The 72,089-nt window shown below is 43.4% G+C and overlaps 1 long non-coding RNA gene across 1 annotated transcript; it reads right to left on the bottom strand.

The window, feature by feature from the left end:
• Positions 1-15,627: 15,627 nt before the first annotated feature.
• Positions 15,628-52,825, bottom strand: LOC128349217 (uncharacterized). Its single transcript, XR_008318627.1, has 3 exons — positions 52,607-52,825; positions 16,569-16,716; positions 15,628-15,730 (listed from the first exon to the last, which is right to left on the bottom strand). It is a non-coding gene; the product is annotated as an uncharacterized LOC128349217 (long non-coding RNA).
• Positions 52,826-72,089: the final 19,264 nt, after the last annotated feature.

The following is a 72,089-nucleotide window of genomic DNA, read 5'->3' as shown; positions in this document are numbered from 1 at the left end:
GGCTGCTCGGAGCATTATTCCTCCCATTTGACTAGTCAGGTCCCTATGGAAATATGGGAATGACACTTTAAAGCTCTCTATTCGACCCAGCAGGTGGAACTAGCCCCAGTAGATTTTTAAAATGACACGCTCCCTGATTGGCCAACTGTTTCAGTTGCTGAAGTTAAGAAGCTTATTGACTCCTTAAAAGTTGGCAAGGCCTCAGGCTGTGATTGTATCTGCTCTAAAATGATTAAGTTTAATGCAAATTGGTGGGCACCTATATTGGCAGCACTCTTTACATGCATAGATCGAACTGGGGGAGTGGGCGACAAAATGGCAAATGCGGTTCAATGTTAGCAAGTGTAAAGTGATGCACATTGAGACGAAAAACCCCAACTTCAAGTATATGCTGATGGGATCTGAGCTGTCGGTGACGGACCAGGAAAGGGATCTTGGGGTTGTGGTTGACAGCTCTTTGAAAGTGTCTATTCAATGTGCGGCAGCTGTGAAAAAGGCAAATTCCATGCTAGGGATCATTAGGAAGGGGATTGAAAATAAAATGGCTAACATTATAATGCCCTTATACAAAACTATGGTGCGACCACACTTGGAGTACTGTGTACAATTCTGGTCACCACATCTTAAAAAGGACATTGTTGAACTGGAGAGGGTTCAGAAGAGGGCATCCAAGATGATCAGGGGCCTAGAGCACCTTTCTTACGAGGCAAGACTACAACACCTGGGGCTTTTAGGTTAGATAAAAGACGACTGCGGGGAGACATGATAGAGGTCTCTAAAATCATGCATGGCGTGGAGAAAGTGGAGAGAGAGAGATTCTTTTCCCTCTCACACAACACTAGAACCAGGGGTCACTCCATGAAATTAATTGCCAGGAGGTCTAGGACCAACAAACGGAAGTACTTTTTCACACAACGTGTGATCCACTTGTGGAACTCTCTGCCACAGGATGTGGTGACGGCCAACAACCTGGATGGCTTTAAGAGGGGTTTGGATGACTTCATGGTCTATCAATGGCTACTAGTCAGAGGGCTGTGGGCCACCTCCAGCCTCAAGGGTGTGCCTCTGAGTACCAGTTGCAGGGGAGCAATGGCAGGAGAGAGGGCACGCCCTCAACTCCTGCCTGTGGCTTCCAGTGGCATCTGGTGGGCCACTGTGCGAAACAGGATGCTGGACTAGATGGGCCTTGAGCCTGATCCAGCAGGGCTGTTCTTATGTTCTTATGGGCTTATACCTGAAGACTGAGGCATAGCCATATATTTAAAAGCAGATAGACGTGATCCTGCCAACTATTACCCGATTAGCCTGCTGAGTGTTGTGAGTAAGCTTTATGTGAGGCATTTAGATTGGAAGTTGCAAGACTGGATGGAGACTGAAGGTATTCTGGGTGATGAACAGGCTGGTTTTAGAACAGGGCGGTCAACCATGGACCATTCCCTGGTATTACACCATCTGACTGAGAAATATAGCAACAAACCTAAGTCTTCCTTGTATGTGGCCTTTGTAGATTTCAAAGCAGCCTTTGATTTAATCTTGAAGCTAATTCTCTCGGGAAAACTCAGATACACTAATATCGATAGGCACTTACTATTTTTTATTCAGAAGCACTACGATAACACCAGTGTGAGAGTGAGATGTAATCCTCAAGGCTCACTTTCACATTTAATAACCACTAGTAAAGGAGTTAAACAAGGGATCATTTGGGCACCCTCCCTGTTTAATCTTTACATAAATACCCTAGCTAATAACCTCTCCGATCCAGCTCTACATTCCCCAACTATTGCAGGCACAGCTATCCCAATCCTGCTGTATGCAGATGACGCTGATATCATCTCATGAACTCCTGTGGGCCTTAGGAGAGCACTTAGCCTCTTGGCCACTTACTGCAAGGACAACCACTTGGTAATTAACTTCCAGAAATCCAAAGTGATGGTCTTTGCCAAGAGGCCTAAAAGATTTAACTGGCATATAGAAGGCCATCATATAGAACAGGTCAATAGTTTTAAATATCTGGGTGTGGTTTTTTATGCCACTGGGTCATGGAAGGCCCATGTGGACTAGGTTGCCCAAAGAAGTGTTTCAGTTAAGATTTTTTCACTCCAAAGATGTAGTGCTAAAGTTATTTATGATAATCCCTGCAGCACTAAAGTTATTTGCTGCTAAATTATTGGCCCAACTTTTGTATGGCCCCACCCTAACTATAGGCCACTGGAGATAATCCAATCTCAGAAATCTCAAAGCGCAGTATTCAGGGCCCCTTGATGTATCTCCAATGAAGCGTTGAGGTTGGAAACGGGTTTCCAGAGGGTGGAAACAAAAGCATGGATTTTAATCCTCAGTTATTGGCTTAGGATACATTTCTCCCTTCTGGGATTGATCCTTCTTATGTTGGCCAATAGGTTTCAATCCACCTGGACACGAGCACTGATTGGTAAATTGTCATCACTCGGCGTCTCTACTGAACATTTGTCACTATTAGATTACTGTCAGGCCAAGGAGATCCTCAAACAGAGAGTCTTGGACATTGAACATCAGAACAATTAAAGAACTATCCCGGAGACCATAAAGAGGGCACTTTGGTGACTTCAGCCAGGAACCTGCTAGCTATCTATTGTGCTTCTCCTTACCAAGCCATCACAGGGTTTTCCTTAGAGCAAGATATAATGCCTTACTGTCAGCGGTCTTATTGGGAAGATTTTTGAAAACCCCTCTGGCCAGTCGGTTATGCTCCTGTGGCTCAAGTGAGGTTGAATCTGTCCACCATGTGCTGTTGTTTTGTCCTTTTTATAATGATAGCCAGTGCAGTCTTATTTCTCCCTTGCTATCACGCTTTCCTGGCTGGACTGTTGAATTTTATGCCATACTCCTCCTGGCAGATAAGAAACCGTCTACCACCGGCAATGTTGTCAGATTTTGTGCAGCTGCTGTTAGGATCCGTCAACAGCTAACCTCTAGTCCTTCTTCTTAGATGTTGTTACATAAGGCTTCTGTGTTGGTGTATTATTCTGTATGGTTTACTTCTTATCTGAATGCAGTATCATCTGTTTGTATATATAACTGATCAGTGATCGTAATAAAGTATTACATTCATCCCTAACCACAGTGGCCAATAGTCAGGGATGATGGGAGTTGTAGTCCAAGAACAGTTAGAGGGCTGAATTTGTACAGCCCTGATCTAGAGACATATGGCTGGTTGTTTTTGGAAAAAGAATGCTTGAGTCGCTAGCCCTTGGTGCTATCCAGCAGAATTTTTCTTATGTTCAGGACATATTTCAATACCTCACTTTTAGATATTACACATTCCCCATAAGAACAAACATGTTGAAATCCAAGGATAATTGGCAGATAAGTAGCTAGCAAGCAGAAACCAGCAATGCAACTTTGTTAGAAATCTAAAAGTTATATAAGGCGATCTCTAGTCATTTTTAATCAGACATCCATTCTGTGAAATCCTGTGACAATGTAACACTATATATTTTTCATTCAATTTGAGGTTTTTAAATGACTGAGAAAGGTGGTAGGGGTGTGCAAACAGGTTCGATGTTCGATAACGTTGAATTTGTTCGGTTTGATGGTTCGTGGTCAAACCGAAACATCCCCTGGACCGACCCCGGACCGAACACCCCCTGACTGTTCGGGGGTTTGCGAACGTTTTCGTTAAAATAATAATAAATAGATAGATAGATATTTACCTTACTCCCTTCGGGGGAGTTGCTGGAGGCAGCGAGGTATGTGTGTCCATGGAGGCTCCCCCTCCCCGCACCAGCTTTCTTTGTGCCCCCCTGTGGCCGGTTTTAGGCCTTCCCTGCTTGGCGCGGTGGCCATTTTGGAGGCCGTGCACCTGCGCAATTGACCTCTGTGTGGTCCGGGAACTGAACTGAACTGGGGGGGGCGGTTTGAGGGGGTGCCAGACCCAACTGGCCTGGCCGGTTCAATGCACACCCCTAAAGGTGGCACTCATATCCTAAGTTCTCCTGTCTTCCATCTTCTGATTACTCTCTCTCTCTCTCTCTTTCTCTCTCTCTCTGTATAGGTATAGATATAGATATAGATATAGAATTAATTCTCCAAGATGGGCCATGCGTGGGGACGTGGTAGAAAGGAGGTGATTGGCTGACAGAGTTTGCAAGCAGAAGCACCTGACTGGGCAGTGGGGATTCCATATGCAGATAGGCAGAAGGAACCTGTAAGAACAGAAGTACCATGGTGATTGGGCAGTGGGGATTCCATATGCAGATAAGGAGGAGGAGCCTGTGATGGTTAAGGTCAGTTGGAATGCAGCTGTTACTGGTCGGAAGATGTTCTTGATTGTAGAAGAGAGGAATCTCTCTATATAAAAAGATAGCAGGCAGGGGTCTGCAAAAGACGGGGGTCATGAGGGCCGAAAGAGCCCCTTCTGGAGAAGGAGGATGCCATTGTGTGAATTAAATAACTCAGGGAGGGAGGGAGAGAGAGAAAAAACATGAAGGGAGGGGGAAGAAAGAGTGGGGAAGGGCGAGTGGAGGAGAGAGAAAGAGAGAAAAAAGGAGGGATAAGAGAGACAGAAGGAAGGGCAAGGGACGGGCCTGAGCCTGTCAGCAGCCTGAGAGGAATGAGCGGCCATGGCAGCACTAGCAGCAAGGAAGGGCCCAGTCAACCACTGCTGCTGTTTGGGGCTACCAAGGCTATTGTCAGAGGGAGGCAGGCAGGCAGGCAAGGGATGGGCCTGGGCCTGTCAGCAGCCTGAGGGGAATGAGCAGCCAGGGTGGTGGCAGCAGCGAGGAATGGCCTGGTCAACCACTGCTGCTGCTCCTGCGGGGAGGAGCAGCAGTGGGGCTCGGGTGAGGGTGGGGAGGTCTCTGGCGATAGGGGGGCTGCAGCTTGGCCAACAGGCGGCAGCAATGCTACAGCCATGACCAAGAAGGGTGAGGGAAAGGGAAGCAACAGGATGGAGGAGGAGGAGCAGGAGTGCAAATCAGGTGAGGGTGGGGAGATCTCTGAGTTGAGGGGAGCAATCAAGTACTAACGTGCAGATGCTTGAGAGTGTGCAAGAGTTCCAGCATTGAAGCTGAGAGAAATAATGGCGGCGGCCAGGATGCAGAGGTGGAGGGCCGGCAGGCCAAGTACAGCCAAGTACAAGTTCTGGCCGGCAGGCCAGAAGAGGTGGGTGGATAGTGGGCAAAGCCCCACTGGCCAGGAAGAGGAGGCAGTGGCGGGGAGAAATAATGGCGGCAGCGGCGAGGAGGTGGGCAGATGGTGGGCAAAGCCCTACCAGCCGAGAGTAGGAGGTGGTGGGATCGCCTGGCCCTGGCCCGCCCAATGGGGAGAGCTACAGGGGTAGCGAGCTGCAAGGGGAGCAAGCAAGCGAGCGGGCTGCGGGGGCAGAGAGCGAGCAAGCGGGCTGCGGGGGGAAAGAGCGAGCAAGCGAGTGAGTGGGCTGCAGGGGGAGAGAGTGAGTGGGCGGGCTGCGGGGTGAGAGAGCGAGCGGGTGGGCTGTGGGGTGTGAGAGGAAGCGAGCGGGTGGGCTGTGGGGTGTGAGAGGAAGCAAGCAGGCGGGCTGCGGGGTGAGAGAGCGAGCGGGCGGGCGGGCTGCGGGGTGAGAGAGGAAGCGGGCGGGCGGGCTGCGGGGTGAGAGTGCGGGTGGGTGGGCTGTGGGGTGAGAGTGCGGGTGAGCGGGCGGGCTGCGGGGTGAGAGTGCGGGTGAGCGGACGGGCTGCGGGGTGAGAGTGCGGGCGAGCGGGCGGGCTGCGGGGTAGGCGAGCGGGCGGCTGCGGGGTGGGTGAGCAGGCAGGCGGGCTGCAGGGTGAGAGGGCGAGCGGGCAGGATGCGGGGTGAGTGAGCCAGCAGGCGGGCAGTCTGCGGGGTGAGCGGGTGAGCGGGCAGGCGGGCGGGCTGAGGGGTGAGCGAGCGAGCGGGTGGGCGGGCTGAGGAGTGAGAGGGCGGGCGGGCTGAGGGGTGAGAGGGCGGGCGGGCGGGCTGCGGGTGAGAGGGCGGGTGGTTGGGCAGCAGGGTGAGAGAACGGGAGGGCGGGCGGGCTGCGGGGTGAGAGAGCGGGAGGGCGGGAGGGCTGCGGGGTGAGAGAGCGGGAGGGCGGGCGGGCTGCGGGGTGAGAAAGCGGGAGGGCGGGCGGGCTGCGGGGTGAGAAAGCGGTCGGGCGGTCGGGCTGCGGGGTGATAGCGGGCGGATGGGCGGGCGGGCTGCGGGGTGAGAGAGCGGCTGGGCGTGTGGGCTGAGGTGTGAGAGAGTGGGCGGGCGGGCTGCGGGATGAGAGAACGAGCAAGCGGGCGGGCTGCGGGGGGAGAGCAGGCTGCGGAGGGAGAGCGAGCGAGCTGCGGGGGGAGCGAGCGAGCTGTGTGGGGATGCCACAGGCTCAGTGCACAACTGCACAGATGCTCTGTGCGGGGTCAGCTAGTATATATATATATATATATAATTACTGTATTTTTTAAAAATACAAGTAATCAAAAATACATATAGTATTTTTTTTAAAAAAACACAGTAATCATACACACACACACACAATATTTTTTTAAAGTACTATATGTTAATGATCCCTGTTGAATATAGGAAAAGTTGACTGAAATACTGCTAAACAAACTATACAAAGCTTTGAAGTGACGCGGTAGGTGGCTGAAGTGAGAATTAAAGCTGACATGTTCCTAAGGTTCACACATTTTAAAAATATTATACTTCAAGGCAGCCAGTGATGGTAAGAAGCCTCTAGTCCTGTGATATAATTAATTGGTTTAATTTCAGACATTTCAAAAGCAAACAAGTCCTTCATTCTGTGTTAATGAGGAGCTTTCACAGGAGCTAAGTATTTTGTTTTCATATAGCTATGGAAAATATCATTAAAGATCCGGGATACCAATTACTTTTACATCTGTTTAGAAATAGAGGGTCACATTTTGACCTTCCCTCACACCCTTTCAACCCCTTTGACACCAGCTCTCTTAATTATTTTAAACAGCTCTTGCAATTTCAAGCTCATTTAAGCTTTAACATTCTTCCTATATATGAAAGCTCAATCTACTTCCATCACCACAATGCAGAGAAAAATGCTTGTTTAAATGCAAACAGAATTCAAAGAAAATTTATCCTCCTTTGCATAGGCAGAAATTAATGCAGTATAATGCCTCAATCCAAGGACTGACGTGGAGAGATCATTTGAATTACTGGGCACCTAGGGAAGCTTAACAGGTTTCTTTATGTGCTAATAATCACCAGGAGGCAGCTTTTCTATGCAGTTCTTGAGGTAGTCAGGCATTTCCAGTTAAAAAGGATCTCAGATGGCAAAGCTGGGAAAGGGCCCAGAAGGCCATGCTGGACAAGAGGCTGCCCGTCTAAGCAGGCATGTGCATGGATGAATCATGCAAATATAAGACAACTTCATAAGGCTGGTCTCATGTGCAGCCCAACTCAGGCTAGGGACACCCAGCCTGGGTTAGGCTGCATGTGAGAACTGCTAGAATTGGGCCTGATCCTGGCAGGCCAGCACCACCTAGCCCGGCTTTTTAGCCTGGCTGCTAGCCCAGGTTAAGGGAATGAGTGCTCTCTTAACCCAGGTTTGCTCATGTGCCAGCCAGGCTGCTCTCAGGGAATTCCCCCAATGTATCACACATGTCGCATGGTGCACTGAGGGATCTCCGGAGACCAGGACTCTGTTTACCTGCTATACTAGCACTGGACATGTGTGCGCACAGCTTTCTTGGGAAAGGTAGGTTGAATTCTGCTTCCCCCCCCACTTGCCTGCCCGACTGTGTGCATGGTCGTGTGATCAGCCTCCATGTGTTGCTGCTTACAGTGGTTGGTACACTATAGTCTCTCTGGTTCTCCATAAACAGTGCACAATTAAAAAAAAATTTGTGGGAGCCACTGAATACTTCAAATATTTCCAGATACTAGAGTTTATTTTTCAGTCCCATCTAATATTTCCCTTTCTGGATTGTAGTGGGCAAGATTTATTGGTTGGCCGCAAACTTCCAAAGTGTAACTTTCTCTGCCCATTCACATGAAATGACTGGAAGTGGTACTGGTGATGGATGAGGTCAGATCGTTGTCTGGGTCATGTCGTTGCCTCTGTTTTGAGAATGCTGTGTCAAATCTAATCCCACTCCAAATAAAATATACCAAGTGTGCCTCGTTTACTGCTTTATCATTCTCTGTCACCACCACAGCCGCTAAGATATCCTAATTGCTTGTGCATGTATAGGTTTTTGTTTTAGTTATTTTTTTTTCAAGGACAAAGTCAAGCCCTTGTCTGGTTCATTTAATTATTTCTGTGCCAAGGCAGCTGATGGGAGGAGAACAAAGACTGTGGTGACCATTAATCATAGCAGAAAAGACATTAGACTGCCTCCTATTTTACTATCCTATAATCTGATGGGTGGACTCCCATACTGTCATACTGAAGGAAAGGAAGCATGAGACAGGAAAGATGTATCATTCCATCAAACTAACGTTAACCTTACGGCTGCCTTTGCTTTCAAGCCTATGCCACTTTCCTTTCTGCTGTTACCTAAAACAGAAATGAGTCTCCATTGGTCTAGAAATGCAAGATTCAGGTTTGCTACCTCTAAGTAGCAATATCCTCACCCTGTGGGATATAGAATAGCATTGATTAAATGTGATGGTGCTGGAGTCCTGCAGCACAAGGGCAAGTCCATGGTGTACTACTGATATCATCCCTTTGTGTGACTCTGGGCTGCTCTCCAAACACAGACCTCAGGGCCTAGCTTATGGCAGGTAGCCCATTAGAACTGCTGTTAGGGAACCAAGTCTGCTGTCTGCCTCACAATTGTATCATAAAAACAGCAAAGTGAAGCAATAATAATCAAAAGGGAAATAATGCTTTTGGAAATCAGCTTCAGAGGGTGGTAATATGAGGCCTACAAAATAATCTTTTACTAGGGACATGCTGCCCATGTCTGATCAAAATGTAGACAGCGGCAACCAAGGGAGAGTATCATAGTCATAGGTTGCTTCCATTACTCTCAAATAGACTGGATAAACCATGTTCAAGTCACAATGTTTGTAGATTCCCTAAATGGTTGCACCTTAGAGCAGTTGGTCATGAAGCCAAACAGAGAACAGGTAACTCTAAATGGTGTGATGGGAGGGGCAGTGGCCGGACTACCCAGCACCAACATACCAAGGTTCTCCATTGCATGAAGACAAGCACAGTTCTCAGCAGTTTCTCCTTCCTTCTGGAGCTGCCTGTCCTCTTGATACTATGTCCCTGAGGGTGTCCATTACACTATCAAACATACATGCAAGTTGAAATTACCAAGGAAGTTCAACACAAATGCATTTTACTTCAAAAAAGGAAACTTCTTAGAAATGAGGGCATTGAAATGGAAAGCGGAATTCAAGAAGGCCCCATCTGATCTCTCCAGAATGCATGGAGGTTATTTAAAATCACAAGAGAAGTTCAACTAGAATGTATACCATAAAGGAAGGTAGCACCAAATCCATGAGGATGGCTATTGAGTGGCATGAAGGAAACGATGAAAGGCAAGAAGTCTTCCTTGAGAAAATGGAAGTCCTGCCCAAATGACGAGAACAACAAAAAAGTCAAATACTTTGGCAAAACAAATAAAAGATGACAATAAGATGCGGGACGGGGGAGGGTTAGATTCACTTCAAGATGCACAATAAACCTTCCTTAGATACACCAGAAGCAGGAAACGTGCCAGGAAGGTGGATGGACTATTACATGAAAAGGAAGTTAATGGGATATTTAACAAGGATATGGAGTTTGAAGAGAAGTCTGAAGAGAAGCTGAATGAATTATTTGTGTGTGTGTACATACAGAATATACTATATGATGCGATGCCTGAACTGACTATACTATGTAGTGATGCCTGAACTGACTTTCTTGTAGAGAGTATGAAGAACTGTGTCAAGTAGAGGTGAGGTCTTGGGTGTAATAAAAATCACCCAGTAGCGGCCAGAAAGTGCCACTCGGGGGATGGGGTGAGGGCGGGGAAATACCACTTTAAACAGTGACAAATTTACAAACTGTGCTTGTACCTGAAATACTGAACAGGGTGGAGACACCCAAGCCGGCATCTCGTGGGTAGGCTGCCCTGATCCCACTGCTTAGTTGGCCCCCGCACATGCACAGAGACCATTTGAGGGGTTAGTATGGCAGGTTTGTGCTGTACCAACCCCTCAAATGGTCTTTGTACATGGCATGTGCTGTCCACAGTTCCATAGGAACACAGAACTGCTTTGTACAGAATCAGACCCTTGGTCCATTGAGCTCAGTATAGCTGGCACCAACTTTCCAGGATTCCAGACAGTGGTCTTTCTCAGTCCTATTTGGAGATGCCAGGGAATGAAGCAGAGACATGCAAAGCACATACTCTACCACTGAGTGATGGCTCATTCCATGTATGATAAAGAGGCCACTAAAATCTAAGATTCACAAACATTTGAATTGGTGGGTAGTTCTGTCCAGAGCTAAAGCCTCCTAACTGGAATTTTCTCTTCTGCTGAAAGTTGCATTCTGAACTCAGGTTCCCCCTGGTTACCCGTTTGGCAAATAAAGAATAAAATGCTGTTGTTTTAATACCAGAGTTACCGCTTCTTTTTCATACCTGCCTGCTTGAGTGATTGTGAGGACAATCCATATATCTATTTTCAAGCTGACACCACATTTGGATAATCCTTTAGGAGAATTTTTATGAGACACACATCAGGTATCAAATAACACAGAAGATGTAGAGGTTCAACAGGGAAGGGAAGAGGTAATACTGCTACAAAGTTGATCAATGACCCCACTGTGCTCATGAACACCTGTAAGAGTAGTGTGCTCATATGACTATTTGCTAGCTTGTGTATGGGAGTGGGGAGGAGGGAGAGAGGGAAAGAGCACATATGTCCTTGTGTTTACCTCCCCAGCTTTTTCAAGTTAAGATGTTTATGTCGAGCAAGAGCTGGCCAGAAAGTTACAGCAGAAGCAGCAAGGAAAGCACCACCACCACCACCACCACCACACACACACACACACACGTCAAAAGCTACAGCATCTACAAAACACAACAGATGTCCCATCCCTTGCAGAGCAGCTAGGGAGAAATTTGGACTTTGTGGTGGGGAGCTATTACTATTACTACAATAGGACTCCAGCATGGGAAGACAGCTGTCAAATACCATCTCAGGAGAGTGGTTAACCTGCATTAGGGGTTCAACCACACCTCACTGGCTCACATGATTTCTGAAGTTATTCTGAATCCTGGAAGAGAAAGCTTGCAATAATGTGTAATTAAAGGGAAAGAAGGGAAAAGCCAGTTCCAGTACTCTATCCACTTTACCAACTCAGAATGGATCTCATTTTAGAAGTATACAGCTGGACTCAAATATCCGAAGACTCTGAAACCACAGGAAGATAGGCCTACTTTCAGCTACAGATTCATACAGTGTATTGATGTGCATCTATCATAAAGATTTCATTCTGTTATTGTTTTATGGCTGTTTCATACCAACCCTAGCATTCTGTGGCAAGGAAAGATGCAGTATATGCTTTAAAAATAAATAATAACTTATTCCTTACAGGAATAAGGTATACTAGCTGGGCCGGGCGCAGAGCATCTGAGCCTCTGACGCCCACTCTGGGCGTCTGGGCCATCCCCTCCTGCCACCGCCTCCTCATTCCTGCAGCTGCTGTCGCCTTCTCATCCCGGCAGCCGGGCCCGCTGCTGCCTCCTCTTCCTGGCGGCCCAGCCTCCTCCTCACCCCGGCAGCGTGGCCAGGCCCGCCACCACCTCCTGCTCACCCCAGCAGCCGGGCCAGGCCCACGGCCGCCGCCTCCATTATTTTTTCCACGTCTCATCACTAGTCTTGCAAGAACTGCCATGCATGGGATTAGTGACAGGTATGCCTAGAAGAAATAAATATATAGATGTTTATTATTATTATTTTTCATCATATTTATATACCGCCTGAGATAAATTATTATTATTTTACATTTTATACCCCACTCTCCCTCCAAGGAGCCCAGAGCAGTGTACTACATACTTAAGTTTCTCCTCACAACAACCCTGTGAAGTAGGTTAGGCTGAGAGAGAAGTGACTGGCCCAGAGTCACTCAGTTAGTCTCATGGCTGAATGGGGATTTGAACTCGGGTCTCCCCGGTCCTAGTCCAGCACTCTAACCACTACACCACGCTGGCTCTCAAATAAGAGTGTGTGTGTGTGTGTGTGTGTGTGTGTGTGTGTGTGTGTGTGTCTCAATCAGGTGGTATATAAATATGATGAATGAATGAATGAATAAATAAATAAATTAGATCATGGCAAATTAAGAAAAAAGATCCCATCTAAATAATAATATAGGATCATTTTCCTTAAGTTACTATGATATAATATTCCCGGCCCTTGTCCTACAGATTTTTACCAAAGTAGGACTGAGGGAATGGAGGTAAAAAACAAAAACAAAAAATCTCACTTCCCTCAGGCGAACCAGAAGAATACCATGGTCAATGGTATTGAAAGCCATCGAGAGATCCAAAAGAATGATCAAAGTCACATTTCCTCTGTGTGTACCTGATTGGAGATTATCCATCAGGCCGATCAAGGAAATATTGAAAATCTTGAAAAGCCAGTTTGAAATGGGTCTAGATAATCATTTTCCTTCAAGACTGTCTGGAACTGAGAGGCCACCATTCTCTCAATCACCTTGCCCAACCATGGGAGATTAGAGACAGGCCTATAGTTGCTTAATTCTGAGGGGTCTAATGTAGGTTTTCCCAAGTATGGTCTAATAACACTCTCCTTAAAACAAGGAGGCATCCTACCCTCTCTCAGAGAAGACCCTCTGCAATAAAATGATTGTAAGATAAAATAAGCCAAGTTTGGTAAGGGAGAGAGCAAGTGGTAGGACACAGAGTCTGAAACAGAAACACATGCTCAGGAGTCACAAACTGAAAGAGATCCAGTCTGACCACATAAGAAGAGTTGCTGAATACCTCAATAACAGACTCTGCCCTAATTGTAGAATCCAGTTTGACCCAAATATGAGATATTTTGTTCGCAAAAAAAAAATCATTAACACATCACATTGGGTAACCCGATGGTTCCAGATTTAGATTCAAGAGAGAGGTAGCCTGTACTAGCCCTCTCACAACCCTAGACAAATTCACTGGATGTGAACTTTTGGATGTAATGCGGACAGAAAAGAATTGCTTCTTTGCCACGCATATTGCCAGAGCATATATCTTCAGATGTGCTGTTGTAACTTGTCAGATTTGAGTCAAGTCTTTCTCCATGGGCACTCTAGTCGTCTACTTCACAACATGAACTCCTGTAATTCTTCCAAATACCACAGGACTAATTTTTAAGCAGGTCAGAGATGACACTTAGTAGTGATTTTGTCTACTGCTCTAGTAAGTTGGTTATTCCATGTTTGCACCAAAACATCAACAGAATCACTAGCAGAGCCAACCCTAAAGCCTTCCAAGGCTTCTTGGAATCATATTGAATCCAATAACCTTCTTGGGCAGACCAACCTAATGGGTGCTTTATCCCTGCAGAGGTGGGTTGTGGTTGCAAGTCCTACCTTAACCAGATGGTGTTCCGTCCATGACAATGGGGAAATAACACGAGTCCCCACCCATGGAACACCATCCTGTTCAAAGTAAAAGACCAAATTGAGTGTGTGACCATCAACATGGTGTTGATCCAGAGACCACTTGGGATGGGCCCATAGTTGGCATGGACGCTATGAACTCCTGAGCCAATCCTGACAACCATGTCCCATAGTGAACACTGATGTCCCCCACTACCAACAGACGGGGCAACTCCAATGCCAACTCTGCAACCAAGTCCTGGTTAGGGACAGTCCTGGTTGAATATATAGAGTAATATTCCCAACCCTTAAAACATGTTGGACTGGGTCTCATGATCAGTGAGACCCGGTTCCTAGCAGTGAGCGGGAAGAGCGGGCTAAGCCCGCTCTCCCTGCTCACGAGCGGGCAGGGAGCCCTGGGCAGCTGGATCGGCTGCCCACATGATGGCCAGCTTTGAGACGGAGCCGGCGGGGGCTGGGGAGCTTGGGGGCCCCTGGAGCACGCAGGGCATACTGGGGAGACTCCCGAGCCAGGAGGCTGCTTTTAAGCCTCCCAGCCGGGGGTCTACTCATGAGTAGCCACAGCGCGGAACCACACCACAGCTACTCACGAGCAGATAGCCCGGGTTTGTGGAGCGCTCGCTCTGCAAACCCAGGCTAAGGGGCAGGCTACAGGAGCAGGTTAGCCGCTCCAGAACCACTGGGCTCAGCTGCGAGCCTGATGGTTCTGACAATCACAAAAATCGGGCTAGGATTTTCCTAGCCTGATTTTTGTGATCGTAAGAATAGCCCCACTGGCTAACATCCTGACTAATGAAGCACTGTTAGGACAAAAGAAGCACCAGTGTAGTACTGGTGTTTCTGAAGAGCTCCAGACTAATGCTGTGTTGGTGCTAGTGGGGGGGGGGGGTGGAGTGGATGGAATTTCAGCAGCCTTCCCCTTCCATGGAAGCCCTCTGTGTCACCTCAAAATATGTCCCTGAGGGCTTTGCAACCCTCAGGAATATAATTTCAGGTGGCATAGAGTGCTTCCTAGGAAAGGCAGATCATCAAATATTTGTCCCCACTGATGAGCCAGCAGCAGAGCTGAGTTTGTTGAACATTTCAGAAGCACCAGTAAAGCTGTACTCTGGATGTCAGTCATTTTTTAATAAAACAACATAGACATCATCTAGGGATTTGGACCACTGATTTCAATAGGAGAGTTAAACACATACTCAACACACTCCCTTTAAAATCAATGGAATCTAAAAATGCTAAATATTGGCTGTATTGTGCTTTATAATCTTATTTATCTACAAAAGGGCTGTTTTCAGCATGCCACAGTGAAGGTCGAAATTTTTTCTCTTCTTCTCCCTTCCTCCCTCTCTCTGAGTTAAGGGATTGCAAAAGTTTGTTTTTGATTTATGGTCAAATATGAGACTAGTAGCAAGACATTTAGCCAGATTAATATGGAGCAGAAGAAAAGCAGCTATGGGTTCCGAAAAGGCATCCTTTCTAATACTTTGTCCTATTGATCGAACACTTGCTGGTGTATTCTTGGTGGTAGTTTCCCCTGATGTTCCCAAGTAGAACAGCAACAAGTAGAAAAGCAAAGCAGATGCTCTCAAAATAGACAGGGAAACTAACAAGAAAATGACAAATCCTCCACACCAGCTTTCCTTTTGCCTGAATTGTGAGTGTGCTGTGGGGGAAAAATAGGGTAGATGCAGATAGTAATTCACAGGACAGCTCTGTGAATTGGTGTCCTCCTCCATAACATCACCGCCTTAATAATAAAATAGTGCTAAACATCTTGTAAAATGGACCTTCTGGTGGGAGCAATCCTTCTTCCTGCTTTGTAAACCTCACTAGTATATTGTGGGTAGGGATGCTATATCTCTCATCCTAGAATGAAGATGGAAAAACAAGGCCATAATTTTCTCCAGTCTGTTCTATGTTTGAGCAAGCAGGCTTACTCCCCCGCACCCATCCCCCACACTCTGGATTGTGAACTATTAAAAACGAAGAATTATTTGTGAGCATTGCTGTATTCATTTATGGTAGGCTAAACCCATTCATCTCCATGGGTAGATAACGAAGGATGTTCTGTGCTGTATATCAGATCCTGTTCCTTGATTAAACACAGTAGCCTGGATTAGAATAGGACATCAGTCTTTTCAACGAGTTCAGCATATTACAGGTCTAAATGACAAGAGATAACAGTAAATAAATCGGATGAATTTCAATGAATGTTGAAACAGAATCAGTATGTTGTATGATTATCTTAGAAGATTATGTATCCAAAGTGGTATTAGAAAACCACAGGATTTAAGTTTGGTTTTAATTTAGAATGATTCCTCTCACATACCCCTAATACTCAAAGGTGGAATTCATAAGCACAAAATGTGTGTGTGGGTGGCGGGGGGAGACATTTTTTGCCAGCCTGTTTTTATATCACCCCAGTTTCAAAAGACTAAGAAAAGTAAGAAAAAGCATGAGAGAGAAAGTTCAAGCATTGACTTGTCAACATTTCTTATGGTCCTTGCCAGTGAAAGATGTGTACAGAATTTGTTTCAAACATGGCAGATGTCTACATTATATATGCGGGATGCCTACAAATGGATCTAAGGGTAAGCTAAGAACATAATCCAACTAAAGTTAAGCATGTTTAGGTCTTAAATATTCCAGTGGAAGAAAGTTAGGTGTATGCTTAAAGCCAGAATTACACAATTGCCAATAGGGTTGGAGTGAATACTTGAAGCTGAAGTGCTCAACATAAGCTAACATCCCTGCTTGTATGCTGATGAGAAGAATCAAGGTGGGAATTCCTTTGAGTTGGCCTGCACCTTAATTCTACTTGCACCCCTGCTAAAAGTTTCCCCATTCCCTTTTCCAAAGAAAAAGCCTCACCAGAGGTAGAGGATGTTTGTCAGGGTTCCTGGGATTTAACGTAAGAGTGGGATGTGCTGTGAGTAATTGGTGAGCCATTTCGGAAGGGCAGTATAAAAATCAAATAATTTATAAATAAATAAATAAATACCTGTTGCAGGGGAGCAACAGCAAGAGTGTGGGCATGACCTCATCTCTTGCCTGCGGGCTTCTCAGAGGCATTTGGTGGGCCACTGTGGCAAACAGGATACTGGACTAGATGGGCCTTGGGTCTAATCCAGAAGGGCTGTTCTTATGTTCTAATATTAAGAGGAAAATAGTTTTTAATATTTCTTCCGCCCATCACTTCCCCTCTGAAATCACCTCCCCTCAGGCACATTTCTTCAGACCCATACTGGATGCATCTCAGTAAACAGCTGGTGGGAGAGAGGCTACATGGGAGCAGGAGGTGCTTCTCATCCCTATTGCTACTCTGCTTCAAATTACAGCCTCTCTCATCACTATTTAGCTTTTTGGCAGATACTTGCATTCCCAAACACACCCTAGCACATAGGTCTGTCTAACTCTCCCACTGAAATGAATGGGACACTGTATTTTTGCTGGTTTGTGAACTCTAGATATTAGTAAATTGTGAACAAAGAAATGTTTTATATTTCATTTTTACATCCCAACTGAAATATTTTTCCTATGTTTTTCCTCCATAAGATAGTTCCTTATTTCCCCCTATATTACAAGGGAATTGGTTTAAATTGACTTTTTTCCCTGAGTGTAACTGTCAAATAAATGGTAAAGGAAAGAAACTTAACTCTGTATGACACCCACAAACTTCTTTCAAAAACTTACATCTGGTCTGGATTGAGTTAGACGATTGCAGTGCAATAGTTGTGAAGTAGCATTGTGTGTGTGTGTGTGTGTGTGTGTGCTTTGACATGAGTCAAGCTCAAGTATGGCAACATATGTTATGAAAGAATGGTGTTGATAGATTTTTCTGCCTCAAATGCACAAGGAGGTACTTTAACACACTTTGGTTCCCAGCTTTCAGAAACCAGCTTTCCATGTCAATTGTGTCAAATTCAGTTCATTGTTTTCACTGTCCAACTATCAGGAGTTTTCTTACCAAGGAAGATACAACCCATATAAGCCAGAAAGTTATGAAATAGGAGACCAGTCTTCCAGATCTCCCACACTTTTCCCCTTCAGCTACCCCTAATTGTGCAGCTAGTGCCCAGTGATTATCTGAAAGTGATCTGCTTTAAGGTTTTCTTTAAAATAACAACAATATGCTCTAATTGATTACAATACATAGAAAGAAACCCATCCTATAAAACATGAGACTTGAGTTCAGTGCAAACATTGTCATGGACAAGTGTTGGCTGCTAGGGATGTGCACAGAACCAGTTTGGAGGCCCTTTATAGGCCTCCAAACCGATTTGAATGGCGGGTGGTTCCTCCAGTTCAATGGTGGGGTGGGTGGGTGAAGCTTTAAGGGTAAGGGAAGATGCACTTACTCACCACTACCACGTTTCCCCCACTAGCGCTCAGTTTTCTAAACATCCATCGGGACGGCAGTGTACCTCTCTGCCGCCCCATTCACTATGTTTTCCGGATGTACCCGGAAGTAGTGGATTTGCCTGCGTGTGTGCGCACAGTGCATGAATGTGCCCAGCATGCGCACTCATGAGCATGACATGTGTGCACTCATGCACATAGTGTGCAGGTGCATCCGCTACGTCCGGGTATATCCGGAAGATGTACCAAACAGGGTGGCAGGGAGGTATGCTGCCACACCAATGGATGTTTAGAAAACTGAGTGCCAGCAGGGAAAATGTGGCAGTGGGGAGGAGGTAAGTGTATACCCCCCCCCCCGCCATTGAACCGGCCCCTGCTGGTTTCATGCACATCCCTATTGGCTGCACATGTAGTTATTCTGTGTAGAAAACCTTGAAGATCTATGCAGGTCATTAACAAATCCAACAGAAAGTTTATAAACCTACTCCCATTGCTTAAACATCTCTGAGCAACTGACTGCAGTCTCTTTACAGTTCTTTAATCTGATCAACAAGCTTTTTTTGCTGCTTTTTCTTGGCAAGGAAGACAGGCTGATTCAGTTCAGAGCAAATGCTAAACCATGTTTTACCATTCTGAGAACACACTATACAAAAACTCAGATTTGCATGTTCCCCTTACTATACCTTCCTCCTCTTTGCACAGTTAGAAGCTTCCATTTAATAGTTTTTAACAAAACAATTTCCTGTCTTATCTGAACATGGGAAACTGTGGCCACATTTTCACGTAACATGGAACCAGAGTTGAATGGGACAGAGATTCCCAAAGTGTTACGTGTGAATGTGTGCAAATGCAGTTTGGTATGGCAATGTATCCGAGGTTTCAGATTTCTAACTCCTATCTGAACCCTCGGGTTGTAGTGAGTTTCGTTGCCACAATCCAAAGTTTGACACAGCCTGTGTTGCATGCAAATGGGGAACTACAGGCTGCATCCCCTTCAAGAGGAGTTGAAGGAGGAAATTCCTCCCTCAAATCTGGTTGTGATTGGTTGTGCAGGCTGTCCTTCCCCCCTCCTCTCTGCAGTTATCCCTGCTAACTGGGCAAAGAGGCACCTTTTACCATGGTGATTCTCTTTATTTAGCAGGGGGAGAGTAACTGGCCCTATCCACCCCCAGCACAGTACTTCCAGTGACTGTTGCTGGTGTGTGTCCTATGTTTCTTTTTAGAATGTGAGCCCTTTGGGGACAGGGAGCCATCTTATTTGTTATTTCTCTTTGTAAACCGCCCTGAGCCATTTTTGGAAGGGCGGTATAGAAATTGAATTATTATTATTATTATTATTATTATTATTATTATTATTATTTAGTATCACTGGCTGCAGAGAGATCACTCTCCATTACGTCTGAATTTGAATGGGAGAGCAGGGGGGGAGCGGAATCACGGGTCCATTGGACCCATGGTTCTGCATTATGTGCAAATGCAGCCAGAGTTTTGTACAAACCTCAGTTAGTTCAAGTCAGAATGTCAGACGAGGATTTAATTGTTACAAAATGTGAATCAGCACTTCTCATTGTGTATGAAGGAGGAAGAAAGTGGAGAGAATCTGCAAGCCCAAGACTCACCATGGTACACTCTTATAATTCTAATCAGGGCCATGGTCAAGCATTCAGAGTGGGCAGATACACTGGGTGAGCACAGACAGGTGAGGGGCTACCAAGGAGTAGGCAAGCAGAAGCAAGCAGATTTACTGCCAGCAAATAGTAGGTGCGGCTGGAAAGCAGTAGGCCAAAGATGTATAGTCTGACAGAAAACCCTGACTGCCTCACAAATTGAATCAAGAAAGAGAGCTTTATATTGGAAAGCACTGGATTTGTCCTCTGGTGACACCCATTTCCCAGGCAGAAGGATACGGAGTTATTACAAAAGTAATAATTTTAGTTTTTGTTCTCTAACCATTTAGCTTTAGTTCTCTAATAGTTCTCTAATAACTTAGGCTGTGCGAGCTGTCCTTCAAGCAAATAGGAAGCCTGCACAGCCAGTTCCCCCTCCTCTCTGCAGTCCTGCTGGCTGCAGAGAGATCGCTCTCCATTATGTCCGAATAATAATTTAGTTCTCTAATAATTTAGCTTGAGTTCCCTTCTCAGAATCCAGATGAATTTACCAGTCCTAGTGGGACTAGGAGCCAGGACCTGATCTGCAAAAGTCCAAGCTCCAATCCACTTTATCTCCTTTCTTTTAACAATCCCAAGCATTATCTTTCCTCCATCTTATTGCACATTCTGTTCCCCCACCCCCACCCCTTCCCCTTTCTCCCTGAGCATCCTCAAAAGCACAGGAATGAGGGTTAGACGACAGAAATTCTAAAGGGATGAAATTCTAACAAGGGAATAAACTATAGCTTTTAAGAAAGAAAAACATGTCACTGAAATTAATGGCTTTCTCTTTCCCAAGCACAGAGGCATTCCCAAGCACAGATCACATTTGTGGCTACAGGGGAATAGCAGAGAACAGTTTTAGCTACTCCGTTTATCTCTCAAGTAAGAAACAAACAAACAAAATACTCCCAGGATTGCTCCTGTGAAGATTCTTAAGGTTCAGCTCAAATCCTGCATTGTTACAGAACCCTTAATGCAAAGCTAATTTTGGAGAAAGGAGAATTTTGCAGCATTCCTATCCTATCCCTGTATAATGACAACATTTAATACTGGCTTTAAAAGAGGATATGAGCCCTCTTTGCAAGATGGTTGGTTTCTCCACTCAGATGGTTTCTCCACTCAGGGGGACTTCAAGACCATTAATGCCCCATTTAGAGCCATCCTATGCTTTCCTGGACTATTAGCTAGTGATCTGCCTAAGAAAAAGAGTTTACCAGCTAGCAATCAAAACCATAACTTCAACTTTATTACAACATATTTGCATGTATGTACTCTAGAACAGTGGCTCCCAACCTGGGTGCTTCCAGAAGTTGCTGAGCTTCAATTGATGGAAGCTGGGGATGATGATAGGAGTTGTAATTCAGAAATATCTGGAGGGTCCCAGGTTGGGAACCACTGCTCTAGAATCAAGATGCACCTGGCCCTTCCCTGTCAGAGATTTAACTATTAGAGACTGGTGTGGATAGATTGCAATCAGTGTTCCCTCTAACAGGAATTCCCCGATGTTGTTGACTACAACTCCCAGAATCCCCAGCTGCAATAACCTTTGCTTGGGGATTCTGGGAGTTGTAGTCAACAACATCTGGCAATCCCTGTTAGCGGGAACACTGATTGCAATCCAAAGAAAGGAGCCTCTAATGCATAGTAAATATTTCTTTAAAGCCACTTCCAAAATCCAAATACAGATAACATACTGACAGTGATTTTCCAGATGCAGTTTCCAGAGACAGGTACAGAACTGGCCCTGCTAAAAATGCACAGTTGAAACAAATGGCTACAGTCATTCCCAGATGTTTCATACTGAAGACCTACAGTTAAAGATTTGCTTTCTTCTTCTGAGCCAAAAAATATGAAACCCATCCCTCCTCTTTTCTGTTCTCACAAGCATATCCCTAGGGACTTCTGCTTTGCCCTCTGTTTAAATTAAACCATATTGACACAGCCAATAGAAGAACACTGTGCTGGGTTGATCTGGGACAGTTGCTCTCCCCCTGATCAATATATGAGAACCATCACTGTAGAAGGTGCCTCTTTGCCCAGTGTGACTCCTTGCCCTTGGCACCATAGCCCTCAGCAGCTGGCTTCCCAAGTCCTTCTGCCCCTTAGCATACAACCCAATTGTTTTTAGGCATTGTAAAAAAAGTATAAATCTCCACCCTTCTCTTGCATTCCGTGGCTCCTCAGGTCCCCATCTCTTAGCAGCACTGCTTCCCAAAGCTCCTATCTCCAGAGTTCCTCCTACCCCTACCTTAATCTAGGAGAGGTTCTCACTAGCCAAATTCTTTGATCCTATAGCACCTGTACCAAACATGAATATTTCTCCACTGAACCTTGTCACTCATGAGACAAAACCTTCATGGGCATTCCTGGACATTATACTGTATAAGCCCATCAATTAGCCCACAATACAATCCTCTTTCTGGACACTATCTTCAGCATTCTTTATGGTATTACAGAGCTGCCACCATATTTTACCTAATGTGAAATTCCAAGTGTGAAGGATTTTAAGGGAAGTGTTTAAATAGAAGATCCATGAAAATGATCTGTGGGTGGAGCTGTATCTCTCTAGGCATAGCTGATTAGCTATTAATAAAAAGATTAAAATCATCAGGCAAACAACACCATTCAGTTAAATGAGATTTGCACTATTAGAACGCTTAGCAGGAAAGGGCCATGAGCAACAACTGAAAATTAAAATAACACACATTAAATATTTGCCATGTGCCTATAGAGAGGCACACATATCACAAAAACCTGATCTTATAGGTATGGAGTTAGATTTAGCTGGATTAAGGTGTATCATTTAGAAGAGATGAAATATTAACTTCCATAATGTGCAATTGAAATTTATGCAGTCACAAGCTGTCTGTAATAAATGCTAATTGATTAGGATTCATATCTTTGGTCTTCATCCCAGAAACTATGAAGTCTTAATGCTGGGAAATTTTCAGTGACTGGCTGCCCAGAGGGGAAGCCTAGCATGTTACCTTGAAGTATAGATAACATACCATTTATGTCTATTTGTAATGGCTTGAAAGCATGTCTTGCATTTAAAAGAATAGAATCCTAAATCAACTGGGTGTGATTAAATAAACATATCTTTATGCTTCCTTCTCTAAAGTTAAATACAAATGCATCTTTTCAGATCATTAAACACCTTCAGCAGGGGCATAGCAAGGTTGGAGTGGGCCCAGAGAGAAGATTTTAAAATGCCGCCGCCCCCCTCACTGAAGCTCAGATCATGAAGTAAAGAAATCTTAAATGAGACTGAATAGTGGTAACAAAAAGCATAGTAAAATTGAGAGAGAGAGAGAGAGAGAGAGAGAGAGAGAGAGAGAGAGAGAGAGAACACCTATGTGCCACAATAGAATATCATCCTAAATTGTTTTTGAAAAGGTTTTGTAAATTATGGACAATGCAAGTCATTTAATGGTACTAGAGAAAGACCTGCTGTTCTGGTAGCTCCAAGTCTTAATATTCACATCAGTTTCCGAGGATGAATACAACTGAAGGAAGCTGGGATGGGTGCACAGCTGGGGGAGTCAGTCATGTGATTTGCCAGGGTGGCAAGGCAGCGGGCCCCCAGACAACTGTCTCCCCTTGCCCTATTATAGTTGTGCCCCTGACCTTCAGCTTCAGTTGACTTCTGCCTATTATCTACAAATATTTAAAAAACCAGCTCCTTTTAAAAAAAATAAAATCATTTGGCCTGTAGGCCTGGGAACAGGCTGAAAAAGTTAAACTTTAGGAAGAGACTTGTGGCTGAGATCCAGACTTGGGCAAAATGTAGAAACCTGAATAATATTTTACCAGCTGTCTGAAACCCATGGTTCAATGATTAATTATAACAGCCCATGTTCAAGACAACTAGGCATGTTAGTGACAATAGAAATACTTTTCAAAGAGCTAGGGAAATATGTCAGGCAGAGGAAGCTTGCAAAATTATGCAACATGAATCATCCTTGGATGCCTACTCAAATGTAATTAGTAGAATGTAATTAGCATCTACTTTTCAGTATGACAAATCTTGGCTGTGTTTTGCCTAGTTCTAGCCAGAGTGGAGTTAGAAATATACTGACTCCTGAATATTTTTGATGCAGAGAGAGAACCTTTTTAATTTCAGTAGATTAGCTTGTTTTGCACATCATGGCAACATGAATTCACCCAAAAATGTGAATTTGGGGTTGCCACCTGTCTCAGAGAAATAGGATTACCACTGGAAGCAGAAAGCAACCCCACAATCTTTGCAAGTGTGTATGTGTAAGCAAATGAATGAACAAATGAATGAATGAATGCAGCATTGACCATAAAAAAGTAGGAAAGCTGAGCTTGGAAATAGTAGCCAGAGAAGAAAATCTCTGGGCAGAAGTATGTTAAAACTATTAAAATCTACTACTCTCTTTTAGAATTTAATTATCACAAGTTAGTGTTATTTACACAGCTCAAAATCAGTGGCCAACGTTCCTGACTAATGCTGTACCCATGGAAGCCAAAAAAGCACACACACAGTGCTGGCAGCCCTGCTCCTGCAGTGCTGATGCTTGTGCAGTGGGGCTATTTTGGCCATTCTCCTCTCTCCCGGAAAGTGGTCTGAGAGGGTTGGACAAGCAGGATTTAAAGTCCCCCTGGGCTGGGTTGTGATCAAAATGTGTTCAGCAAAATACATGCCAAGGAGGTGCGAGGGTTGAGGATGGTGACTAGATTCATTATGGACATTTCTGGAAAGAATCTCAGCATCTTCCCAGATATATCAGCCTTTACAAACTCTGCCATATTTTAGAATAGATCGTACTTGCCTGTTAGGATAACCAAGGGCTCTCTTATCCCCAAGCAGATTTCTGCACACCCACTTTCTGCTTTCGGCTTACTGCAGTCTGGGATGCATAGGCTGAGTTGTGGAACATAGGAAGGTGCCATATACTGAGGCAGGTCTCACGATCAAAGAGACCAGCCTGGGGAGGGTGAGCAGGGAGAGTGGGCTTAGCCCGCTCTCCCCACAGATGACCAGCCGGTCTGCTCTGGGCAGCTGCAGCGGCCGCCCACACAACTGCCGGCTCCGTCATGGAGCCGGCCAGGGCTGGGGAGTTAGGGGGCTGTGCGGCCCCTGGAAGCTGCAGTATGCCCTGCGTAAGTGCATAGGGCATACTGGAGAGACCCCCGAGCTGGGAGGCTCCTTTTAAGCCTCCCGGCCGGGGGTCTTCTCATGAGTAGCCACAGCATAGGGCCGCACCGCAGCAACTCATGAGCAAAAAAAAAAAAAAAAGGATTTGCGGAGCACTCACTCCACACACCCGGTTTAAGGGCAGGGTTACTTGAGCGGTTTACCCGCTCAGGAACCACCGGGCTTGCAGCCGAGCCCAGTGGTTCACAACGTTGTAGAAAATGGGGCTAGCGGAGGCTAGCCCCATTTTCTACAATTGTGTGAATAGCCTCACTAAGTCAGACCATAGGTCCTTCTAGCTCAGTATTGTCTACACCAGTGTTTCTCAATGTTTTTGAAGTCATGGACCAGTACATTATTCATGTGCAGTTTCTTGGACCAGCAGTTAGTCAGGGGATCTCCCCCCAACCCCACCTCTAGGCACCTCCCCCCAACCCCCCCCCCAAACAAGAGCTCATTTCCAGGCAGCACTCGCTGCTGGATATGGTTCATTTTGGTCTGAAGAGCCCCCATTTTGGTCTGAAGAGCCCCTGGCAGTCAAAAAAAAATGGGGTTTTTGTTTTTTTTAATAGTGATGCCTCACGGACCTGTACCCAACACCGTGCGGACCAGCACTGGTCCATGGACCGGTGGTTGAGAAACACTGGTTAAACAGACTGGCAGCAGCTTCTCCAAGATTGCTTGCAGGAATCTCTCTCAGCCCTATCTTGGAGATGCCAGGGAGGAACATGGAACCTTCTGCTCTTCCCAGAGTGGCCTCATCCCTTAAGGGGAATTTCTTACAGTGCTCGCACATCAAGTCTCCCATTCATATGCAACCAGGGCAGACCCTGCTTTGCTAAGGGGACAAGTCATGCTTACTACCACAAGACCAGCTTTCCTGGAAGTGGGAAGGGGCAAGGCTTGTGCAGTGTGAGTGACCCCATTTTTACATAGACGGGTGCTAGAAGATGACCAAATACTTAGATTTAAATCATTATTCTTAAGAGCAGCCACAGCAGGAGTGAATCATTTTCACTGTTGACTTTGTCTTGCTCTGGTTTGTTTGCTTTGGGGCTCCCCCCACCATTTTCCATCATCATGTGCACATCTGATACGTAACTTCTAAGAATCAAAGGGAAGTGTTTTTTAGCTCTTGCAGGTAGAATGCCGTGGAGGTTCCAATGCAGTTGCTCTCAAGATGTGGCCTTTAGGCCTTGTGTAAGATAAAAGCATATCCAGCTGTTTTTGTGAACCTCTGCTGCAGAACTGAAGCATTTAGGACTGAAGAAGTGACATTACCTAGAGACTCTGAGCATATCTCTCATTGCAAGAAGCTTTTAAGCCAAAAACAAACTTCTACGCCATTAGTTTTTGACAGAGCAGAGCAGAGCAGAAGCATCAAAGCACCATTTTAAAAAAGGTTTCTCTAACTCTAGCTTATGCCTACTCAATTTGTGACCCACAAAGCTGAACCCAACTAACTAACCATTTCTTGGACCTACCCAGGACCTGATCAACCCCTTTGCTTTTGGAGCCCCAAGAAGGTAGGTAGCAAAAACAGACTACCTGTGGGGTAGCAGAAGATGTCAAGCATCTGGGCACATAAATGACTGGTGATACCATTTAGTCTTTGCAAGTCATATGAAAGATTTACAGAAAAACAACACAACATGGAACTAGAGAAGCCTGAGAGCCAAAGGGGCTGAGAAGGAGTAAATTTTACTGGCTTTTAGTCACCAGTTTGGAAATGGTTGATACTGATTGCTTAAAAGGGGGCTTCTCAGCCAAACCTGGTGGAGAGTGATTGGAGATTCTGAGCAGATGCAAGCCTTTAGAGAGGGCTTCTATCTAGACAGCTACTAGTTGACATTTGGAATTAAAAAAAGATAGAGCTATGTACCTGAAGAGATGCTGTCCCTGGTAAAGAATAAAGTATAATTTGAGCCCAATACATATATAATGCTGTATGAGTGTACAGATGTCTGTACACTTGTACATGTGTTGGTATGAATGATAGTGCCTGCAACCATTTTAAAAGCAAAGCTGGATACAGGCTCTTCGAATGCATGGTACAGATAGGAAGTGTACTTCTATACCTGCATTCAGCATATCATGTGAATGACTGTACATGTGTACAGATCAGTACCTGGGTATACTCTAGACTTGTTCTATGAATGTTCAGCATAATGTGTGAATGAACCTTCGTTGGTTAAGTAAATATAAAAATTGCCAAAACAAGGAAAGCCAGAATAAGTTAGAGAAAGAGGACAGAATGCAGTCTAAGTTAGTCATGACTAATGTGCCACTTGTATTTCAGTGGTGCTTAGTCATGATTAATTTATCTGGATACTGTCCGGGGTGATTGCACTTGTCTTCAGTTTAATTTTTTAAGAATTATTGGTCTCAGTTGCTTCTGGTGGCTATGCACAAGACAGAATGGCTGCATTTACACGTAAAATCCAATGGACCCACGGTTCCACTTCCCCTGTGCTCTCCTGTCCAAATTCAGATGTCATGAAAAACACTCTCTCTGCAGTCAGAGAGACTGCAGAGAGGAGGGGGAACTGGCTGTATGGGCTTCCTTCTGGCATGAAGGACAGCTTGCACGGCCAATAAGGGCCAGAGGGACGGAGGAGCTTCCTCCCTCAACTCTGGTCCCAGGGAATGCAGCATGCAGTTCTGAATTTGGATGACACACAGGCTTCATGGAACCTTGGGTTGCAGCAATGAAACTCACTACAACCTGAGAGTTCAGATTACAGTTTCAAGACCCAAACCTTGGGTGGGTCACCCTGCGGAAGTGGAGTTGAATGCATTTCCGACATCACAGCGAGGCAGCCTCTACACACTTAAAACTCCAATTCCATTTTATGTGCAAATGTGGCCAGAGAGAGAGAGCAAGAACAAGAGCACACGCGAGAGAGAATGCAAAATCCTGTACATTCCTTAAAACCAGTGAGTGGAAACATTTGTTATATCTCAGTATACCATTATATCTGTGCAGGAGTGCAGTGCATTTTGGGATGCAGGAGGATTTCCTCCTCCAGCTCCCTGCTTTGTCGCTTGCCACAGCACCAATTGTGTGTTGGGCAAATGGAATTTGATCATGTGTGGGGAGGCAGACCTCCACACCAGACCTCCCTGCTGCCAGCACAATCTTTTTATGTTTTTAGGAAAATGTATCTATCTCTTCAGCAATTAAGCTTGCTGGTGTTTTCAGTTTCTTAAGCAGTTTTTGTGGAAATCCAACATGGATTCAAATACAGTGAACTGAAAAATGTAGCTTGTTCATGGCTTCATAATCCATTGGAAGTCCAGACTTTCTTTCTTGAAAAGTACCTGAGAACTGACCAAGTTTGTCAGAAGGTATCATTTCCCATGCTTTTACAATGGGAGAGTTTTCCCCACATTTTTGGGGAAATTATTTGATTTTTCTGGGATTTTTTATTTTCCTGGTAGTCTGGGTGAGGTCTGGAACCTACCTGTAAAACACCATAGAGTTCTTCCCACAATAGTTATAGGCCAATCGCCAATCTCCCTTGGTTGGGCAAGGTGATTGAGAGGGTGGTGGCCGACCAGCCCCAGGCAGTCTTGGAGGAAACTGATTATCTAGACCCATTTCAAACTGGCTTTAGAGCTGGCTATGGGGTTGAGACAGCCTTGGTCGGCCTGAAGGATGACCTTTACTGGGGAATCGGCAGAGGGAGTGTGATTCTGCTGGTTCTTCTGGATCTCTCGGCGGCATTAAATACCATCGACCATGGTATCCTTCTGGATCGCCTGGAAGAGTTGGGGATAGGGGGTACAGCCTTGCAGTGGTTCCACTCCTAACTCTCGGGTAGATTTGGGTGGAGCTTGGTGACAGTTGCTCCTCAAAACAGGAGCTGTTATATGGAGTCCCTCTGGGCTCCATTCTGTCACCAATGCTTTTCAATGTCTACATAAAACCACTGGGTGAGGTCATCAGGAGATTTGGTGCTGGATGTTATCAGTATGTTGATGACACCCAAATCTACTTCTCCCTTTCATCTTCAGGAAATGGCACTCATTCTCTAAATGCTTGTCTACAGGCAGTAATGGGCTGGAATAGGGAGAACAAATTGAAGCGGAATCCAAGCAAAATGTAGCTGCTCATTGCGGGGGCTCAGAATCTGAGGGGTGTGTTAGATCTTCATGTGCTGGATGGGGTTACACACCCCCAGAAGGAGCAGGTGCGCAGCTTGGGAGTACTCCTGGACTCAGGCCTCACCCTGGTATCTCAGGTGGAGGCCATGGCCAGGAGTGCTTTCTATCAGCTTCGGATACAGATAGATAGATAATAATCCTAGAAAAGAAGGACATAAAATCACTGGATGCTGCAGAACACAAAATCTTTGATTAAGGTAATTTTACAGAGGAATCTCTCAACCCTAGGTTGACACTAGATTTCACCCTAAAGAAAAATATTGAAACAGATTGGAACCTCTTTCGTCAATAAAACACTGAGGCATTTCAAAGTAGACAAAAAGGGTCTGACAAGACAGCAAGAATTCTCAGGGAGATTTCTCACAGTTCTACTTTCCTCAGAGTGCCAGCATTTTTGCTTTATATCTAAAACTGGCAACCCCACATTCTTCACAGTGTATGCTGTAGAGATTGGGTATACTACTTTAGTTGAGCTGTGTTTAGACTGTATGCCACAAGAAGGATATCTTAGCTCATCAACATTCCCAGGTCTTTTTAGGGCTCCATCAGTGAATCATTTGGAAAAAGCTATATAGGACTACATTGCGATTGAATGTGTGATTAGAGAACATCGAAATGGTGGTTTTTGTCTCCTCCGTTGATCTCTGCTGTCCCGTGGGCCAATGCTCAGAAACAAGTCCTGACAGCAGCCAGAACCTTGAGTAGCTTTGTGCTAATTGTTTTGCAACTCTTGCTTCAGTTATTGTGTGACAGAGCTCCCAGAAGAAAGAGTGGCTCTGTGCCAGCACTAATATTCAGTCAAACAAAGCTCACAAGAAAGAAGGATTTGGGCCAACTTCACTTGGGAAATATAAATAGGAGAGTGGAATGTCACCACACTTGTTCTAAGAAGAAGGATACAGTTCTGAATAAATTTATTGGAAAAACAATGTTTCTTGAGTTGGTGCTAAAATCCCCCCCCCCCGATAATTTACTTCTATTACAACACTTAAATGTGTTTCTGAATTGTTTTGAAATTTAACACATCAGCTGAATTGTAGCTTTTATCAGGATATTAGGCACCGTTTGATTTTACCCCTATTGATTAGATTCCCTGGACACTCTGATGATTTTTTAGTTAAATTTTTACTTGCGGATAATGATTCCTCTATCTCCTATACTGTAGCAATATTCTGTTATATAGCCATTAGGGTGTGCAGCTCCCTGATTGATTCAAAAGGGAGCTTGGACTGTTTATAAGACTGCTGCGATGATGACTTGCTACCAATCGCTACCGTGTTATCTGATTTCTGTCATAGTAATCTTTGTAAGTTTTTGGTTTTATAATTGGTCAATGACCATAAATAAAATTTACAATATACACCAGTTCTGTGCATCCAAATTCTAAGAGGTTAAGTCCAAAAGACGTTAAGTAATGAACTGCCTGGACAACATAGATTTTAAAGAAAGCTGATATGGTCAGGCCAAGCATACAGGGTGAAATTGCTGCTGAAATTAATTTGAAGGCAAGCTGATTTCTGGGAATTCCCCCTTTCTACTGCAAAAACACACACCCTTTCAGGCTTTTCAGGAGCACAGAAGGCTGCTTTGGGGACGAGTAGATAGAGAGGACAGAGAGGAAAGTGCTTCTGGTGGAGGATAAGTCAAGATATTTCAGAAAGTATTACATAATATGGTTCTTATGTATTTTTTAAATGTCAGTACACTGAGTAATGTAATCTACATTATATTACCATAAAATTATTACAGTCTGTAGAAAAAAATTAGTACATAGTAAACCTATGCATTATAATCACTCCTACAATGGCCCTGATCCAGCTAAGATTAATCATGTTATTTCCTGTATATAAATCTTTATTGTAGTAGAAGTAATAGTAGTTCTATTACAATTATTAAACCCATTTATTTCTGAGACAAGGATGCCCTACGTTAGTTGGTTTGAGACCTTCGTAGAATGGCACCTAATGGGTGTATAGCTTTTTAAAAATTCTGCTCCAGATTTCGGAAGAACAATTAATATCTGAGTCTGTTCACGTGAGCAGTCCTACCCAGTTGTGCACAGCCCTAACTGGGTAGGGCTGCTTGTGTGCATTGCCAGGATCATGACTGATCCTGGTGCTTTCATACCAGGTAGAACGAGGTTGCCTCCTGAACTATTATCAAGGTAGAATGGTGCAAGCACACCCTTCCACCCCAGTCCCTGGTTGTGTGTCTGCTTGGGCTGCCTGCAGCCTTAGCAGACTCAAAGCCGGGTGGCTAGAGGACCCAGCTGTGGGGAAATCCCCCAATGCACCACATTCCTCACATGGTGCATTGTCGGATATCTAGAGGCCAGGCTCCGTTTCCCTGTCTTCCAGAATGCCATGCCACTCACCACAGCGGCAGTCATATGCATGGCCATGTGGCATGGTGTGAGGATCACCATGAAAAGGAACTCAGGAATCTGCCTTATACCAAGCTAGGCCATTGGTCCTTGAAGCTCAGTATTGCCTATACAGACTTGGAAGAGGCTTCTCCAAGGTTGCTTCCAGGAGTCTCTCTCAGCCTTATCTTGGAGATGCCAGGAAGGGAACTTGGAACCTTCTGCATAAAACATGCAGATGCTCTTCCCTGAGCAGCTCCATCCCCTAAAGGGAATATCTTACAGTGCTCACACATGTAGTCTCCCATTCAAATGCAACCAGGGTGAGCCCTGCTTAGCAAAGGGGAGAATTCATGCTTGCTCCCAGAAGACCAGCACTTCTCTCTTGTGGGAGTAGGTAGCTATACTCCTGCCAACCACCCCCCACCAGCCTTCCCTAGCTAGGGATGTGCATGAGCCAAAAAATGCAGTTTGGTTCAAATTAAGACTGAATTTGAACCAAACTGCTGGTCCCTGAACCGGTTTTGTCAAACAGACTGGCCAGGCTTGTCCATTCAACCAAACTGGTTTGACTGTTCAAGGGACTATGCTTATAAAGGGGTATCTGGTGAGAATTCATGGCACGTTGCTGGAGAGAGAGGTGGTGGCTTCACCAATGGGGATAAGTTGTGGTCAGGCTGGTAAAAACCTCTAATTCTCTCACTGCCCCCCGTGGCTGCCCTTTAGAACATTTTTCAAGGATTTTCCCCAAGCTTTTGCTTATAAAGGGGTATCTTCACTGGATTCCTTAGGGTTAGGGTTAGGAACATAGGAAACCGCCATATATTGAGTCAGACCATAGGCCCATCTAGCTCAGTAGTGTCTACACAGATTGGCAGCGGCTTCTCCAAGGTTGCAGACAGGAATCTCTCTCAGCCCTATCTTGGAGATGCCAGGGAGGGAACTTGGAACTTCTTGCTCTTTCCGGAGTGGCTCCATCCCCTGAGGGGAATATCTTAGAGTGCTCACACATCAAGTATCCCATTCATATGCAACCAGGGTGGACCCTGCTTAGCTAAGGAGACAAGTCATACTTGCTACCGCAAGATCAGCTCTCCTCTGGTCTCTCGGTTAGGTTTACGGTAGTCCTCGCTGGATTTCCCTTCACAAGCATAGACCCTTGATCTCAAACTGTTGCACCAAACTTGGTTTGAGTTTATCGCAGACCAGACCACCTCCGGTCTGGTTCATGATTGAACTGTTAAACCGACCTGGTTTAAGACTAACTAGCTCAGGATCAAATGGGTTGTGCACACCCCTATCCCTAGCTACCAGGGATTTGGGCCACGTGAACTTTTTTTATTTCTTCCCCATAAACAACAGTAAAAACAAAATCATGTCATAAATGAACGCACTGTACTGATTTCACAGGATCCTATGAAAATTCTATGTACACTAACCCAATTTAACACAGTGGAACTTTCTTCTTTGTCAACAGGAATGAGATTGTCATATGCATGCCTCAGATGTCTATTGATGTGATGGATCTATGAAGTAATGTATTGAAATGATAGAACGATGAAGCAAACCAGCTCTGTAAGGTGGAGTCTGGTTCACCTAATATTTAGTTGTGGGGAAAAAAATAAAAGTCTTAAAAAATAACAAGGCTTATTGTATATTGTAGTGCATATGCTGTGCAGGGGGTGGGGGGACAGGTCCATATCTGGCATTTCAGAGGGAAATAAACCAAACAGGAGCATACATTACAGAGAGTAAAGGCTTAGATTAGAGCGCAGCTAAATAGAGGTTTTACAGCAATCTCTGCATTGGTACTTAATTATTTCCTCCTTGTTCCCATTCTTGTTTGCTGGTTGTCTGGGCAACTACTTAATAATGGCACATACTTATCATCCACTTGAAGACTTTGGCTGGATGTTGCATTCTGATTCCAGGTCTCTGCTTTTAACTCATTTTCCAGTCAGAGGATTCTTCTGGTTTTGTTTTTTTTAGGGGAAGTGTCTATAGCTGGAAAAGTATGTTGAGACCTCAGACCTGATTAAGACCTCTTTTATGATCTTTGCTAAACTGCATTTTTCAGTCTGCATAAAACCTGTGTAGAATATTGAACATTGTATTCAGGATAAAGACGAAACATGTTTTGCTTAAGTTTTCCAATTGTGAACATGGTAAAATTTGTAACATAGAGTTTACCTTAATACTGAAAATATTCACATGAAACAGTGAGGTCAATTTACCACAAAGCTTTTTAATTATGCATAGAACTAGCTGGTTTGTAAATTTTTATTCCAATTTTAAAATTAAGAGCCTACCTTATTTATTTGCACAATAGTGAAAAGTACTGCCACATCAACATGCCCTGAAGGTAGACTGAAGGAGCTACCAGTATCTAGGTTATAGCTGTACAAGCTATTCTGTGTATTTATATAACACTTCTCCTAAGTGTTCAACATTTTCCACATAGGTTATCTAAAGTTCTCACAAGAACTTTTCAACGTAAGGCAGGGTTAGTTGAAATGCTGGAACTTTGAAATAGCAATTGACATAGCAATTGAAATAGCAATTTGGTGACTAACAAAGCACCAGTGCAATGGGAGAAGCATTAGTGCTTCTGAAACTTTCTAGTTACTCAACTCCATGGCTGGTTCAACAATGGGGACAAATTTCATTGACCTCCACTTTCCCAAGAAGTGCTCAATGTTACCCAAAAATACATCCCTGAGGGTCACACAGCCTTTAGGGAAATATGTTCAGGTTATACAGAAGGCTGTCAGGGGAAGAGGAGTTCACACTCACCCACTCATACTAGCAGCAGTGCAGCATTACTCTGGAACTCTTCAGAAGCTCTGGTGCTACACCAGTGCTTCTCCCATTGCATCAGTGCTTTGTTAATCAGGATGTCAGCCAGTAACTTGCTTAAGGCCATCCTGTAAGTTCATGATTGACCTGAGGTTTTAAATTAGAGACTCATAGCTCATGTTCTGCAATACCACCAGGCTACACCAGCTCATTTACTTCTCACTTCTGTAACGAGCCCAAGCCTGTAAAAAATAACCCTTTGAAAGATAGAGACCAAATAACAAGGACAAATTATACAGATGTTGGAACACCTCTAGAATCATGGAGAGGAGTAAAAACAATGGCTGCCAGCTAGAGAATTAAGGCATTTCCCCAAGAATATAGTGTCAAAACAGGAAATGGAAGATGAAGCACCACACAGAAGAAATAGTAGTCGTACAGGAACTTGTTACCATTACTGTTTTGTGCCACAATTGTTATTCCATCTGTACTGATTCTTGGCTCCCCACATGTTTCTGTATGATGCTTTTATATATGGATGGTCATTTTATACAATATTGTGCCTTTGGTTGTATTGTATATATTAAATAGTGCTGTTTTGGTTGGATCTTTTGTCGTTAGTTTTAGACTATAACTCCCTTAAACTTTAGCCATAATTGCCTTGGGCTGATGGAAGTTGTAGAGCAACAACGTCTGTTCACCCAAGCCTGGGAACCCTTGGACTAGCCCATTTGGACTAGCAGCAGTGATAAGTACAGGAATTAGCACAGTGAAGCAAATTTGCAAAACCTTCCAAGTGGAAGAACCTTAACACTTTGATAAATGCCTGGATGATAAGTAGTGAAGGAGGCAATTCTCACGATCACCACAAAGTGGGCTAAGGGAGCCTAGCCCGCTTTTTGGCGATCCTGTGCTGCAACGGGAGCCACGCGGCTACCGGCAGCAAACCGCCCAAATTACCCCTCCCCTTAGCCGAGGTTAACGGAGCGAGCGCTCGGCATTTTGATTGTGTATTGCTGCGGCGTGGCTCTACGCCATGGCAACACATGAAGAGACCCCTGACTGGGATGCTTCACGCAGCCACCCCGGCTCGGGGTCTCTCCAGGATGCCCCGCGTACTTGTGCAGGGCATGCTGCAACTTCTGGGGGCTGTGCGACACAGCCCCCTGATCCCCACAGCCCCAGCTGGCTCCATGATGGAGCTGCCAGTCGTGTGGGCGGCCAGTCTGGCGATCGTCTGCGGGGGAAGTGGGCTAAGCCTCACTGACGGCAAGAGCTGTGATTAAACCTTTCAAGACAGTTTGCAACTCCTATATTGTTTTGTGCTTGGATCATGGGAAACTTTTATTGTTTGCAGAAATAAAACCAGTTCTTTGGGAAACTTTTCTTTTTTGAACCTGAAATTCAAAACATCTGAAAGTGTTTTCTTTCCTCATATAGTTTAGAAACAGTAGTCGTAATTCCCTCCTTCCCAAACGTTTATGGGAAAAGATCTTCATTCCCCAGCTGCTGTCTATTAGCTTTGAAAGAATGCGAACAGTTGTGTTATAAACACCCAGTAGTAAAAGTTCTCATAAGTGTTACCACAATTAAGTGTTATCACAGCGCAAATGGTGCAGCAATAAGACAGCAAATGACCTGGCAGCATCTATCCACGGAATGTTACTGTCCATCACCACTTTGTCAGAAAGAGAGCAATAGGATGGGAATTGCAAGTTCTGCATTTAAAGTCCCTTGGGAAATGCAGAGTCCAGTTAATTTACTGGTGGCAGTGAGAGAACAGTTGTCAAAGTGCCTGGAAGAAGACCAGCAGACTGTTGACTTAATTATGCCAGACAACAGAGCCAACATTTTAAAGCTGCGAAAGATGGCAATTTTTCATATGCCTCCCCCCATCTCTCCACCACCACTGTCAGGAATGCACACCGAGACAAGTTTATTCAAGCCATGAAAGGCAGAAGCCAGCACTGCAGAAACACATACCCAATTCTGTTGACTTTTTACAAATGTGAGAAGAATGCTCTTCAGACAAAGCAAACTGTTGCAGGTTAGCAATTAAATAATGGAATTCTAAACGGTAGAAAGTCTGCCTACTTTATCAGAAATTTTAAAATCTTGATTGGAAATAAGGTCTGTCAACCCAGTATCTATAGATGGCAGCCTTCCAGGAGACATTTTTTGCTGCCTAGAGAGACCTGACTATTGCCAAGCACCTGGCAGACCACATTACATGGTTAGTGGGTTGTGTTCAGCTCAGTGGGTCACAAGCTGGGCAAGACTGAGATCTACTAAATGCAATAAGCTACATCTTTCATCAACTGTGCTTATGTCGTTCTCAGCTATAGCCAAGTCCATTTTCCCTCTAGAAGTAGTTCATGGGATCCCCTGGAAGAATGTTAGTTTGTTCTCTATCCCCTACTTATACTCTGAATTAAAGGTCAAGTGCAGTATGGGGCATTCACACCCAAGACTGCCTGCCTTTGCAAGTTGGATGTGATATGGGGATACATCACACTGTAGGGAGACCAACATGGTAGGACCAACAACAGTATCCTCACCTAGCTCGATTGGGGCAGGTGTGTGTGTTAACATCACAGAGTATTGGTTCATATATTTCTGAGCCCAATCTATCTGTGTAAGTGCCCATGACATCTTGCATCCAATGTGCATAGGAGAATTCAGTCCAGGAACAGGCTAGCACAATCTGGCTACTTCACTATGCCACTGCACTTCAGCTCTATATGCGTTGCTCAGTTGGGGACTGCTTTTTACACACAGAGGTACACACGCACACTACTGTAGGTTTCCTGATCAGCCTCCAAACAGTTGCAGAACAAACTGCTCTTGACAATGGAATGTAAACAGTTCTGCTCTGTGCACAGGGTTGTCAACTTTTAATTTCAAAAATTTTGATAAATGGACAGGGGGATAATGCATATGGGATAGATCCTGACAGACCCCTGTTGGAGTAAAGCTGGTACATTTCCTCATTTTTGTTTCATCCGGCGGCTAATTTTGGCATGTACAATGGGATGTGTCTGTGTCTACAAGACACATTTCTGGAGTGAAGGAGCTGCTCAATGGAGTGTGTGAGAGAGCAATCCCTTATGCTTGATAAGTCACCACATTATTCTGCCATCAACCAGTTTCTCTGCCTTTACTCAATAGAGCCTGTGAAGGAAGTACACATATGCAATCTATGCTTTTCATAAAGCAGCATATAATATGATGAGCTGGGGTTGAGCTCAGAGGCCTTGTTAGAGATGGCCGTGAAGCCTGTTGGTCCTGGGCACAGATACAAGCTTTGGGGACTTGTAATGCTTATCTCGAAGAAGAAGTGAGCATTATGAGGTCCATGGATTCTTCTCTAGCTTGAATTAACCCATGGGGGAAACTACATTACCAAAGAGCAAATAGGGTTTTTATCCTAGTGGGCTCCTGGCATGTAAGAGAGAGGGGGAGATCCAATAAATACTCCCCTTCCTTTGGCTAGAGCACCACCACCATTGCTGCTGCCCTTGGCAGGAGAGTGTTGTTGAAAGGGGAAGGAGGTACTAAGTTTGGGATTGGGAGAGCTGGATGGATGAGTGGGAAAGAAGGAGGGCTAGGTGTTTTTAAGCAACTCAGCTGATGTTTCTAAGCCAATCTGACAAGCCAGAAGAAGTCTTCCATCACTAGAATTTATGCACATATCTGGGTTCCACACTTCAGGCATATTAAATGCATGAAAATGATGCTGTGGACTATAGATTTATTCCAAGAAATTCTGGCAATGAACCTAAAATTCTTGCTTTTACACAAAAACATTCTGGCAAGTGGACAGAAACTTAACAACCAGCTAAGCCAAGAGGCTTCTAGTCATTTGTCACCCTAGGTGTGCATGCAGGGGTGTAGCAGTAATTGAGCGGTTGGATTCAAGGAACCCGGGCCCCCAGCTCCTGAGCCCCCCCCCGATCCACCCCTCCCTATTTTTTCCATCATCTCCCTCACTCCGAGGGGTCACCAGGGAAAGGGGCAAACTGAGGTCCCCTCTCCCCTAGCTACACCCTTGTGTGCATGGCACTTACTGTTCACTTTTTTGGTTTCTGGGTCATTATGTTTAGGACAGGCTAGTTATTCAGAATTTGATTTGGGTTAATGATTCAATAGGAACTTCTTAAGATTCCATGCCTCTGCCTGAGATAACAAGAGGGGAAATGCTGTGATCAATGTTGCATTCTGTTAAGGAAGGGCTCAAGCAAAAATGGACACATGTCATAAGTAATGCCAAGCAATGGCACTGTATCACTGACTCCCATTTTTGTTCTGCAAACAGATTAATTGTAATGGGTAGTAATAATTGACATCTGCAAGCATTTCCTTTTTAAAAATAATTTTAGATTTGACAACATTATGAACACTTTAAATGTATTAGACAGTTGTTCTCAAAGTCTCTTACTCAGTGACTGCAATTCTCAGAGTTTTTGAGTGATTAACAGTTTGAAGGCGCTTTCAAACATGACCCAACACTAACTCTAAACATTACAGGGTCTTCAGGAACCGGTTTTGTGTCATATTGAAGCAATACATAAAGATTAAATACTTCAGTGTAGTTGAGCAGCCAGTTTTGTCTTTCACGGCCACGTATCACCAAGCGATCCCTGAAGTTTTCTCTAGGAATATTTCATTTAGAACTGTACAACTTAAGACCCATCAAGCTAAGCACAGCCCAACAGCTATGCATGGTGGGCTGACAGGGGCTTGCTAGGAGTTTCCTGTTTTTGCTGTCTATCTGGGACTACAGAAGCAAGGACTGCTGCATTCCACGCATTCATCTTGATGGGTCAGAAGTTGTTCAGGTCTCTCATAGTGCATACGTTTCATATTATATATGAATAACAAGAAAATGTGATAATTAAAGTTATATATGCATACAGGTTTGAGGAAGGGTGGTAGTAGTAGTAGTAGTAGTAGTAGTAGTAGTAGTAGTAGTAGTAGTAAGGTGATCTAAGAAGCAAGGCCAGGTACTGGAAAGGTGTGAACTTGTTTGGCTACTATGATGCTATGGTAATTTTTAAAAAGGAGTCTCAATTTGCTCCCTGACTTTTGAGTAGCCATACAAGTGTTTCCAGGGAAACCTTTTACATCTCTCCCAGTACCAAGCAATTATTATTTATATACTATTATTCATTTGATTTCTATTCCACCCTTCCAAAAATGGCTCAGGGCAGTTTACACTGAGAAATAATAAATAATTAAGATGGATCCCTGTCCCCAAACGGCTCACAATCTAAAAAGAAACATAAGACAGACCCCAGCAACAGTCACTGGAGGTCCTGTGCTGGAGGTGGATAGGGCCAGTTACTCCCCCTGCTCAATAAAGAGAATCACCACATTAAAAGGTGCCTCTTTGCCAAGTTAGCAGGGGTTAACTTGACCGTGCACAGCCTTTTCTGTGCTATATTGGAAGCAGTGGCGATGCCAACACAGAAATACAAATGGCTACCATTCCAGTTCTAGTACAGATACTGGGCTTTGGCCCCTGTGGTGTCTTGCACAAATATGCCAGTTGTTGTTGCTTGATATTACCATAGGGACCAATCCTGTGTGATGCTCAGCCAACACAGCTGCTGTTAGTTAAATCTGTGGGGTTTTTTTTATTTTAAAAAACTTAATTTGGGGGTATACAGTTCTTCAATGTGACTCTTTGCACATTTAATTTCCTGTGTAAAACCATTAACGATAAAATGATTACAAATCATGATTGATTTAGTGCTAGCTGATGATAATTATGAATGCTGCTAACAGAAACTGAAACAAAGCAAGATTTTAAAATCATTGTTTCTGAAGATCATCCTCCCCAAGATTTAGAATAGTGCAGGATAAGATAAATATAGTTTCTTGGCTGGAATCTAGCAATAACTTTTCAGCTCAAATAGTACTGGAAAATATAAAGCACATACCAAGCCTATCTGGCTACCAACCAGCTGGGACATGGTGTTGCATTGATTGCCACCTTTCAATCATGACGAGAGCCTGTGCTCTTTGCAGAAGCACTCTAGAGTTGACATGAACTTGGCACCATTCCTCCCACAACTGCATACTGAAGAGGTCTAGCTACCTGCCATCTTCTCCTGCTCATCATTTCTGTAGTTTCAGCAGGCATGGCGGGAGTTTGCCAATTTAGATCTTTTGTAGCACCATACAGTAATTTAACTATTTTCATTCTCCATTGCAACCCTTTATCAAACAGAAGTCCAGATTTTTATTAGGAGACAGAGAGGTCATTCACATAATCAAAACTGTGTTCTACCCAGGTTTGGAAGCTGTGTGTGTGCTCCCAATTTTCGGCTGTGAGGAAGCAAGGTCACAGGAAAACCTGGATAGGAGTGATTGTGTGGAAGCAAGGTAGGTGGAAAACCTGGGTAGCTTTTCCTCCTACCTTGCTTCCACACAATGAGGCTATATACATGATCCATGCATAGAACCTAACTGGGCTCTCTGCACAGATGAGCAGGGAGCTTGACCTGGGCAGCTGGATTGGCCACCCCTATGACTACCATCATGGAGCCGGTAAGGGTGGCAGGGACCAGAGGCCTCCTGGCACCGGAAGTCCGAGAATGCCCCGCACAAGTTCACGGATATTCTCCCCGAGGCTGGAAGGCTTGTTGGAGTCTCCTGGTAGGGGGTCTCCTCATGAGTCACCGCAGTGCAGAGCTGCACCATGGCAACTCGCGATCGCCAAAACAGGGTTAGCAGCGCGCTCTCTATGCTAACCTTGTTTAAGGTGGGTAATTAAATGGGCTAACCGCTGGGAGCTGCACGACTGCTGGTGGTTCTCATGACCACTCAAATACAAAAGCAAGCTGTGCTCCCTTACCCCACTTTTGAGTGGTTGTGTGAATAGCCTCATTCACTTCTACCCACGTTTTCCTGTTACCTTCCAAACAACCGGAAATTGGGAGCACACACACAGAGCTCCCAAACCTGGGTAGAATACAATTTTTGATTGTTTGAATTTTAGTATATGTGCTGCCAAAGCGAGCACGATTGTGTGAATGACCTCGGCATCTTCTTCTCTCCCAACTAAAATGGGGGCATGCTAGGGCTAACTATTTAGAAGTCACCTCAATTATGCCCTTTGTGCACTAGTATGCCATTGAAATGATTACATATTCATGAGGAGGCAGGAATGACTACTTCTTCAGCCTATGATTGCTGTACATACATCAACAACACTGTTATGTAATATAGTACAATGGCTGTTGCTGCCAATCTTCACAGTCGACCACAAACTGGGTGTTTTAATGAATGGGTAGAGAGGATCATGATGGGATGGAGGGCCCACATACATTGTACCTTGGCCACTCAAAGGCTCCGTGAGCTCATAGGCAAATGTGTAGGGAACTGATGATGCAAAGGAAAACCTATGCACAACTTGTAAATACATTCTGTGCACGTGGAGTGATGTATATGTGGAGTTTGTGGGGACAGAGTCACAAAGCACTTCCTCTTCCATGTGCAGAATATCCAGCTTGTGGTCATCTGCATGGGGCTCAAGTTGCACTTGTATAAATCAAGAAAGGCCCCAAACACTTTGGATGAATTGGAGGATCTGCTGTTTGTGTTTCTCAAAGGGCACAAGAATGGTTGTAAATCATAATTCCGCACATGGAAGCAGAATTGTAGCTCATGGGGTTCTTCGCAAATGCATGAGGGGATTGGTTGAAAGGTCTTTCTTTTTGTACACTTACACTAGACTATTTGACTTCTGAGTTTGCTATATCCATACTGTAGTCTTCAGTCTGTTTCTTACTGATCTTACCACAACTATGATAAAATTCCTGCTCATTGAACTGTCTTCGCATCTTCTGCCAGCTTCAAGGGACAAAATGGGTGGACCACTCCCACTTTAACTATATAATCACAACTCCATCCTCTAATAGAAGCTCCAGAGACAAGGCTTTATCACTTTAGACATAGTGGTAAGGTTGTGCCCTTTCTACTTTCTTCCCTTAAAACAATCCTTTCCAAAGTTTATCAACCAGCTCCTGTTTAATTCAGCTTCTGACCCACGTCCAAGCCAGCACTAACCATATGTTCCACATCACAGCACAGTGGTGTGAGTGTGGCCTACTGCTATGCAAGTGGATCAGGCCATCAATCCAAAACTAGTATCAGAAAAAGTAATGGAAAGGGATATCTTGACACCTTCCTTAAAACTGAACAGCACATGTGTAGAAAACAGAATAAATCAACAGCACTTCCTGGGCTCCAGTGTGTGTGTGTGTGTGTGTGTGTGTGTGATTACAGTCACCCTCAAGAAGGCACTGGGGAGCAATAAAAATTCTACTGTCTCAAGTGGATACCCCACTTAATTTTATTCTCCCTTTTTGGTTTTAATTCACACACATCTCGGCTGCCTTGCCTCTTCCTTAAGAAGGCAGGGTAGTCAGCAGTTCCAAACCTCAACTGAAGGGGGGAAAGGCTTAATTTACTTCAGGATCTCATCTCTCCCTGGAACTTCAGGTCTCCTTTCTGAGTGCCTGCCCTTTAGTTTAAGAACATAGGCCATAAAGGAGGCTTTGCTACTAATTTCTCCTACCATATGGTGAGGGTTATGGTGAAATTCCCACACACAGGAATAAGAGGGAAAAGGGAAACAACCAGTTGTTGCTATGCAACAACTGAGGACAGCAGTTGTTATGTCTGCAATGAGCACTAAATCTCCCTTAATTTGGGAATTAGGAGTGGCTGCCTTGGAACTGAGGATGAGAAAAACAATCAATGTGCAGTTTTCTCCATTATTTTCCAACTTCTCTGAGTTATTATGGACCAAAAATCTGACTTGATGGTCATATTTGATCAGAGTGGTGTTCCGTGGGTGGGGACTCCTGTGATTTCCTCATTGTCATGGACGGACCACCATCTGGTTAAGGTTGGACTTACAACCACTTCCCACCTCCGCAGGGGCGAGGGGCCCATTAGAATGGTCCACCTGAAGAGGTTATTGGATCCACTAAGATTCCAAGAAACCTTGGAGGGATTTAATGTTGGCTTTGCTGGTGATCCTGTTAATGCCCTGGTTGAGAATTGGAACAACTTGCTCACCAGGGCAGTAGACACAATTGCTCCCAAGCGTCCCCTCCGACCCGCTTCAAATTTGGCCCCTTGGTATACGGAAGATCTACGAGGGCTAAACCGGCAAGGTAGGCAACTGGAGCACAAGTGGAAGAAGACCTGACTCAAATCTGACAGATTGCAACATAGAGCACATCTAAAGATCTATGCTCAGGCAATACATGCAGCAAAGAGGCGGTTCTTTTCTGCCCGTATTGCCTCTGAGAGTTCACGTATGGCGGAGTTGTTCAGGGTTGTGAGGGGATTAGGATCTGCCCCCCCGAACCAGAATTTGGAGTCATCAGTTACCCGCTGTGATGTGTTTAAAGAGTTTTTCACAGATAAAATCTCTCGGATTCAGCCAACCTAGATGGAGACTCCACAATTAATTTGATTTCTGAGCTGGAGGTGCCGAGCGACTCCTCTTATGTGATTTGACTGGATTGGTTTCAGTTTGTGACTCTTGAGGATGTGGACAAGCTGCTTGGAGCGGTGAGGCCTACCACTTGTTCTCTTGACCCTTGTCCAACATGGCTTGTTCGATCTAGCAGGGAGGTTGTTGTAAACAGCCTGGTGGAAATCATAAATGCTTCTCTGAGGGAGGGCAGGATGCCTCCTTGTCTTAAAGAAGCAATCATTAGACCTCTTCTAAAGAAGCCTGCATTAGATCCCTCAGAGTTGAGCAATTATAGGCATGTTTCCAACCTCCCATGGCTGGGCAAAGTAACTGAGAGGGTGATGGCTTCTCAGCTCCAGGTGGTCTTGGAGGAAACTGATTACCTAGACCCATTTCAAACTGGTTTTCAGGGGGGCTATGGGGTGAAGACTGGCTTGGTCGGCCTGATGAATGAACCCCAATTGGGAATTGACAGAGGAAGTGTGACTCTGTTGGTCTTTTTGGATCTCTCGGCAGCTTTCGATACTGTCGACCATAGTATCCTTCTGGAACGTCTGAGGGGGTTGAGGGTGGGAGGCACTGTTCTACAGTGGTTCCGCTCCTACCTCTTAGATAGACTCCAGATAGCGTCGATTGGAGACTGTTGCTCTTCAAAATCTGAGCTTAAGTATGGTGTTCGTCAAGGCTCCATATTTCTCCAATGCTTTTTAACATCTACATGAAACTGCTGGGAGAGATCATCAGGGGATTTGGAGCTGGGTGTTACCAGTATGCTGATGACACCCAGATCTACTTCTCCATGTCAACTTTTTCAGGAGTAGAAATGAGCCCAGATTGGTCCGGAGGCCATTTTGAAGGCCTCTGAACCGGTCCGGACTTGAGGGCAGTCCGGCGGTCCAGCACTGCTGTGGGGGGCTCTTTAAGGGGGGGCTCTTTAAGGGTGGGGGAGGGTGTACTTACCCCCCTGCCACGTTTCCCCCGCTGGCTTCTTCGTTTAGTAAAGCTTTGGGGGTGGCAGGATATCTAGCTGCCGCCCCTTCCCCCAATCGTCGCCAAAAGGCTTCAAAAAGGCTTTTGTGCGTGTGCATGTTGCACACGCACGTCACGTCTCTGTGTCATGTGCGCACGTGTTGCAGAGACGGGACGTGCGCGCGCGACGTGCACACATGCAAAAGGCTTTTTGAAGCCTTTTGCCGATGACTGGGGGAAGGGGTGGCAGGGAGGTATCCTGCCGCCCCAAAAGCTTTACAAAACAAAGGTGCCAGCAGGGGAAACGCAGCGGGGGGGTAAGTACACCCTCCCCCGCCCTTAAAGAGCCCCCCACAGCAGTACTGGACCGCCGGACCGCAGTTCCGTGCACATCCCTATTCAGGAGCTGGCATATCCTCCCTAAATGCCTGTCTGGAAGCAGTAAATGGGCTGGATGAGGGAGAATAAAATGAAGCTGAATCCAGATAAGACGGAGGTACTTATTGTGCGGGGTCAGAACTCTAGAGACAATTTTGACGTGCCTGTTCTAGAAGGGGTCACACTTCCCCAAAAGGAACAGGTTTGCAGTCTGGGAGTACTTCTGGATTCACACCTCTCCCTGGTTTCTCAAGTTGAGGCGGTGGCCAGGGGTGCTTTCTATCAGCTCCGGCTGATATGCCAGCTGCGCCCATTTCTCAAGATCAATGACCTCAAAACTGTGGTACATCTGTTGGTAACCTCCAGACTTGACTTCTGTAATGCGCTCTACATGGGGCTACCTTTGTATGTAGTCGTTGGTTCAGAATGCGGCAGCCAGTTTGGTCTCTGGGTCATCTCGGAGAGAACATATTACTCATTTACTGATGGAGTCACACTGGCTGCCAATAGGTTTCCAGACAAAATATAAAGTGCTAGTTATAACTTACAAAGCCCTAAACGGCTTAGGCCCTGGGTATCTAAGAGAGCGTCTTCTTCATTATGAGCCCCACCACCCATTGAAGTCATCTGGAGAGGTCTGTCTCCAGTTGCCGCCGACCCGTTTGGTGGCTACACAGAGATGGGCCTTCTTGGTCACTGCCCCGAGTTTGTGGAATGTGCTCCCTGCTGAGATACGATCCTCCCCATTTCTGGCAATTTTCAAAAAATACCTGAAAACCCATCTTTTCACCCAAGCTTTCTCAGCTTCCTAAAAAATTTTGGGGGGGTGTTTAATATCTGGTCAATTTTAAAATTCAAAACCCGATTTGGGGGGTTTTAATCACTGCAATTGTTCAATTGTTGTTTTAATTTTTAAAATTAATTGTTATATTGTTTTTAAATTTGTTTTAGCTCTTTATTGTTTTAGTGAATTGTTTTAATTTTAAACCGCCCTGAACCATTTTGGAAGGGCAGTATACAAACCAAATAAATAAATAAATAAATAAATAAATAAATAAATAAATAAATAAATAAATTTGCATGTCACACACAACCATGGTTCCACTCCCCCCCACTCCACCCCACTCTTCTATCCACATTTGGTTGAAAAGAGAGTTCCCTCTCTGCAGTCAGCAAGACTTCAGAAAGGAGGGGGAACTGACTGTGTGGGTTTCCTTCTTGCTTGAAGGAAAGCCCACACAGCCAATCACACAAGGATAGAGGGAGGAGTGCCTGCCCTCCCTGAACTCCAGTCCAGGGGAATGCAGCCTCCACTGCTGCATTCAAACATACCTGAGGCTCTATGGAACCCCAGTTTTGAGCAGAGAAACTCATTACAAATTGAGGGTTCAAACTGGAGTCTGTGGAGCACAACCTTGATTCAATGGACGAATGGGACCAGAATTCCACACATTCAGACGTAATGGTAGGCAAACCTCTGGCTCCTGCATCTCCCGTTCCGCATTACATGTGAATGCGGTCAATGTCTTCACGATTTGCACTCAGTAATTTACCTTTGCTCTAAGATTCAGATGGGATCTGCACCACAGCAACCAGTAGATGGTTGAAATAACTTGGCATATAGCATAACATGAAGCAAAATCCACTGGTATTAGCCAAGAACATGCGAGTTGCATCAGCGGTGTAGCTAGGGGCAAAGGGGCCAGTGTTCACCCTTCTCTCTGGTGGCCCCTCAGAATGAGAGAGCTGGAGCTGTGGGGGCCTCAGGAGCTGGGCCTCCTAGGTTCTTTGAACCCATTGCGCAATTATAGCTATACCCCTGAGTTGCATAGTATTTACTTATCCTGCAACATGTCCACTGCTGTGCTTATCCATTTGAGGTGACAGAAGATAAATGAACAAGACTCCCTCTGCCTTTCTGCTTCACCAGTTGTCCTACTTTTAGACACCTCCTCTCTCCATGCTCGGTCTGTTTTTGGACAGACTGCTGCAGCTGTGTTAGGTGCTCTTCAGCTGCTTCAGTAGCTTTGCAGAGAGCAACTGGACCTATTTCCAGCTTCATGCTTCTCCTACACTCCCCAGATGGTCCAAATGTCTGATCACTATTTAATTTTCTGCTTTTATTTTTTCTAGGCCTGAAACATAAGGTAATTGAAAAGTTTTTGTTCTTCCTTTTGATTTCTCTTTCTTACTCTGTTCTGCCTTGCTAAATTGTTAATAGCTAGTTAATAGTACTTTTAAGAGGAGCTTGATCTGCAGACATTAGCAGGTGATAATGCTTATCTCTGTGCCTTGACAAGCTTCACCTGCTGATTTCTGCAAATAAAGCAGCTATTAAAGGCACAAGAGCAGGTCAGGCCAAGTTTTTATGCAGTTGCGCTCTATCAGAGAAGAAAGTTTTCTTCTTCCCTTCTACCATGTTTGTGGACTGGGGCTCAGCTTTGGCTCATGTTTGTTTATATACTGCCTTTTTCAATTTAACTCAAGATAGCTTACACAAAAATCAAAATACAACAATAATAAAAATAGCATACTAAAGTGATTAAAATATCATGCCAGATAAACAGTAAAACTATCAAATAGCAGAAGCAGCTCAAAAAAACATTGGGGAAAGCCTACTAAAATAATAATTTAAAAAAAAAACACCTTCCTGCTAGGGATGTTTCCACCCAAAGATCAGGTGGCAGGGAGTTATTTATTTATTTATTTATTTATTACATTTATATCCCGCTCTTCCTCCAAGGAGCCCAGAGCGGTGTAATACATACTTGAGTTTCTCTTTCACAACAACCCTGTGAAGTAGGTTGGGCTGAGAGAGAAGTGGCTGGCCCAGAGTCACCCAGCTAGTTTCATGGCTGAATGGGGATTTGAACTCGGGTCTCCCCGGTCCTAGTCCGGCACTCTAACCACTACACCACGCTGGCTCTCTGATAGAGTTCCATAGAGAAGGGGCTATTCCCATGAAGGCTTGCTTGAGTGTAACTGACTCATTGGGACCAGATGTATGAAACTGAGTGTATCTGATGTCCAAACAAAGCTTATGCAGAATATTGGGGATACTTCCAATACTATCCAAACTCCCCCCACCCCCAGATTGTGGAGTTCCTGAATTACCTGATCTTGTTTCAAGTGGAATCAGTGGCCTGGTTCACATGACTGCTAGTGAGCCTGTAAGTATTGAACAAGTCAGTAAACTCCCAGGAAGCAAGTGAAGCACATGATTCCAGTGGGCGTGATGACCAAACCTGCCCAAGTCCTTTACTGAGATGCTGTACCTGATATTGTCCCAAGATTCTCCTCCCAACTTCAAATCTTGGTTACAAATTGCAGGAGTGTGTCAGGCAGAGAAACTCAGTAACTGGATTTGGTCAGGTTCACATCCTGTAATGTCTTGCCAATTTGTCACAACTTTTCTTCAGTTCATTCATTATCTCCCCATTTTCCATGCCTATGTGCTTACTGGTTTCAAAAAAGCAACCTTGATATGACGATATGATAGTATCAAGATTCTTATTTTGAAGGGTTTGTTTTTTAACCAAAGCAGACATACATTTTTGTGCATTGATAAAACACTCTCCTGCAATCAATCAATCAATCAATCAATCACTCAATAGAGCAAAGTTGATATGGCTCAATATGCAACTGCATTATTTTTGTATGATGTTCTACCTGCCTGCAGGGGTGCTTCCATTCATCAGTACAACACTACACAAAAACAATATTGGAAATTTGATGGAAATTTACGTATGATCTTTACAGTAGGTGGCTTCACACAATCAGTGGAAAGTAACCGGAGGTTCATGGGACACACTTACTCTTGGTGCAAGTCAGTACTTCTGGCTATTTTCATGTCACCACCACCATGTTAAGTTGCCCATATTGGGTTCCCTCTGCAGTCTGACATTTGCTGCCCAACTTCAGCTCATGGTTACAGGTGGCAGATGGAACCCAACATTGGCAATCCAATATTTCCTGGTTCAGACAACAAAGAAATGGCTGGAAGTACCAGCTTGTGCTGGGTTCTCCCTGAGAACCTCCAGTTTCCTCTTCCTTAAATGTAAAGTGTGCCGTGGAGTCGGTGTCAACTCCTGGTGACCAGAGCGCCCTGTGGTTGTCTTTGGTAGAAGACAGGAGGGGTTTACCATTGCCTCCTCCTGTGCAGTGAGATGATGCCTTTCAGCATCTTCCTGTATCACTGCTGCCCTATATAGGTACCAGCGGGGATTCGAACTGGCAACCACAGGCTTACTACGCAAGTCATTTCCCACTGCGCCAGGTGGGAAAAGGTGGCTTTCCTCTACCTTACTTTCAGCCATTCATGTGAAGCTGTCCAGTGTTTTATCAGTGCATATGTGCACATCTGTAATGTAAACAGGAGAAAGATGGAAATGAATTAAAAGCAGAGACAAAAGGCACATGTTCCAATTCCACAATTCCTTTTGAAATTCTCCAACTTAAACAGGAATTCAGGAGGATTGGGACATCAGGCACAGTGAACACTTGGAACAACAGAGGAACAGAACTGGGGAAATCCTTCAGTAGGACCACCAACACAGCTAATTTGGAGTGTGATCACACATAATGTGGCAAGTGAGGTTGCTGCAAAACCACTGGTCTGACTTCCAGTGGTAGGGGGTGTGATATGCCAGCATTGGTGTGTTGTCTGAACCCGCCAGTATTGCCATATTCTGCCCTACTTGTGATTCCGAACCCGACATTGGTAACCTACTACAAATCTTGTTTACTGATGTTGAGTTCAGAACCACATGCAGGGCATAATATACTGACATTAGCAGGCTTGGATGACATGACCAATTGTCCCTGCTACTGGAAATCGGGCTCCTGTGCACACTCTAGGAACTGGCAATTCATGGCGACCTTATTTGCTGTGTTATGTGTACCCACCCAGCAAATCTGCAGTGTTTGTGAATACAAGAAAAGCAGGGAGGGAAAATACATTATTACAGCATGTCACAAGTGTCCAGTGTTGAACTCTGACTCAATAAAGACTTACTTGATTATGAGAGGAGAGCTGGTCTTGCTGTAGCAGACATTGACTTGTCCCCTTAGCTAAGCAGGGTCTGCCCTGGTTGCATATGAATGAGAGACTTGATGTATGAGCACTGTAAGATATTCCCCTTAGGAGGTGGAGCTGCTCTGGGAAGAGCAGAAGGTTCCAAGTTTCCTTCTTGGCATCTCCGAGATAGGGCTGTGAGAGATTCCTGCCTGCAACGGAGAAGCCACTGCCAGTCTGGGTAGATAATACTGAACTCAACGGACCAGTGCTCTGACTCAGTATACGGCAGCTTCCTATGTTCCTATATCTTAATACTGAAACAACTTCCATGATCCTAAATTCCAAAGCAGCTAATGGGCTTTAGAAGCTTGAATTGTTCAGAAGTACAGCACACATCAATTTTGAAAAATCCCAAATCTCTCTATCTTGTTTCCTTTAAATTCAATATTAGCTGCAGGCATTCAGTACATAGTTAGATTTCTCCCCAGAGGAATCCCATTGTTTTTAAAATACTTCTAAAATCCTACTCACAGTTTTCAGAGTAAATGCATGTGCCTTTATCTTTTTTAAAAAATTTTTAAAATTGCTAGAATAATAAATTATCACATTATTTTTCTTCAGGGCTGTGTAAATATGTTCTGCATTCCTAAGTGCTATGATTTGGATAGGGCCTAGTTTAGAATTTTATTTTAATTTTTTAAAAAACACTTTTGGCTGAGAGCTTAATTTGGGGAGAAAGGGAGAGACTGAAAAAGAATGGAATAAGAAATTAAATCACTGCCAGATTTTTGTGATGGAACAATTTTGTTCTGTATCCCACTGACAGCCTTGATTATGTTTGGTTAGGTGCAACCACTTTTTTTTTTTTTTTTTGCAGACTAAGAAATAGGAAATTTACTATATATCATGGTCAACCTGTACCCATGGGTGCTATGCTTGCTATAATAGCTCTGCTCCAATCTCCTGCAGGCAAAAACCAGAAGATGTGAACAGGTTACACATCTAAATGGAGAAACACTTAGGAAAACTGTATGACAGTAGAAGAGACTAATATATAACTAACTATATTATTTTAAACCAAGGTGCATTCCTAGAGACACATAATGAGGTGTATATGTCAAAAGAACTCAGAATTGTGACTACTCTGGAGGAATGAGGACAAATAAGCAGGGGTTATAGGATTCAGTGCTGAGAAATCACTGCCACAAATGTACACAAACCTGCATAAACTGCTACCTACAACTTCATCCCACTCCATTAAAATCAGTGGGAAGTTTCTCATTGATCCTTACATAAGCAACATCACAGCCTATCTCTTTCATGGCATGAGCTGTCGTGGTCTATAGAACTTGAAAGCCCACTATCACAACTAAGCTGAGTACAGTCACCAAGCATGTTTTGTATGTCTACCTGGTAGAGTAGTCACCTTCTTTTAACAGGCCATGCACCTGTGTTTTTAAAAGCAGCCTGGCACACAGAAGCTTTTTCTAACACTTCTCTCCATGCCAGAAAAAAAGCACCAGGTCAATGTCCATGATCAGCTGCTCTTAAGAGATCAATAAACAGAAGGGTGTCCACCCTTCTTCAAAGACTACTGAACTCTGTTGCCAGATTTGGCTTTTTAAAAGCCAAATTTTGGGTTATGGCCCATTTGACTCACGAGTATACCCCTGAGGTCTCAGGTTCCACAATCAATAGAACACTAAGCATTCATTTGTGGGGGGAGCACAAGTTGTGAAGGCCCATCCTGTGGCATGACTTCGATTCTAAGCAACTTGTGTTTGGTTTCTGAGCCAGGTTAATCTGTTTTCTGAGGTTCCACATGGAGTGAGTAGATTCAGAGTTGGAGAAAGAATAATGCTTGGATGTGTATCTCCATATCAAAATATTACGAGCTCTTTGGGAAACAGCTAAAAAGCTGGCTGACAGCATCTGATTGAGTGATCATGTTGAGCCAATAAAACTTGAACATGGGATCAAAGAAATAATGTTTATATAAATGGAAAAAGGAAAGCAAGGCCTGCACAGCTTTCAGATTTGGCCGGCATTCTTCTAAAACTCACATTAACTGCAGCCATTTCCACTCAGCGTCCATTCCACTTATGTAAATACCACATGTTACCCTGTCCCCTTACACATTCGCAAAGCTTGCTTAACCACTTCATTACGTAAAATATTTGAACATGCCACTTGAAAAGCAGACGCACAGTGCAATGCAGTTCAGGGATAACCACAAATGCATAGGGCTGCCCACACCAGATGCTCAGTGAGTTTTCAGCTTTGACAGAAGTATCTTGTACTTGATCCAAGGTGACTGAATGAGCACATCGTCTTCTGTGCAGTTATGATTAGCTAAAAAATACCAGTTAGAAATGATGCAGAACAGTAAAGCTTTGGGTAGGCTAATGGAACCTGGGTGAGTGTGGGGTTGTGAACAACTGTGCCCCCCCCCCACCCGCCGGCATTGCTTCAGTAGCTAAATGGCTACTTGACAGGAAGAAATTTAACAGGTGAAGCTTCCCCTACCATGGAGATAAAATAACAGGAAAAGCTCCCACTGCTAAATTTCTACTTAATGTAGCCTAATAAAGTCAAATGACAGTACCCTGCCGGAAAAGAAAAACGGGCAACAACCCAAATAGTGTAAAGAGCAGTTTGTGTTAAGAGTATTAAAAATAGTACCTTGTGCTTAATAGGTAGGATATACTCCAGATCTGCTCAATTCTTCAAATCATCAGTTTCAGCCTTTCTCAACTCTGCCTAGCCTGCTGTTTTATCTCCTGGCCTGTGTGTCTTCCCACCATCCCTGTAGGCCATACAAAACTCCTAACCTTGGCCTGCTATGTTATCAGACGCTCTACTTCTGCCTCCCTTCTTCTTACCATGGCTCCGCCTTGTCCTTTTGTGAGATCTGAGAAGCTCAACCAATAGCGGTTAGAGACCCTTCTGGCTGTCCTAGCTCTCTGTGACATTAATGCACCTCAGTTGATCATTGACAGAGGCTTCAGCATCATAGTTATGCATTTATAAGTGCATTACGAATACAGAGCCTGTTTGGAACGTACCCCTGAGCAACACCCAGTTACAACATGCATGCTCATGTCCCAGTGCACTTTCTCGGGAGGAAGTGGTTCATACCACCCCCATATGATTATGAGAAGGGGGACAGTGTAATGGAAGCGGGTGGTGACCATGTACACTCTACATTTTGCATTTGCAGGGCTGACACAGACATATCTAATCTGAACTGGCCCATTGACTAGTACCCTAGTATAAGATGATATATCAGTGATTCAATGTGCATATTAACACCTAAACTCGCTTCAAAAAGACCCTTTATTGCACAAAAATAAAATCAATATACCTAAAATAAAATGTTTTGGCATACACACCATCATCAGTTAAACGAGCGCAGATAAGAGCCCTCTTCTGTTCCCCAGTATCCTAGAGCTGTAATTGCAGTCAATCTGTGCTCTGTAGATATTCTTACTCTTTATTCTTCTTTCATCTTCTTTTCTGCACATGATTGTATGTGCTCATACAATTTTTGTATATTGGAGTTTAGAAAATGCCTTATATAATCAAAGTAGAAATGTGATAGAAATATAGCACAACATCTTTCAAAAACATGATTAGCTTCACCTTTTAAACAGCGAGTGCTCACCTTTTTGTTGGTCAGTTCAAAAGGAATGGGTAAGTGGCTAGGTTCCACTCATTTCTTCTATGAGCAATTTCATGGGTGTGGTGGAGGACGTGGCAGTTTAGGTGCCAAGTGACCCCTGCCACTTCCCCCACCCACACTGCCACTCTCTGGTCATCTGGCCAGCACTGCCAAGCTGCCTCATCCTGGTAAGAACAGTGGCCCCTTTAAGGCAGTCTGTTTTTGTGGCCTGATGATACTAACGTGTTAATGACAATAATAGGCCATGTCAACTTGGTCACTCTTCGCCTCAGCCGTGGGGCAGTGAAGGCAGGTGACCTCAGTGGAACCATAAAGGCAGGTGGTGGTGACAAAAGTTGCAAAAGCAGGCAGTGGTGACAGGGGGGCATGATGGCAATGGTGGTCACATCTTGCCCTAGGGCTACTGCCAACCTTGCTATGCCCTTGGTTCTCTTATACATTGGCTTGCTTTCAGAAATGTCTCCTTTTCCTAGCAGGGTTCCTGCGCTTCTAGGAGTTACATGACTGGCAGGAAGGAATAGGTGCAGTTTTTTCTCACTATTGCATCCCCAAAAGCTGAATCTGTTACATTCTGCCTGCCTTTTATTGTTTTAAAGGCATAGGAACACTGTGAGCAAAGAAGTTAGCAATGTGCTCCTGTAATTCAGCAGCAATGACCAAGGCTCAACAGGGATTAAACCCATAGAGACTGGAATCTTCAAGCAGCATTGGCCTGCATTAATGGTTCAATCAGTCAATCAGTCAGTCAGTCAATCAATCTTTATTACAGTCATAGACCAGAAAGATCATAGTATAAACAGCCAATAACCATTACGGAAGAGTGATCAGCTCTTGCCAAGTTCTACAAGCACAAGAACAAAATTTGGCAATTTTAGAAGAAATTACATCATTTTGATTTTGATCAGAGAGTAAGTACTGAAGACAGAAAAAATTCTGTATGGCCTGGAAAATTAATTAATAAAGGTGATATATACTGGACACAAATATTTCTATTCAAATCATAATATTATAAACAATGAGCCATTGTTTTGATGGCACCTATGCCAAATGGCTGGGCAAAGGTGATCTGCATAAGGAATTTTCTTAAATCTTCCTTCAAAAACAGCTGTGGGTAAAAATAGTAACGCCTTATATATATTTTATATAAGGCATTATATAAACACACACACACTCGCGCGCGCGCGCGTGTGTGTGTGTAGCTGGCCTGAAGCTAAAGGATCCCAAAAAAGAAATCTCTAGTTACCCCAAATGACGTCTCTAGGGACTGTTCTATTTGCCTTTCTGTGTCTACAATCTGTTGTCCGAGTGCTGTTTTGGCCCAGTTAAAACCAAATTCTAGTAAAGCATCCAGTGTAAATCCATCAGACTTCAGCTTCTTTTGAAGAGATCTTTTCCAAGTTGTGTCAAAGTAATCAGTTAGAACCAATGGTGATAATCCTAGTGGGAAGAAAACCAGCTTTAACCTGTAGTCCAAAATGCTTATCCACAATCCAGTCTTCACCTTAACTACACCTGCTTCCTGACGGAGAACTACACTGGGCATACCACAGGCCACCTGACATATATTCCTCAAAACTTGGGGTTGAACAGATTCTAATGCTGCAGAATTGCCATATGTACTGAGTGGTGCTCCATACAGGAGCTGTGCTCGGGTTTGGCTAGGAATAGCTTTATTGCACCAGGGATAAATGAAGCACCTTCAGATCAAAAAAAGGATTGAATTGTGGACACGGACCTCTGGGCATTTTGCAAAACATAGTCAAGGTATGCAAACTGCTCAGAGATGCAAGTTTTGGGTGGTGTAGAAATATTTTTAACTAACTAACTAACTAACTAACTAAATAAATAAATAAATAAATAAACGTGCAGAATTAGAACATGATCTATTGAGGAATGGCCAGTTCTGAACCAGCCTGTTCTTCAGCCATTATATATTCAGACTCTAGCCAATCCAGAAGCTTATCATGTAAATGTCTCACATACATTTTACTGATTATGCTTAAAAGGCTAATAGGGCGATAATTTTCAGGCATATCCCTTTTACCTTTTTATACAGCCCTCCCTTGCCAACCACGGTTTCACCAACTGCGGTTTTGAGTACATGCAAATAGGAAATTGTGACAGGTCTTGCCAACCGCAACCCAAGTATCCGTGGTTGGCGAGGTATTTTAATGATTGGGGGGCATTCAGTGATTTCTTGGGGTTCAGAACTTTGATCTGCTTATTCCTCTTGGTGACTCTTGGTGATGTGACAGGATTTTTTGTGATTGTTTTTTAGCCTTTCCCCCCAAAAATCCTTTATTTTTAGGTCTTTTTGTGGTCATGGTCCCCCTAACCCCATGTTTCCCATAGACTTCAATGCCTCGCCAACCATAAATTTGCCAATGGTGAGGTTTTGCCAGAACGGAACCCTAGGGTTCCAGAACAGAACCCTAGCAGATGGCAAGGAATGACTGTACATATAGGGATTATTATAGCTAAACTCCAGTCTCCGGACAGTGGCAACACAATCTATAAATGTGAAAAGAGAAGCTAATACTGGTGTCCACCACTCCAAGTTATTACGGATTGCTTCTGACAGGATGTAATCATTTCCTGGGGCTTTACTAGGCTTGAAGTGTTTAGCCAAAGTGGCAATTTTGGCACATGATACTACTGGCCACTGAGGAAGAGAGTCAGCATCAATACCAAATCAATACTGTAGGAAGTTAAAATTTCATCCTACTGGCCTAGTGCCCTTGGTATTACTAGAATAATTTCCCTCTTGCTGGAAACATTCATTAGGAAGGAAATTATGTCATTATGGCTTCTCCTTAGACTTCCTTGTATCAATGGGTTATGAAACTGCTAGATGAATAATTAAACAGCGAGTGGATGACACAGAACAGCAAATAGAATTGAGCCACATGACCACGTCTGTGGTGTTGGGCACTCAGGTTTTTAACATCAAGCCTTCCATGTACCTTGGTCAGATTACTGTCCCCAAATATCATAAAGTTTTTCATTAGCCCATTCAGATGCATTTTGCACAGCTATGTTGGAGAGAAGATTTAAGAAGGTTCCATATGTAGAGCGCCTATGTCTGTGTAACACAGGGAGTATTGAAACAACAGCTCATTTTTTGTTATACTGCAGTTTTTATAATGATATGCATAGTTGTTATTTGCTGCCTTTAAAAAAGTTTTTCCAGGGTTCTGATAAGTTTTATCAAAGTTATCTTTTATCTGAGACAAATAATATGTTATCTTTAAGTGTAGCAAAGTTTTGTTTTATAGGAGGGAAGCTTCTGCAGAATTTTTATTATTTATTTATTTATTTTGTTAAAAACATTTGTACCCCCTTCTTTCCAGTACACTACTTCTTGGAGCAGCTCACAACATTAATAAAATAGATACAATATAAAAGATTAATAAAGTTAAACAAGTTAAAAGACCAGGCTAAAACCACATTTAAATTTACAAGTTTTTTTAAAAAGTTTCAAATTAAAAGTTATTAATAAAAAGCTAAAAACTCAGAACTATAAAGACTAAAGAATCTAAAGAAGATGATAACCTGATTGGAATGTTTGCTCTTACCTGTATATTTTAACTGTGCTGTTGTTATACTTAATACTAATCAATATTTAAACTGTTTGATTAGTATTATGTTAGTAGCATTTAGTCTTTCTCCTTTCTTTGGACTGTGATCAAAATAAAGGTTCATTTATTCATTCATTCTATAGGCAGCTGCTACCAGAAAGGAGCTATGTAGGAAGTCATTTATGCGAATAGGCTCTCCTTGTGTTTGGGTAATCTAAAATGTTCCAGATTCTTGTTTTTCAGTCCACCATGCCTCTAGTCTAGAGTTGGTACCATTTTACTGGGTAAAGTTGTGCCATCGAGTCAGCATTGACTCTTGGCAACCACAGAGCCATGTGGTTTTCTTTGGTAGAATACAGGAGGGGTTTACCATTGCCATCTCCCACACAATATGAGATGATGCCTTTCAGCATCTTCCTATTATGTTGCTGCCCAATATACTGTAGGTGTTTTCCATAGTCTGGGAAACATAACAGAGGGGATTTGAACCAGCAACCTCTTGCTCCCTAGGCAAGTTACTTCCCCACTGTGCTATTAGGTCAGGGGCATAGCTATAAATCAGCGGATGGATTATTACCTGGGCCCCCAAGCTCCTGAGGGCTCCCCTGCTCCATCCCTCCCTATTTTCTTCATTATCTTCCTCACTCCAAGAGGCCGTCAGGGAGAGGAGTGAACACGGGCTTCCACTCCCCTAGCTACACCTCTGCATTAGGTGGCTACATTTTACTGGGTAGGTAGATAGATATTTACTTATGGTCTTAGACCAGATTTTACTGGGTAAAAAACAGGGATACCTAGGGATCCCAGATGTGGACTTTTATCCCAGATTGCAACTATTCTTTGTTGGAGGGGCTGTCCGGAGTTCCAGCGATCCTCAGCTGCTGTTACCCATGAATGGGCCGATTGGAAACCATGGGCTTACTCATATGTAACATTTGCTGTGTGGCAGCAAGAGGAGCTCCTTTGTATGCTGATGTTGCCCTGGCAAATCCCATCCTATTTCCCCAGCCAATTGTTTTTTTGCAGCAGCCTGCCTCCTCATTTTCTCAGTGACTCATATGAGTGGCCCAGTAGCCCCAGTGGCCCCAAGGAAGTACTTCTGACTATGTCATATTCCTCTGCTACTCTACAGCTGCGCGAGCAGCCAGCCAGCTTTCTCCAGGTCAGGCAACTTTTGCTTCCCCTATATGTACCACAATGGAGGGGAGGGTAGTGTTGAACAGTGGATAAGGGGTGTGTAACCCCCCCCCACACACACACACACTTAAAATCCACCATTTGCCCCATGGGATTTTGTGATCCAGAGGTTATTGGTGTTTGAACTGTATGGAATGGGGTCTGTGGTAGTCCCCCCCACCTTGAAAATGAAAAGAAATTGCACCATTTGTCCCATGGGATTCTGTGATCCAGTCAGAGGAAGGCTGGCATTTGGAAACAGGGCTGTGTGAGTTGTATTTATTCTAAAATTATCCTGTTTTTAGCAAAGCATGCATATATTATGCCAATTAGCATATGTAAATTTTATGCATTTTTAAAATGCAAAGTGTGCAAAGTGGAGATTTTTTAGAGACTTCTTTGGTGAACAGCAATAACGATTTCCAGGTTTTTTGGTGAGAGATTTCGACTATTTTCTCCACCTGGGAGGTATTCGCACATGGCGTCATGCTGTGGGGTAAATGTTGAGCAAAGCCACTTCGAATCACACTCACAGCATTGAGGGAAGCAGCCCCTCCCCTCTGCTCTCAGTTTTTGTTTTTGCAAGTTCACATGGCATGCCTCGTGTTTTCCTTCTAGCCAATGTGGGGCGGGGGGGGGGGAAGAGATATAACTAAAGAGCTACATCTGCATTTCTAAGGAGAGTATCCCTTTTTTCATGCTAATGATTCTAAATCAGTGCCTCTCCCTATTTGCTCCAGCATTTTCAGAAAAAGTAGCTTAAAACCAGCATTTAAAAAACCCGGAAATACCTCGAGATAAGCTAGAATTCACAAGACAAAGCCCTATTTGTGTGTGGAGTGGTTCCAAGCAACTCGAAGGGACTTGGGTGTAAGTTTGGCTGGTGTGTGAATGCACACACTCTCTTCTGAATGAGATTCGGGGTAAGAGCCCTTTCTGTAAAGCCTCCTGGACCTGGCAACCCTAGGTATACCCATAACAGATAAAATGCAACAGCCAAGGCCAAAAAGCTTCAGTTACATATTAAATAATAATAATTCCCCTTACCTTTCTTGCTAAGAACGCAATTACCAGAAGAGGTCTTGCCTCTTACCTTTTTTGATGGCCCTGCTCAGCAGCTTGGTGAAAGGAAATTTAGCAGCTGAAACTAAAACCTCTCCTTTTAATGTGTGTGTGTGTGTGTGTGTGTGTGAAGATGTGACAACAGGCATAGTAGCTCTAAAAAAAGAATGTGCCTTCTAGGTACCCTGTCTCTTGGCCCTCTGCCCTCCAACCTCCATTTCGATTTCACATGCATCACTGAGGGCCAGACTACATGTTATGTCACACATGTCATTAGCCTTGGCATACTTGCTTCATCCCCCGCCCCCTAAATAACAGCCACTATATGTGTTAGTGTGTATGTGCTTGGTCCAGATTAAAACTTTCCCCAGCTATGTCCCAATTTGGATCAGCCCATTTCCATGAATGTTGTTTGCCCTGGGAAGGAAGTTGCATTCGTGCCAATGGCAGCTTCCCTTATGCACTGAATGGCAGATACGGATCAGGGCCACAGTGAGGGCAAAGGGTTAAATCTCTATCCATGCTATGGTCCAAAAACTGATCACCCCCCACCCCACTATCTGCTCTTTTGGGAGACAATGAAACATACAAACCTGGTCCAGTGACAAGTCTGACATATAATACAGTTTGGTCCTCAGATGTGGAGACTGGAGCAATTCAATCCAAGGTTTCCATCTCCCTACACCTCTTCAAATACATTTGTGATACAATTGTCCATGCACCTCCATGTATCCAACCTCTAGGATTTTTAGGTTTATACCTTGAAATGATCTCTGTAGTACCAAATGAGTACAGGCATTTTCTAAAATGTGTTTTCATTAAAGCCGCCCATCCATCACGCCCCCCCGCCCCCGCCCGCCAGCAAAATCCTGAAAAATGTTTTACAGGTATTTGGTTCTGCAATTGCCTCTGCAGGAGCTACCTCTCATGCAGAGAATGGTAGGAAATGTTTTGCTTCTTTATCTATGAGGTTGGAGAGAATAGTGCAGCTTTGCTCAGCAAGATGACCTTGTGAGTTTCGAACTGCAGCTGGTATTTTTCTTGGACTTGTTGATGCTGTCTGAAAGCTCAGCAGTAGTAAAACCCTGGAAGGCATTTGTCTGCAGAGGGTTCTGTACATAAACTATTTGACCAGAGAGGCCTTGATTAAGAGTATTTCACAGCTTTGGTTCTGTAGAATAAAAATGACAATGACCTTCACAGGGATTAGTACTGCATATCTTTAGATTAGTCATCTCTTGTAACTGTTCAGATATGCCAATGAGCCAGCTATATTGTTATGGATAATATGTAAAGGAGGGTTCAAGAACAAACTGTAAAGGGGCAGGGGGGGAATTTAGGCAGGCACAGCTCATCATACAGGAGTAAAAAGGGGGCATATATTGCTAGCTGAAACTTCCTCTGAATTATCAAAGGGACAGAAGCCCTGCCCTCACCCTTTATATCTGGTTACTCTGACTATTAATGGAGCATGAATATGGGGTTTGGTTTACTCTTTTGTCTTTCTATTTTTCCTAGAAGTTTTTTATATTCCCTCTTCACACAGTTTTGATTCAATGCAGTTAGATACAGACTATTGCATTATCTTGGGAAATGTTTAGCTCCATATAGCTTGCTGAGGCAAGCTTTTTTTGGTATGATATAAACAAAATCCCTCCAAATTTCCCAACTATCAATATATATACAATATATAAAAACAACTCAGCTTTGCTAGATTTATTACCAATAACTGCAGTTCTCCATCTGAGACCAGCTAGTTGTTTTTCTGTCGAGATATACAGAGGAGGATTGCTGGTCTTGTGGTTGCAAGCATGACCTGTCCCCTTAGCTAAGCAGGGTCCACCCTATACTGAATGGGAGACCAGAAGTGTGAGCACTGTAAGATATTCCCATCAGGGTATAGATGCACTCTGGGAAACCCCAGTGCCCCCCAAGTGGAATTATGGGGCTGCTGAAACCTCCATTATTCCCTATGGGAGAAATCTTAAAAGACACGTAAACTTCAACAATTCACAAAAGATCAGCCCTTTGCCCAATGGAGAGGAGAACTGGTCTTGTGGCTGAGCATGACTTGTCTCCATAGCTAAGCAGGATCTGCCCTAGTTGCATATGAATGGGAGACTTGATATGTGAGCACTGGAAGATATTCCCCTCAGGGGATGAAGCCGCTCTGGGAAGAGCAGAAGGTTTCAAGTTCCCTCCCTGGCTTCTCCAGATAGGACTAAGAGAGATTACTGCCTGCTACCTCAGAGAAGCCACTGCCAGTCTGTGAAGACAATACTGAGCTAGATAGAACAATGGTCTGACTCAGTATATGGCAGCTTCCTATGTTCCTAAGCAAACTAGAAAAAGGATGCCAATTAACAATAATCTGAGTAACAATCTTACTTAATCTGTCGATGAGCATGTATTGTTTGATTGATTAAGTGTCATCAAGTCGGTGTCGACTCAGCGACCACATAGATAGATTCTCTCCAGGATGATCTGTCTTCAGCTTGACCTTTATGGTCTCTCAGTGGCACATTCATTGCTGTCATAATCGAGTCCATCCACCTTGCTGCTGGTCATTCTCCTCTTCTCTTTCCTTCAACTTTTCCCAGCACTATGGTCAAGGGAGCTGGGTTTTTACATAATGTGTCCAAAGTATGATAATTTGAACCTGGTCATTTGTGCCTTGATTTAACATTCTGGTTTGATTTTTTCTATGATCCATTTGTTTGTTTTCCTGGTTGTCCATGGTTTCCTCAGAAGTCTTATCCAGCATCAAGGTTCAAAAGCGTCAATATTTTTTCTATTCTCCTGCTTCAAAGTCCAGCTTTCGCATCCATAGAGTGTCATGGGGAAAACCCACTCTCTGAACAATTGTAATCTTTGTGGGTATAGACACCTCACAGCATCTAAATATCCTTTCCAAGGCCTTCATTGCAAACCTACCAAGTGCTAGCCTGAGGAGTATTTCTTGACTGCTGGATCCTTTACTACTCATAGGGTAATTCTTATTATTATTATTGCATTATAGGGTAATGCCATTCATTACAATAAAAGTTGCTTCTAGGTAAGCATGATTGTGGTGCCACATGACTATTTAAAAGCTTTACAAAAGCTGATAAAACAAATATGGAGGTCAAATATTGAAATCAAAATCTGGTTTTCAAGTTTGAAGAGTTCTGAAATACAGGCAACACTTGGTAGCAACTTTCATGCTAGGTTTCATTAACTTTGTTCTGGAGAGTTTCTTTACCTGCCTTATGCTTGCTTTAAAATTTTTGCTAGACTCAGTAAAAAAATCTTTGCTTTTCTCAACATTCTTCATGTTTTGCCCAGTCACGAACTTCCAAATTTGCCTTGAAATTTTGCTTCAGGCAATATTCACTGGCGAGTCTACATGGAATGGAAATACAAAGTTCTGTATACTGAGACCTATAATATATTTTAAACAGAAGCAGAACAAACACCCAGGCCACACACATACTGAAATTTGCATGTAGACACATGAGCAATAGATGTTTCCCATGGCCATGTTTTCCTATAGCAGAAAAAGGAAATCAAGAGTGAGCCCAGCTGTGTATGTTTAAGGAAAGATCCAACTTGCCGTGTCAATGAGCAATATTCCATGACCTGAAGCAGCCTTTATGTTCCAAAGTCAAAACCCAAGGTTACGTATCAGTTGTTTCGTAGGCTCTGTAGACTTCTCCATTTTTGAAGAGACAACTGCATCTTTGCTGTTACTTAGTTATTGTATATGATCATCCAAGCAGCTCTGGCACAGTGTGTCTAAAAGAATGATTTTTAGAAAAGCAGTATGTCGTCAATATGTTCTAAATAGAAGAGTTCATGTGCATATGCTAAAATGTATTACTTTAAGAAGTGTCCATCTCAGATCAAATGGCTGATTGCTAAGCAGCAGAATTATTTCTAAAACCAGTCACAAGTGTTTTCAACATTCTTATGAAAAAAGGAGAGTTCTCTTACACAGCTTAGCATTTCATGTGCTGCAAATATTGTTTCACTACAGAAGAAAGGCACTGGGACCCAGCTCCTGTCAGTTTTCTTACTCAGGCGAAAGCTCCATCAGTGTCTCTTTCTTATTTACTAAGGAGTGCTGAGCTATCTTTGGTGCAACCTTCCCATTATCATCACTGACTTTAAAATACTTAATGCATCTGTATGCTCTATTTAGGGACATGCTGAAATGGTAAGTTTGAAATGAGATGTGTCTGGGATCATTTTGTGTCAGAGAGAGGTTTGTTCACACCAACACTGAGATGGTCCTCATTACCTGGTATATAATCAACTCTTTTTGTGGTATCTAAACCAAATGGAAGAATGACTTCAATTTTCTTTTCTAAATGCAGACCAAGTTACTAACCAGGATGTTAGATTTGAAAGGGTAAATGTTATATCTCTTTTGTGCTTGTCTATTGACTTAATCCTGTTGGGGCAGGGGATGAAAGGTTTTCTAACAAATATGATGTTCATGTTTCAGGTGACAATTTTGACCAATGGGGATCTGCAGATTTTGCCTACAGTTCTGTATTCCTTGTCACTAAAAAGCCATAGATACAAGATTCTGTGGATAACCTGTTCTTAGCAATAATTCCGTTTAATGTTGACTGTCATTAAGTACATGTTAGTGTAGGGTACACCTTAAAGAGCAAACGTGTAATCCTTCATGTGATATATTGCCACTTCCAATCAAGATTAACTATGTTGCTACTTTAGGTTTAGTTATATTTGAAATGGCAAAAAGGAGGAAACTAGTTTAGCTCTGATGTCTAGTTTCCTATATTCTGAGATTATTATTTTTTGGTTAAAAAAAAAAATTCAGTCATGCAAGTCCCCACCCATTAATTTGATTGGAACTGCAGCGTGAACTGCATATATGTCTGCGGCTCTTGCTCCCACAGTGGGCCAGCACAACCATGTGGTCTCACCCCCTCACATGAGGAAGGCAGATAGACACGTGCGTCCTGCCCTCTGGAGGCCCGTGAGCAAACTCTGCCCTGCCTGACAGCCATTAGGTGCTGGGCAAAACAGCATACCTTAATTTACTATAGTAAAGTCAAATATGTACCTATAAACCACTCCCAAATTTATTGCTAATCCCAATCAGGATCTATCTATCTATCTATCTATCTATCTATCTATCAGATTTTACACTGCCCCAAACCTTCATCTCTGGGTAGTTTACAATGACATCCCAATGGCGTAGTAGTTTACATTTTGAATTGCCAAAACCATAGTGAAACTGTGGCAAAAATTAGACAGTGTTCACTACCATTTGGTAGACCCCTTTTGTTCAGAATTTCTAACTTTTCTTTCCCAGTGCTCTTCTTTTTCCTCTTCAGCAAACTTTGCTGTCTAGCTCTAGCATTGCAAGATAATTTTGGAGGTGTCACTTCACTGTCTGAGTGATTACAGAGAAGAATGGCTGACAGGGAAGGAAAATCAATGTTGTACACTTATTCACTGTTAAATGTTATTATATGAGTTCATTAGGAAAGGTTTGGGTCAGTGGAATTCAGGGGTAAGTGCAGCATCTGTGAACCTGCATACATTTACAGTATATCTATCCAATCTTCTTAAGTATTTTTTAGGAACTTCATTAAATCATTGCTCTGAATTTTTAGTATTATTCTGTACTCCTTTGATCTGGCACACTTTGGATTTGCCCTGCATTAAAAGGCATTGTGAAAGGCATAAATAAGGACACTGTGGCAATGCTGTGGAGGGTGAGAGCAGATCTAGCACACACCTCAATGGCTATAGAACTTTAAATGCAACATTAAAAACACATGACTATCTTACTTATTCCATTTGCATGATGGGCAGCCTAAACTTATGTGTGTTTACTCAGAAGGAACACAAACTGAATCCAGTGGGACATACTCCAAGTAACTATACATCAGATTGCATCCGTAGGTTTCTAATTACCCAACAAATGGGAGAGGAGCTAGACTTTGGGAGGAGACCTGGTCTTTTTGGGTCTGCCATGCTTTGCATTTGAATGGGAGACTAAAAGGCTGTTCACATGCACAGCAAAGATCACACTTGCTGCTTTAGCCCAATCTTTGCTGTGCATGTGAACCATCAGGAGCCATGTGGCTCTCGAAGGTGGCAGAGTGGCAAACCCGCCTCTGGACTGCCTCCAAAATGAGGATAAGTGAGTACACTCTCTCTTACCCCCATTTTGTTGATCATGTGCCAGCCCCAGCTGTATGCAGCCAGGGCTGGGAAACTGTAGGGCTCTCAACTGGTGTTGGGGAGATCCCCATAACGTGCCACATAGGGGATTTTGGTGGGGAGGCATCCCAGCCCCACCCCTCTGCTGCTGCTGGAGAGAGTTGGAGTCCAGACAGGGCACTCATCTGCTGGAGAGGAAAGGTTATTTATTTATTTATTTATTTATTTGTTTGTTTGTTTGTTTTTGCATTTATATGCCGCCTTTCGTTAAAAGACAACCCCAAGGCGGTATACAAAAGTTAAAACATACAATAAAAAGATGATAAAAACATCAAGCTAAAAAGTATAAAAACATATAAAAACAGGCATAAAAACAATACAACAGATAAAAACCAGTCTGTCTAGCTCAATACTGAGCTAGATGGATGTTAGATTTGACTCGGATCTGATTTAAAAGGCAGCTTCCTATTTTCCTAAATTCCTGTGATCTGCACCCTTCACTTTGTGCAGTTGAATAAAAAATGCTCAGATGATCTGGGACCCTTTGTTAATCCCCTTTGTCTGTCACACCTTACCCCTTATGACGCTGTCTCAACTCTTGCTTCTATTGCAGTACATTCCTTTACATGTTCACTAATAAATACATCTCACTGTGTTTGATGGGCCAGCTTCCTAATAACTGTGTGTCTGGGATTGCAGCTTTAGATGTTTATTATTTTTTTTATGCTAGTCTTCCATCAGAAACCTCAGAGTGGTATCTATGGGATTCCCAAATGTTATCCACACAGGCACTAACCAGTTTAAAACCAGACTTAGCTTTTACAGTATAACAGCATGATGTCCCTTCAGGCTAAGAGTACTTTCAAAGCACAGGGAAAGCCTTGGACATACCTGAGGGAAGTAAGCAATAAACATACAGACATGAGGATTCTGATGGTTCTGAAAACCATTAGGAAAGAGTGCATGTGTAGCATGACCAAGCATCTCACCCTGCACTAATTTGGCCCTCAGGTGTTCTTACCTGGATAAGTATCTTTTCATCTGGATATCCATTCTATCTCTCTTTCTTATTTTTTAATATATTCTGATACATTATGGGTTGTTTTCAGATGTGTTATCTAACTCACTAACTAACTAACTAACTGCCATTCATTTCTTGTTTTGCAAGATTTGTACTACACTTTTTCTCTTTAATTCATGACAGCCCATGAATGACAGGTTGTGACACCAATGCTGTTGCTGGAAATAGTAAGGACCATTGGTTCTCAATGGAATTTTCACTTCTGGGGTACAAGATCATGGTGAATTAATTACAGCTTTAAAATACAAGGGCAATATATTAACTATTACTTAGGGGAACTTTTGTTATTGGTCACCCCTTTTTGCTAATTATCTTTAAAAATAGTAATATGCATATGTGAACTAACCACATTTAGAGGTTGTCTTCATGGTTATTTGATTCACTGCTAAGAAAGCTTGAGATGTTTTAACTTTGCCGAGTATTTTTTCTCTTCCTTATTTGTAACAAAATAGAAATGGGAAGGTACTTTTAATCATTAAACCCCCCTCCCTACTACTGGGGTTGGTCAGAAATGTTCATACTAGGGGCATAATCCATCCATTGATTGATTGATTAAATGTCATCAAGTCGATATTGACTCTTAGTGACCACATAGATAGATTCTCACAAGGATGATCTGCCTTCAACTTGGCCTTTAAGGTCTCTCATTCATTGCTGTGGTAATTGAATCCATCCACCTTGCTGCTGGTCATCCTCTTCTCTTTCCTTCAACATTTCCCAGCATTATGGGCTTCTCAAGGGAGCTGGATCTTTGCATAATGTGTCCAAAGTATATAGTTTGAGCCTGGTCATTTGTGCCTCATGAAAATTCTGGATTGATTTGTTCTATGATATATTTGTTTGTTTTCCTGGTTGTCTATGGCATCCTCAAAAGTCTTCTCCAGCACAAAAGTTCAAAAGCATCTATGGTTTTTCTATCTTGCTTCTTCAAAGTCCAGCTTTCGCATCCATAGAGTGTCATGGGGGAAACTATTGCCCGAACGATTCTAATCTTTGTAGGGATAGACTCGTCATGGCATCTAAATATCCTTTTCAAGGCCTTCATTGCAACCCTACCAAGTGCTAGTCTGTGGCATATTTCTTGACTGCTGGATCCTTTACTGTTGATGGTCAACACTAAAGGCAGAAGCTGTTCACCACTAGATAGCTTCTTTTAGCTATTCACCTAAAATGCAGAAGCTATTCACCACTTCAATGTCTTCTTTATCAATTCTGAGGTTGGTTGCTGTACTTTAGTCTTCTTTACATTTAGTTGTGGTCCCATTTTCTCACTGTGCTCCTTGACTTTCATTACCAGCAGATTATCCACATTCTCAGCTATCAGAGTGGTGTCATCAGGCTAGTGCAGGTTATTGATGTTTCTTCCTCCATCTTTAAAATCATGCTCATCTTCTTCCAAACCAGCTTCTCTTAGTATATGTTCAATATAATCCATCCATAGAGTCCTTAAAACCCACTGATTTCAGTGGGACAGGTGTAAGAGTATGCCTTCATCTCCCACTGAAATCAGTGTCCATTAAAATGGGTAGGTTATGATCGGGGGAATGACTTCAGATGTCCTCTCCATTGGGGTGAAAGTTAAAAGGTGAGCATCATTTGTGCAGCATGGGAGAGTGGTGGTGGGAAACACCATGGACTGAATCTAGTTCCTTTTTTTCATTTCACATCCAGGGAAATCTGTCTTGAAGGCTCACATTCTCCCCCAAACAAATGATTGATGCTGTTAAGGCTGATCAGCAGGCAGGCCCTTGCAGATATATGTATGTCTTTTTCTGAATTAGGGTGAGAGAGGACACTCTGATACGAGATCAAAAGAAAAATGATTCTGGCCAGTTCCAGTTTCACAGAACATTACATTTGGTCATGCTTCATACAACATGAAGTAGCAAAATTGACTTCAATGAGTAACGATGAAAGAGAATTTTAGAACTATTTAAAATTCTCCAAATGACCCATGGTTGACCATTTTCCATAATAAAAGATATCTCCTTAGCTTAGATTCTATCTAGGATGGGCAAAAACCTATCTCAGGATAGCTTAATGCACGTACTTTTTGCCCTTTCATTCCAATTCCAGTCACTATAGTTTAGAGGAACAGAACTTGTGTTTACAGCAACTTTGTGAAGGTGATAAAGCTGGAGCTACAGAAAAACTGAAGGTGCTCCACATTTCTTTATTTAGCTTTGATATAGAAATCATTCATCTTTTTTTCTCAGGCAGACTTGGTTCAATATTGCAGCGTAAAGAAATTATGCTTCACAACCTTTTGCTGGTTTCTCATTGATCAGTGACATTAATATATCTGCACGTGATACACACAGCAAATTAATATAAATTTGAACTTCAGTGTGTTTATCTCCTATGATAGACTATATGAACCTGCAGACTCATTTGCAGTGCTGTGCTAAAATCTATATTACCTTTCCCTTTAATTTGCTAATGTTAATCAGTCTGAAAGTGGGGGGATGCCCAAAAGCAGATCCTTGTCTAACAGCCCAGACCTACAAGACAACCAGATGTCCACCTAGGTAATTTTGGAACCTGGACCTAAAAGCCTTCAGAGGCCCCCCTCCACTGGAGACCTGCCACCTGCAAGTTAAGCATCATTCCCCTGCACGCACGCACGCGCGCGCGCGCACACACACACACACACACACACGTTTTTGGGGGCACAGAAAGCTACTGAACTCACAGGAATGTAATAATATAGAACATGTATATTCATGCAAATATGCATGAGCAGAAACATTTCAACACACAACTTAACTTATTTGCACCCCACATAATTCTTTACTCACTCCCCACTCTGTCCCTAAAGGATCCAATATTTAAGCAATTGAATCTGCAAGAGTGTAAAGATGTAAAAAAACAAGGTGTGGGTTTTTTGTGGGGGCGGTTGGGGAAGACCTTGAGATTTTAATTGTTTTTAATGCAACTTAGGGGCTGGGTGGGAAAGAGGCTCCACCATTCAGAAAAGCAGGCAAGAAATTGGAGCTGCTTAGCTTCTCCCTTGCATACACCTCTCTTCCTTGCACACTTTCCCTTGGCATAGCTGAGTGCCTGGAAGGAAGGCATTTTTTCTCCTCTCCCAGCTTCTCTCCTGCTTTGCAAATTGCAATCCAAGCCCAAAGAGAGTTTGCAAATTGCAATCCAAACCCAAGTGCTTCTGTCTCCAAGCTCTCCACAATTTGCAATAACTAAATAAATCATATTTTCTTCTTACCTTGCTTCTGATTGATTTATTGATTATATGCTGTCAAGTCAGTGTCGACTCTTAGCGACCACATAGATAGATTCTCTCCAGGATGATCTGTTTTCAACTTGGCCTTGCTTCTACACAACTGAAAATACACACAGCTCCCAAACCCAGGTAGAACACAGTTTTTGATTGTGTGAATGACTTCATTGCCTCTGAATATAAGGGGTTCAATGTAGTTCTCATTGCCAATAAGACAAAGATAGAACTATTTTTTGGGAATTTGCCTAATCCTTTTTTAAAGCAGTCAAAGCTAGTGAAGGTCACTACTTCCCGTGGCAGTATTGCCCCTTTAACAGTGGGAGTATAGAAACAACTGCACATCTACTGCAGTCAGGGGCATATCTAGGGTAGGGCAGGCAGGGCATGTGCCCCAGGCACCACTTGAAGGGGGCACCATTTTTTTTTTTAAAGTGGCTGCCAAAAACAAAATGGCCACCGCTCATGCTCAAATGGCCTCTGTGAGGCCCTAGGCCATGCCAGGCCTCACAGAGGCCATTTAAGCATGCACTTAAATTTTGTTTTTGGCAGCCATTTTTTTGGCAGCCATTAAAAAAAAACAGTTTAAAAAATGGTCACTGCACATGCTCAAATGGTCCCTGTGAGGCCCTAGAGGCCAGCAGGGGGAGGGGGAACCTTTCCAGAACCCCCTCCATGGCCTTTAGAAAGCCCCCCAAAGGGGCTACAGATAAAAATAATAATTTTTAAATTCAATATAATATGTCACTGTACACATATTCAGTTTGGCACTATGTACAGAGAATCAGGGCTTGTGAATACTGAGCTGAAGCTTATGAGCTAGGATTGTCTTCATTTGCTCTTACTTTGCTTCTTGTGATAAGTGAGTTAAATGTGATGTCTTAATAATATGGCTATTAATGGTGAGTTTGTCTTTGAATCATTGTGAAATCCTTAGTATTGAGGCCCACTGGGAATTTCTTGCTCTCTTTCTCTCATTTTAACTGTCTTTCTGAAATACCAGAATATATTCCAAGCAGTGACACAGTTTATTCTGCACATCCTTTAATTATTTTCAGAGTATCTGGGAAAAGTCAAATTCTCCATTTATTTTAAAAAACTTATGTAATAGTGATGCTACAGTGCATAGTAGAGAATTAGACAGGCACTTCTGTTTAGTTTTCCGAGTACATCTACACATAGTATTTGGGTATTTCATGAGCCCCAGCATACTGAAATCTGTCATTTTCCAGCATTTTTTGGTCTGGCTACATCCACTGCTAAATAGTTTTTGAAATATTAAAAGATTAAAGAGCTTAACTTGTATTTTTCAGCTGATATTATGGTAAAGTTATCTGAAAGATAGGTATTGGATGTTTGGACAGGGGGCGCAATTTTAGTGCTTGCCCTAGGCGCTATTTTCCCTAGATACGCCTCTGACTGCAGTTATAGAGATTTTTATAGGGATATTCATGAATACTATTTTTTACCCTTCATAAAAGTATTTCCAGGGCATTGAGACATTTTTAATCTAAATTTGCTTTTAGCTGATACATCTGATGAAATTTCTTTAAATGTTGACAATTTGTTCAATAGCCAGGAAAGTTCATCAGATGCTGGTAGCTTCATCAGTTTAAATATTTAGTTTGAGCGGTGGTGTTAGTTAAACCTCTAACTCTAACTGTATTATTAAAATGATTTCCCCTCTTTTGTTTCTCTTATTGGAATTTTGTATAATTTTATGTTTGAATTTCTGCTTTCTGATCAATGATCGAAATAAACGATTCATTTATTCAGTGGCAGTAAATTCCACAAGTTAATTACACATTGGATGAGGTAGCACTTTCTCCCCACTGCCTAACCTGACATTTTTAGTATTGGCTATTTTTTCCTCTGGATTCCAGATTATGCTATGGTTGGGGTTTTTTACATGAATCTATTGTGCTGCTGTTTAAACCACAATTTGACACCCTGGTATATCATCCTGGTATATCATATCATTATCCCTGATGTATCAATTTATTGATAATTCAAACTTTATTTGAAACCCTTCATATTTGTCCTCAGGTCCTCAGGGTAGAATTAATTATCCTGAAGATGCAAATGTATGCTTGTGCTACTGCTAATAATTATGACAGCTCAAGTCCTTTTCAGAAATTATGCTCTGCATGAGCATATGAACTTGTGAA

This window comes from Hemicordylus capensis, chromosome 3 (genome assembly GCF_027244095.1).
Source record: "Hemicordylus capensis ecotype Gifberg chromosome 3, rHemCap1.1.pri, whole genome shotgun sequence".
Taxonomy (NCBI): domain Eukaryota; kingdom Metazoa; phylum Chordata; class Lepidosauria; order Squamata; family Cordylidae; genus Hemicordylus; species Hemicordylus capensis.
Note: the sequence above shows the minus strand (reverse complement) of the source record. Positions and strands in the feature narration are given on the sequence as shown.